Genomic DNA, 70,912 nt, shown 5'->3' with positions numbered 1-70,912 from the left:
ACCGTAACCGCTTCGCGTGGCCACGAGGGGCTGCAGCCACGGTGCCTGGTACGATACCTGCCCGGTGGAAAAACGTCCACCCGGGGTTCGTTCAACCGCCCGAGTGCGGCGACGCCGACCAGTATCTTGGTCAGGAGGGGCCCAGAGACATTGTGAGGAACAGAGACCAAAAGGGGGTCGTGAGTACCGAAGTGAACACACATATATAAGATGGCCATCTTAATCATATAGGGGATTGATTGTGGATTAGGAATTGTGGATGGTGGTTTGCTATTGATTGCTCGGGGAAAATCTCCGTGGTTGTATCATTGAAATTGTATGGTGTCATTACCATTGAAATATATCCTGGAACATCAGTTTTCTCTTGGGTGGAATTCATATGGATTGCGTGGCGAAAGCGCCAATATAATACAACTTTCTGGCGAAGTTCCTCTCACGGTCCGGGGGTCACCGAGACCAGGTATTCACCGAGGGGACCACGTAACAGAATTGGGGGCTCGTCCAAATTACGATTTGCGGATTCGCAATTGGGTCTACGTCCGGGATCTAAAATTGTATAAAATAATAAAATAATATTTTTATTAATTAAAATTTATTAATTAAGTATTAATTGGAAAATTTTTGGGGAAATTGGGGTAAAGTCTTGGGTGAAGGTTAACAGGTGTTAACGATAGTCACCATGGCGTTTGTGGCACAGAACTTTGCGGTAACACCGAGTGAGGCACAGTTCCGAGCGTTACTAAACTCGGACCTCTTGAAATTGGCCAAACATTTTAACTTGGAGGTCCGAACTAATTTGAGGAAGGCAGAGTTGCAGGCCACGGTGATACAATCTATGGTGGGATTAGGAACATGGGACGAGTTAGCCTGGGAGTGGCTACCCGAAGAACCAGAAGACGTTGAGCTCCGGAAACTGGAGTTGCAATTACGGAGCCAGGAACGGATCAAAGAAGAAGAAAGGAAAGCAGAAAAGGAAAGAGCAGAAGAAGAAAGGAAAGCAGAAAAGGAAAGAGCAGAAGAAGAAAGGAAAGCAGAAAAGGAAAGAGCAGAAGAAGAAAGGAAAGCAGAAAAGGAAAGAGCAGAAGAAGAAAGGAAAGCAGAAAAGGAAAGATCAGAAGAGGAAAGGAAAGCAGAAGAGAGGAGAGAAGAGAAACAAGCAGAGGAAAGGAGAGTGGAACGAGAACTCCAGGAAAGGTTAGAAGGGAGAAAAGCAGAGGAGAGGAGAGCTGCAAGGGAACTCGAAGCAGAGGAGAGAAAAGCGGAAAGGGAATTAAAGGAACGTGACATGGAGCTTCAGCAAGAAATCAAATTCAAGGAGCTGGAGTTAATGAGAGAACGGGGAGAGGCACCACCCTTGCTGACGGGGTCGACACCTAACCAGAAAACCTGGGATGTGGGCAGACATGTGAGGCTGGTTCCACCGTTCAGTGAAAAGGAAGTCGCGAAATTTTTTCCACACTTTGAGAAAGTGGCTCGACAATTAAACTGGCCGGAGGAGGCCTGGACCATACTCGTGCAAAGTGTGCTGGTGGGGAAAGCTCAGGAAATTTATTCGGCGCTACCAATGGACCAATGTGCAGATTATGAGGTACTGAAGAAGCACATCCTCAAAGCCTATGAGTTGGTTCCGGAAGCTTACAGGCAAAAATTCAGGAATGCCAGGAAGAGGGAGAGTGAGACCCATGTGGAGTTTGCCAGAGTGAAAGAAAACATGTTTGATCGGTGGTGTGAGTCAAAAGAAGTCGGGAAAGACTTCGAAACATTGCGGGACTTGATCCTGGTGGAGGAATTCCAGCAGTGTGTCCACGAGGACATCAAAGTGTACCTGCAGGAAAAGAAAGTACCAAAGTTGTGGGACGCAGCCACCATGGCAGATGATTATGCCTTAACCCACCGAATAGGGGTCCACAAACCTAACTCCTCGCCTAGACTTCAGCAGAGGAGTTATGGAACACCCGGTGCGGAGAACGAACTTACATGGCGGCGGCCTCGAGATGATTATGGGGACAACTATGATACCCCACCTGTTCAAAATCAGAGGGATGCGGGCCCAGGACAAACTTATAGTTCGGGGGGCCCGAGGCAGAGCACGAGTTTTTCCTCCGGGCCTACTTGCGCTTTTTGCAAGAAACCTGGACACTTGATGTCCAGTTGTTACCGCATGAAAAGGGAAGACCCAGAGCGGAGTCCGACTATTACGACTCCAAATGCAATGGCCATTGTGAGAAATCGCCATCAAAAGGGTTACCAACCATTTATTTCAGAGGGGTTTGTGTCACGGGATGGAGCCTCGACTAACCGGAAACCGGTTAGGATATTGAGGGACACAGGGGCACATCAATCTTTAATGCTTGAAGGCATTTTGCCATGGTCCGAGGAGACGGCAACGGGGGATAGTGTTCGTTTACAGGGGATAGGGGGCGGTGTTAGTGCTCCCCTTCATGTCATCCATTTGGAGTCCGATTTGGTGTCAGGACCGGTCACCGTCGGCTTACAAGCCACGCTTCCTGTAGAGGGTGTATCTGTGGTTATCGGGAATGATTTGGCCGGGGGTCAAGTTTATGGTAACCTGAGGGTTGGTAAAGAGCCCAGCAGGGAAAATAACACCACACCAGCTCGGGATGGCGACAAAAGTGCCAAGTTATTTGTAGGGGGACTGAACTTCAAAACAGAGGAAGAAGTTCTGACCTCTGTCTTCAACAGATATGGGCCGCTGGTGGAAGTGCGGTTGGTAAGAGACTGGGAAACGCAACAGTCAAGAGGGTTCGGCTTTGTCACGTTTGCCAGCACAAAAGACGCCAGAGAGGCAGAGAAGAATTGGAATGGCAAGGATTTGGAGGGTCGGACCATAACAGTAGGGAAGGCATTTCGTAGGCGTCGAGAGGTCTACAGGAGAGGACAACTGGGCGGTAGTTTTGGTGGTGGCCGCGATCAATATTATTATGGAGGCTCCCTGAGTTACGGCCGCTCCCGAAGGAAGGATTGGCACAGTAGTGGCCGAGAAGGAGACCGCTATTCATGGGACTACAGGGACAAGTGGTCCCACCCTAATTATTAGGGAAGTTCTGAGAAGTTGAAGCACTGAATGCGGCGGAGCCGCCGAGCCAAGATTCCTACACGGATTAACCGTGAACGCCGTTCCTAAAGGCGTCCATGTAGTGAACTTTCCTGCACGGACTAACCGTGAACTCCACGTTCCTAAAGGCACCCATGTAGTGAATACTCGGCTTGGCCTCCCGGGAAAAGTGCTATCGAGTGGCTTAACTTTGGATCTTTGATCAACCCCTTAACCTTCATTTGCAAGAAACTGACGGTCAAAGTCAGAGGGTCATGAGATGGAGTTTGACTTGGCAGGGACAATGTCGTTGCTGGTGCTTAGTCCAGAGGGAGTAATCTGGAGGGGTTGTGGTGAAATTTTGGTTGCTTGATTTTTAAGTGATAACTGTGCCCGGGGGGAACTGATAATGTGGGGGAGGGGGGGGGGGTTGAATTATCTGGTTTGTTTCTCCAAATTGGCCGGCAAAGAAAGTTTTCGCTGGGTTCAAACTTTCTTTCTTGAAGGGGGGGAGTGTTACATATTTATGTGAATGTATGTGAATTACCATTCAGGTCTTTGCTTATCCATGCGTATTAGATTAAGGGTTGTTGTGGTTGGAGGGTCAGGAGCCCTTCTGAAAAAGTGTCCGGAAACGGAAGTGACCGGAAACGGAAAAAAAAAAAGACACGAGGAAGAAAAGGAACGAGTATTATTCTTCCTCGCCCCGCTCCGACGAAAGGTGGGATCGACCTTGCGCTGCGTGGAAAAGCGGCGTTCCGAAGCCCGTCTGGCGCGAGGAATTACCGGGACGTGTACCTGCCCGGTGGAGACGTCAAGTTGACGTGGGGCCGTGCATCGACCCCGCGTCTGGCACTGTTCGCGGCACCGTCTAAACAGACGCGTGCGGGTCGCACGTTGGGGCCTAACGCGCCTTGCAAGCGGCGTGGGGTTTGGCTTGCTCTACCGTAACCGCTTCGCGTGGCCACGAGGGGCTGCAGCCACGGTGCCTGGTACGATACCTGCCCGGTGGAAAAACGTCCACCCGGGGTTCGTTCAACCGCCCGAGTGCGGCGACGCCGACCAGTATCTTGGTCAGGAGGGGCCCAGAGACATTGTGAGGAACAGAGACCAAAAGGGGGTCGTGAGTACCGAAGTGAACACACATATATAAGATGGCCATCTTAATCATATAGGGGATTGATTGTGGATTAGGAATTGTGGATGGTGGTTTGCTATTGATTGCTCGGGGAAAATCTCCGTGGTTGTATCATTGAAATTGTATGGTGTCATTACCATTGAAATATATCCTGGAACATCAGTTTTCTCTTGGGTGGAATTCATATGGATTGCGTGGCGAAAGCGCCTATATAATACAACTTTCTGGCGAAGTTCCTCTCACGGTCCGGGGGTCACCGAGACCAGGTATTCACCGAGGGGACCACGTAACAATACCCTATAAAATAGATATGGCGTATCTCTTCCAATGTCCGATTTATAAATAAGGTAATTTTGCAATTAAAAGTCGTTGAATCCTCTTCTTGGCAGTGATCCATGACGTCACACCATGAAGTCAACCGTCACATCGTGGTACGCTTGAACTCAAAACGCCGATTAATTTTCGAATTTCTACAAATATGCCGGCTTAGTGCGTCCTTGGTGGTTGGAGTAATACAAACCGAGACGGTTTCCTATAATAATACACCAATGGCCGAAAGATCTCAGGGTTGCCAGAAAAAGCAGAGTATGGATCGGGCCTACAAAATGTTCGCTTTTGTGCTCGGGAGATTTTACAGAAAACTGTTATGAAACAACAGAGATTGCTATAGATCTGGTGGTTATGTGCCACGATTGAGAGAGGATGCCATCCCCACAATTAAGCGGAATAACAACCGTCACTCGAAACTAAGACCATCCAGTACCACTCCCCCCTCCGAATCACCCATCACCCAAGCAAACAATACCCATACACAGTGTCGTCGTGATTGGTGCGGGGCGTTGTGGGGGGGGGGGGGGGGGAGTGGAGGGGACGACCGCACCAGGCGCAAAGTGGATGGGGCACCAAATGACACCCTCAAAATACGTTTTCATGCTCCATTTGATTGTATTGTGTGTAACTTATAATACAACAAACTCGTGAGATCAGGGGAAGCAACTTTCAGAACCATGTTTTACAGTTTAAACTCCGTGCTATGTGTCACGTGTCATGTCGATGTTTACAAACTCCTTACACCCGGATTCACTTTTTTTCCTAATTCCTATTTCTATCACCTCGCACAGATGTCCGTGAGGTTAGCACCATTTATCCTTTACCCGATTCAAAGTTAGGGTTGTACCATTACAAAAATGGGGGATGTTGTGGATTTCTGTGTACAAAAGGCGAATGCGTAAATAGGGTAAATTATGGACTATGGCAATCCGATAATGGTTCGAATCCTGTAAAGGCCTGAGAAACAATGTAAGAAGTGAAAATGGTTCGAATCAATGAATGGCAATGGGCAATGGTTCGAATCAATGAATGGCAATGGGCAATGGCTCGAATCAATGAATGGCAATGGGCAATGGTTCGAATCAATGAATGGCAATGGGCAATGGTTCGAATCAATGAATGGCAATGGGAAATGGCTCGAATCAATGAATGGCAATGGGAAATGGCTCGAATCAATGAATGGCAATGGGCAATGGTTCGAATCAATGAATGGCAATGGGCAATGGTTCGAATCAATGAATGGCAATGGGCAATGGCTCGAATCAATGAATGGCAATGGGCAATGGTTCGAATCAATGAATGGCAATGGGCAATGGTTCGAATCAATGAATGGCAATTGGCAATGGCTCGAATCAATGAATGGCAATGGGAAATGGCTCGAATCAATGAATGGCAATGGGCAATGGTTCGAATCAATGAATGGCAATGGGCAATGGTTCGAATCAATGAATGGCAATGGGCAATGGTTCGAATCAATGAATGGCAATGGGCAATGGTTCGAATCAATGAATGGCAATGGGCAATGGCTCGAATCAATGAATGGCAATGGGAAATGGCTCGAATCAATGAATGGCAATGGGCAATGGTTCGAATCAATGAATGGCAATGGGCAATGGTTCGAATCAATGAATGGCAATGGGCAATGGTTCGAATCAATGAATGGCAATGGGAAATGGCTCGAATCAATGAAGAGCAATGGGAAATGGCTCGAATCAATGAATGGCAATGGGCAATGGTTCGAATCAATGAATGGCAATGGGAAATGGCTCGAATCAATGAATGGCAATGGGAAATGGCTCGAATCAATGAATGGCAATGGGCAATGGTTCAAATCAATGAATGGCAATGGGCAATGGTTCGAATCAATGAATGGCAATGGGCAATGGTTCGAATCAATGAAGAGCAATGGGAAATGGCTCGAATCAATGAATGGCAATGGGCAATGGTTCGAATCAATGAATGGCAATGGGCAATGGTTCGAATCAATGAATGGCAATGGGAAATGGCTCGAATCAATGAATGGCAATGGGAAATGGCTTGAATCAAGGAATGGCAATGGGAAATGGCTCGAATCAATGAATGGCAATGGGAAATGGTTCGAATCAATGAATGGCAATGGGCAATGGTTCGAATCAATGAATGGCAATGGTTCGAATCAATGAATGACAATGGGCAATGGCTCGAATCAATGAATGGCAATGGGAAATGGCTCGAATCAAGGAATGGCAATGGGAAATGGCTCGAATCAATAAATGGCAATGGGCAATGGTTCGAATCAATGAATGGCAATGGGAAATGGCTCGAATCAAGGAATGGCAATGGGAAATGGCTCGAATCAAGGAATGGCAATGGGAAATGGCTCGAATCAATGAATGGCAATGGGCAATGGTTCGAATCAATGAATGGCAATGGGCAATGGCTCGAATCGATGAATGGCAATGGGAAATGGCTCGAATCAAGGAATGGCAATGGGAAATGGCTCGAATCAATAAATGGCAATGGGCAATGGTTCGAATCAATGAATGGCAATGGGAAATGGCTCGAATCAATGAATGGCAATGGGAAATGGCTCGAATCAATGAATGGCAATGGGAAATGGCTCGAATCAATGAATGGCAATGGGAAATGGCTCGAATCAATGAATGGCAATGGGAAATGGCTCGAATCAATGAATGGCAATGGGAAATGGCTCGAATCAATGAATGGCAATGGGAAATGGCTCGAATCCAGTAATGGACTGAATCGGTTAATCGTTCGAATGCAGCAAAGGTTAAAATCGTGTAAAATAAAATTGAATCCGGTAAACGTTTGAATCGGCTAAACGCTAAAGGTTTGAATCGGCTTAAGGTTCGAATCCGGTAAACGTTTGAATCGGCTAAACGCTAAAGGTTCGAATCGGCTCAAGGTTCGAATCGGCTAAAGTTTGAATCGGCTGAAGGTTCGAATCGGCTAAAGGTTCGAATCGGCTAAAGCTTCGAATCGGCTAAAGTTTGAATCGGCTAAACGCTAAAGGTTCGAATCGGCTCAAGGTTTGAATCGGCTAAAGGTTCGAATCGGCTAAAGCTTCGAATCGGCTAAAGGTTCTAATCGGCTAAAGTTTGAATCGGCTAAACGCTAACGGTTCGAATCGGATAAAGGTTCGAATCGGCTAAAGTTTGAATCGGCTAAACGCTAAATAAAAGGTTCGAATCCGGTAAACGCTTGAATCGGGTAATGGTTGGAATAAGGGGCGCTTTGGGGAGAGGGGAGGGGGAGGGGCGGTTTGGCGATGGGGGTGGGGAGGTGGTGAGAGTTGTTGTCGTGCTTGTTGTTGTTGTTGCTGCCGTTATGTTTCTCAGGCCATTACCGATTCAGTCCACTACCGCATTCGACCCATTAACCGAATCAAACGTTTACCGGATTCGAACCATTAACCGCTGGGGAAGCTTAAGCTCTTTCATATGGCCCCTCAATAGGAATTGCTGACTAAGCCAGTACCTGCAGGGGGCGGTATTTTTGAACTTCGCCCAGAGCGCCACAAACCATCACTACGCCACTACCCACACACACCCTGCACCCCTCCCGCCCCCCCCCCCCCCAACAGGGGGCCATCAACACGACACAGCACGGACATGGCACAGCACACACACAAATGACACGGCATGACCACCGACTCAAATGGCATTCCGGGTGAACTTCCTCCGCTACACAAAGTTTGAGTTTTATCTCTTAATGGGAAAAGCTCTGATTGTTGTGTCGATGTTCACAACACGTTAATGTATCCAGTACCACACATTCCACTCGTCATGAGATGGAAAGTCATGGAATGGAAATGGTACATGGTATAGAAATGAGTCATGGAATAGAAATGGGCCATGGGATAGAACTGGGTCATGGAATATAAATGGGTCAACGGATAGAAATGGGTCATGGGATAGAATGTAATGGGATGTAAAGTCATGGGATGGAAGGTCATGGGCTGGAAAGTCATGGGCTGGAAAGTCATGGGCTGGAAAGTCATGGGCTGGAAAGTCATGGGATGGAAAGTCAAGGGATGGAAAGTCAAGGGATGGAAAGTCATGGGATGGAAAGTCATGGGATGGAAAGTCAAGGGATGGAAAGTCAAGGGATGGAAAGTCATGGGATGGAAAGTCATGGGATGGAAAGTCATGGGATGGAAAGTCATGGGATGGAGAGTCATGGGATTGAGAGTCATGGGATTGAGAGTCATGGGATTGAGAGTCATGGGATTGAGAGTCATGGGATTGAGAGTCATGGGATTGAGAGTCATGGGATTGAGAGTCATGGGATTGAGAGTCATGGGATTGAGAGTCATGGGATTGAGAGTCATGGGATTGAGTGTCATGGGATTGAGAGTCATGGGATTGAAAGTCATGGGATTGAAAGTCATGGGATTGAAAGTCATGGGATTGAAAGTCATGGGATTGAAAGTCATGGGATTGAAAGTCGTGGGATTGAAAGTCGTGGGATTGAAGGTCGTGGGATTGAAGGCCGTGGGATTGAAGGCCGTGGGATTGAAGGTCGTGGGATTGAAGGTCATGGGATTGAAGGTCGTGGGATGGAAAGTCGTGGGATTGAAGGTCGTGGGATTGAAGGTCGTGGGATTGAAGGTCGTGGGATTGAAGGTCGTGGGATTGAAGGTCGTGGCATTGAAGGTCGTGGGATTGAAGGTCGTGGGATTGAAGGTCGTGGGATTGAAGGTCGTGGGATTGAAGGTCGTGGGATTGAAGGTCGTGGGATTGAAGGTCGTGGGATTGAAGGTCATGGGATGGAAAGTCATGGGATTGAAGGTCATAGAAAAGGTCTTTTTTGGGGGGGGGGATACAACATCAAGGCTTGTGTAAGAGCTAACATAAATGACAACAAGCGTTACGCCTCGGTCCCCCGTCGGGGAAGTGATGTGAGTTGACAAAGTCGAAGACGCAGAAAACATGCTACGATATGATATTTCGCTCACAAGGTTCAGACATACATGGAGGCGGCCATCTTGGATTTTGACGTGGCGACCCAATTTTAAACAGCGTTCTTCCTTGTGCCAAGATACACCCACACACCAGATTAGAAGTTGGTACTTCGCTTATTTTTCGAGATATTTCGCTCACAAGGTTCAGACATATATATGGTGGCGGCCATCTTGGATTTTGACGTGGCGACCCAATTTTCAATAGCGTTCTTCCTTATGCCTAGATACACCCACACACCAAATTAGAAGTTGGTACTTCACTTATTTTTCAAGATATTCAGCTCACAAGGTTCAGACATACATGGCATCAGATATACATGGCGGCGGCCATCTTGTATTTTGACGTGGGTTGCACCCACACACGAAATTCGAATGCGGTCCTTCGCTTACGCACGCAGGCACGCCCGCACGGACGGACGGACGGATGGACACACGGACGGAGGGGAAAACCATAGTCCCCCGTTCGCTCCACGGTGCGACGGGGGACAAAAAATGGACACAAAAGACATAATAAAGGGAGCGGAGACAAGATGGGGACAGAGGGGGAAGCACACAAGTACAACATTTGAGAGCAGGGACATCGGGAGATCTGTGGGAGGGAGAGGGCTTGGGGGGGGGAGGAGGCATGGGAAGGGGGGTAGGGGTGGGAGAGGTAAAAAAAACACGTGGACACAGCGAGGACTTCCACAAAAGTAGTCGGTATTTCAGAAAAGTAGATCTGGGGTGAATTAATGGGGGTAGAAAAGATCAAAGTTTTGGATGAGGGAAGATAAGAGATGGTGGTGGACAGCTGTTTGAAAGACCTGGAGGGAGGAGTGGGATTGGAGAGAGTGAGGGAGTTTGTTCCAGACGCGGGAGAAAAGAGGCATGAAAGAGTGAAGGTGAGCAGAGAGTCTTGATTTTGGCAGTTTCACCAGAAGAGGGTTGCTGGCAGATGTTGTGCAACCTGTAGCAGTATTTCGGGGACAGAGCACAGACATGGCTGGGGGTGGGGGGGGGGCTCGGCGAGAGATGAGTCGGTAGAAGACAAAGACCACCAACCTGCCTGTGGTGAGTGAGTGAAAGGCCCTCAGAGTTAGCTACATAGCGGGAGATTCCAATGATCCTGAAAGCTTTGTTTCAACAGCGTGAAGCCGAGCTAGGTGTGAGGCAGGAGCACCAGCCCAGAGGGGAGAACAGTATACCATTGAGCAGTGGATGAAAGCCTTGTATGTGGTGAGGAGCTCAGGTGTGCCAAGGAAGGACTTTGCATGACTGAGGATGCCCAGTTGGCGACAGGCTTTGGAGGCCAGCTTGGAAATGTTGTTTTCCCAGAAAAGATCATGGCAGATTGTGAGACCCAAGAGCTTGAGTGACAACTTCTTGGAGAGTATTGTTGAGAAAGTAGATGGGAGGGTTGTCCAGATGGTCTTTTCGGAGAGACATAGTGAGAGTGTGAGATTTGTCAGGATTGAAAGACATGTTCTGTTTGACCAGTTGTTTGACCAGACAAAAGACTGTTTGACCAGTCTGTGATTTTGTCCAGGTCTGCAGAGAGTGAGGAGGCTGCAGACTGCCGATCTGAGGGATGAGATCTGGAGAGGCAGAGAGTGGAGTCATCAGCAAAGAGATAGCGTGGATTTTCCAGAGTCAGACAGATCATTGATGAAGACCAGAAAAAGCACAGGGCCCAGAACACTGCCTTGGGGAACTCCAGCCTGAACAGGAAGGGGAGATGAGAGAACCCATTTAGGGCCGCACGTTGACTACGACCAGAGAGGAAGTCCCCTCCCATCCCCTGCTTCCACCTCACTCTCCCAAATCCCCAACACCAGTAGCCATAGGTAATAGGGCATAGACATAAGGAAACTAAAACCTTTATATTTAAATATCAACGAATTGACCATTGACCACACCAGTCGATGCAGTATGCCAAAACAAAGATGAAAGGAACTCTTAATGTCAGTTGAAATTCAGAGTTAAAGTGGATCCCTTGGTCAGGCTGTTCTATATGACGGCATCAGTGATGCGCCGATGTAGCGAATTTGCCGTCGAGAAACCGTGACTCGAGATGGTTATTAATCACGTGGTTTCCTTTTGCCTTGACCCGTGACTGGAGTGTTCGTGATCACGTGTCCCATGTGCGGTGGGTAGCACTGGTACCTCGCTATTGTTTTATTTTCATAAATGTAACTGAAAAACAAGACGCTTCCCGAGGCACGATATTTCTGCTGATATTATTTTATTTGATGCCACATAACATTATCACGCACAGCACCGACACCGAGGCAAATGTGTCTGGCGGCCCCACCCCCGTCGAGCTGATTGACCGTCAAACCCACGCCTACCCGGATCCTATTCTTTTACAAAGGAATGTAGTTTTTGTGTACTTTTTGTGGAATTCTTTTAAGCTATTAGAATTACAATACCAAAGGATGTTGCAGGAAGTAAACCTCTGTCGGATGGTAGCAGAATCATCATCATTGACAGAGGCAGCTCAGAAATATGCCGTCTGAAGAAGATTATTATTATTATTATGAACGACAAGATGAATTCCCAGGTTTGACCGCTCTCGTTTTTTCGCTTTATTTTGTTTTTGCCTTGGTCTGGACAACTGAAAAGGGATCCCTGCCTCAACATTCAGCTGAACAGACCAGGTAGGCTCTCATATGTAGCCTAAGCGACTTTTTAAAGAAGATACTCCAACTTTAGTTTTGTATGTAGCATTTGGGACCGACATTTTTTCCCTGCGCCATCCCTACATAGAGAGTACTAGCGTACTCTGATATTGTGAAGATAAAGTGATTTGATTTTGGGGTCAAAGGTCAACGGTCAAATCTGTAATAGGTCTATTGGGGAATGATGGGGACATTGGTCCACAGGAAAAAGATCTTCTTCGGCAGCGGTTCTTAACCTGGGGTACACAAACACTCTGGGGGTGCGAAACATGCCGGCGGGTTCATAAAGGAGTGCTATAAAGAAGTACTAAGAATCTAACTCCAAGTCTTTAAATCGAAGACCTGTCCAAACTCATTGATTTATGACAAGGGTTGTAAGAAAATGTTCCGAGAACCGAAGGGGTGCGGGCACCAAAAAAGGTGAAGAACCACTGAAATTTAAGGCTGTGAGAGGATTTCTAACCAAACCAGCATGAGGCAGTAAATAAGTTACCAGTTAAAGATGATCTGCTGAAACATGCAAGGTTTGTTGACCAAGTCGAGAACGTCCTGCACATTTGATGTCATAACTCCTCCACGAATCTCGACGTTGTCCACAAAAATTCAAAAAAATGTACCTTGTGCCATATTTGTCTGTGATTAAAACAGGAAAAAGAGCTCGGTCAAAATATTTATTTTGGAAAAAAATTTGTAAATACACTTACGAAGTCCAGAGCACCTAACAATCATGGTATCATCAATGAGGCAGAGGCAGCTCCTTATTACAAAACCTAATGCCTTACAACATCACAACTACAACCATGAAATTAAGAATCGGACAACTTGTATCAGTCATCTCCATGTATTCATTCCAAGGTCAAACACCCATCGAGTTGTTGCTCTCTTCTGTGGTACACCTTCAATGCAAATCACCATTCACTTCATTCTGTGCCTTGATGTCGATGCTCTAGTGCATTGCTTGAGGACTGCTCTCCATGCCTGAAATTTCGTCGCCATCCTTCTCCGAGGCTTTTTCATCATCTACAATTTACAGCGTTATGGAAATTGGGAAGCAAAGCTTTAACGGTCATTTGATGTGCAAGTAAAATGTAGAAAGTTTGAAGGAACTCACATTCCAGCATGTGCTGCAGTTCATGGATGAGGCTGAGTAGTGCGTGGAACTGCTTCCTGCGCATCTCCAACTGAGAACGGGAGAGATGCAGGAAACAGCACAAATCTCGAGTCCAGCAGGAAAATTAAACCAAAAACATAGAAATTAAATCAGCACACAATTGCGTCCAAAGGGCAACCTCAGTTTGCATCCAACGACAGATGCGTCAATAAAAATCATCTCCTTCATTTATATCCCAGGCTACAACAAATTAAAATATCAAAACTTGCACCTTGTTTTCAAAACTCTCTTTGACCTGAGACAAATGCTCCAACTCTTTCTGCAAGTCTTCCAATTGCCTGGAATTTGAAAAGGAAAAATATATATTAGAACAAACATTCTTGAAAAAAAAAATGAAACATAACTAGAGCGAAGTCAATGGCACGCCATCGCAAATCCTCATGCTTGAAAGACGGCAAAAGTTGCACCAGGATTGACCCGATATCGAATTTTAAGTTGAAATTTGTTTTCCGTTTTGATCCCTTTGACCTCCATGAACCGGAGGTCCATGAACCGGGGATCAAATCCCAAAATATCGTTACATGTTTCATGCGTCCCCAAATGTTAATTGCACATACAAAATGAAATATATATATATTTTATTTTTTTTAATGTGCCCATATTTTTGGGGGTATTTGACCTTTTGACCCCCTGTTATGGATCCGTCACTTCCACCTGTGTTATTATATACTTGTAGGATTTTTAGTTTCAGGTAATATTGTTAAGATTTTTGTGTGAAATGGAGATTACTTTCGTAAAAGGCAAAAATAAATGTTTGTGGAGGAAAAAGAAAAAACGCGGCAAAGAAACAGGAGGAGGAGACGGCCATGAGGGAGATGCAGCTGTAACGTTGCATCGAGGCTGCGAGCGGACTTTTTTGATATCGGTTGCGAATGAGTTGAGGCTTCCCAGGAAAAGGGATTGTCCGTGACATCGTCATATATTGCGAGTGCAATTAAACCTGCGTCTCAGGTTTTATCACCAAGTGTGAATAAAGAACCTCCATTACAGGCCTACATGCCATTTTGTCCTCGAAGAAGAAGAGGCTGTTCACTTGGAGCATCTTGTTTTGTCGTTGGGATTCCCATATCGACCTCATTGTGTTGATTGCCATTGGTTTCCATATCGGCTCAATTCCATATCGGCCAATATCGGTGGAAGAATTTAAACAGTGTGTCCACGCGGACATTCAAGTTCATTTGGATGAAAGAAAAGTACCTGAGTTGTATGAGGCAGCAACAGTGGCAGATGACTATGCCTTGACCCACAGGATAGGGTTTCACAAACCTAATTTCCCTCCAAGAGGTAGCCAGGGGAGTTACATTAGATCAGGTTTGGGGAGCAAATTCTCATGGCAGCCCAGAGAAGAGTATCAAGCAAAATCTGGTCCCTCAAATTTTAGTAACTAGCAATGGTACCCGCCCTATAGGCGGGGCTTCAATTGTGAGGCCCAATTGAAAAGGCAAAATATCAGAAATTGAAGGTTTTTTATTTTAAACGATTTATATAAAGATCCGTTAAATCATATCACACGCAAATCATGAAAATCTAAACGGTATTTGTAGAATTTCAATAAAAGCCGCATCACTATTCATATCGGTAAATATTATTCCATCGTGTTTCAAATTTGGGCAATGGGCTCTCCAATATTCGATGTGTTCACGGTTTGAATTACGTAATGTAACGTTTGTGACGATGTTTTCATTGCGACGATGTTGTGACGATGTTTGTGTTCAGTTAGTGTTTGATGTGACGATGTAAACGTAATTTCGTAATGTTTTTCGTTTTTATTTTTGTAATCGTTTAATGAACGTGTAATGTTTCATGAACGTTTAACGAGCGTAAGAATGAGCGTAATGATCATTAAATGAATGAATGAATAATTCGATGCAAAGCGAAAGACGCCTCAGAGCTGTCACATTCACAATCGCTATGTCGTATGTACTCCCGATACGTGTTTCCTTCGTTGTAAAAAAATACCAAATCAACAGTTAAAAGGATTTTGAGCCAATAGGTGTTACGGCCTTGGCAAGATCGATGGAGACAGCGATCTGTTAGCGTATACACCACCCAAATAGCTATTTTGAATTCTCTCATGTAGAGATTAAACGTCGTTTGAACTTTGGCCGAGGTCATTATTTACTTTTAATGATGTTCCTTGACCTGGATATATACGAATGATGTTTAATGATGTTTATATTGGTTTTGGGTCATCCTTTCCACATATCTCATGGGATTGTGAGTTGGAGAGACGGCCGTGATAGCGGGGAGGGGGTTGGAATTCTCTCAAGCAGGGATTCAACCCGTGTCATTATAAAAGGTCTTTGTCCGAGGTCACCGAGTCCGATCGGTGCAGCCGTGCAGCGATCGGTGCAGCTGTTTGAGCGGCACCCAGGAAAACAACACCGTCACAATGAAAACATCGTCACAATGAATGTTATGCGAACGCAAATGTTATGCGGGAGTCCAAACTTGAGAATGCTGGAGACTAAAGCTGAAATTGGAAAAACAATATTGCCTACTTTACTCCAGGGGATCCCAGGATTAACGACCCAAAATATCGTTGCGATCGGTTCAGTCGTTTTTGCGGTACCTTCAAATGGACAGACACACGGATGGACATTTGGTGAATTATATTAAGATCAAGACTGACTGTCTAAGGCAGACCTATCTTCCAGGGGGCCCGAGGCAGACCACGGGATTTTCCTCCGGGCCAATTTGCGCTTTTTGCAAGAAACCTGGGCATTTGATGTCCCAATGTTACGCCCTGAAAAGGAGGGATCAGGATCGGAGTCAGGCTCGTTCAACTCCGAATGCGTTGGCCAGTGCGAAAAATCGTCCTTGGAGGGCAGTGAATTGTGAAGGTCCCCGTGCCAAACTTACTGCATCAGAGAACAACCTTGTCAAAGAGGGTTACCAAACTTTCATTTCCATGGGGTTTGTGTCACTGGATGGGGACTTAACTAACCAGAGACCTGTTAGGGTATTGAGGGACACGGGAGCACATCAATCTTTGATGCTCGAGGGCATTTTGCCATTATCTGAAAAAACTGCAACTGGAGTTAGTGTTCTCTTACAGGGGGTTGGTGGTTTCGTTAAAGCTCCTCTTCATGTGATCCATTTTAAGTCTGAGTTGGTGTCAGGACCGATCACCGTAGGTTTACAAGCCACGCTTCCTGTGGAGGGAATTTCTTTTATTATCGGGAACGATTTGGCCGGTGGTCGAGTTTCAGGTAATCCGATGTTGGTTGAAAAGCCCAGTATGGAAAATAACAAAGCACAGTCAGAGCAGGAGATTCCGGGTATCTTTCCATCATGTGCAGTGACTCATGCTATGGATAGGAAGCGCTCTGAAGAGAATGAGAAGGAAGGTGATGTGGATTGGGGTTCCATGGAGGTATTGGAGGAAAGGTCTGGGAGAGACGGTAGTATAGTGGGGTGGCTAAAGTCCAAATTTAAGTGATATCGTGACACACTGGCCCAAAGGACCAAATTTGGCACAGTTCTACTTTAGGACCATACAAAACTTTTGAGAGGGGGCTGCCCGATTTTAGAGGCCCAGGTCAAGGTCAAAGGTCAAATTATGTGTCTGTCATGTTTTTGCAATATCCAGCTTATATACACAAAGAATTAAGTTAAGCACCCCTACACAACGAATTAAGGTAAGCACCCCCTAATATATATTCTTTGTGTATATGTATACATTGGCATATATTCTAAGGTATGTGAGATCAAATAATGATTGGTATGACATTAGCAATTATCCATTGATGAAATGCAGATGAGTGCACTCATCTGTGACGCCCATCGCTCGTGCAGCACGTGTTATCATCCACGTGGTCGTGATTTTCTGTAAAGGTCGCTAGAGGTCTTCTCAGAACAATGACTGTACGTTAGAAAACATAAACGTCATCCACACTGTCCGTGATGGACCTATAGCTCCATACTTAAATTGAGGTGAAAATATGCCTAAAATTCCCAAAAAATTTCACCTTAAATTATTCAGAATAAAATATTGAAAACGGCATGATTGTTATGTTTTTATGTGACCATAATATCACTTCTCCAGAAAATATAGCAATATCATGGGTATATTACACTGTTTTGACGACAACAAACTTGTAATGTGCGAGGTTGTAAAAAAACGGGGGGGGGTGCTTAACTTAATTCTTTGTGTATATATAACCTAAACAACTTGGTCTTAGTCACATAACCAACATATTTAGTCAATGAATCCATTACTATTATGGGAAGTTCCACCAGGTGACGGCCATATAGGCAGTGGCGGCGCCAGGCTGTCCCCGACCGGGGGGGGGGGGGGGGGCGGGGGGCTAACATCCCTGACGAGAGGGCTAAAATCGCTAAAATCAGTGGAATTAATCCATATTCATTCACAAAAATTTGATATAGGATTAGAAGATGGCCGACCTACAAAATCGGCATACAGGCCATTTTTGATCTTCAGGGCTACCTAAACTTACACATCTTCTCATCCCTAGCACACCATAATAAAAACGCACAAAAAAATGCTTTCATTTCATTTCTTTGCGAGGCAGGGCCAACCTCATGTGGTCCGACTGCGTGGCATTAACGCCACTCAAAACAAGTGGTCCGAAGTGCAAGATGGTTTTTTGCAGCAAAGTGCTGCACAGCAGAGGTGCAAAGCCACAAAGCTTGTGGTCCATAGTGTCCATTACGCCCCTGACTGCGTTTGTTCCACAGGTGATTACATCTCCAGCATTCAATGTGATCGAGCGGTTTACCTGTATCATGTACGACAACACAACCCCACATGTCAATGTGAATGACCTTCGACAGGAGCTATTCCCAAGGAGAGTGAAGATGATGGAGAAGCTTCCTCCAACTCAGAACGCACTGCTCCAGCATGTAAATCGATGCCTGTACCAAGCCAGCATTTGGAGAGAGAGTCTGAAGCCCATCCTAGCTGCACCAAATCCAGACGGCTTTGGGTGGACCAAAGCAGATACCGGGTGGCGTCCAACCTGGACAACCCTGTCAGCTGCTGCTCTTAGTTGTAGAGAACTACTCAAGTGCGGATGTAAGGTGACACCCACTTGTTCAAAGAATTGTACGTGCAGGAACGCAGGACTGCCATGCACAGGACTGTGTCTCTGTCACAGAAATTGTGAAGCATAAGTCATGCAGGCCACGACCTCCTCTGTACTGGCCAATCCAGTATCCTCCCTCAGCGTATCGATGTACGTCAAAAACACCGATGCAAAAATGACCAACACATAATTTGACCTTTGACCTTCACCTGACCTTGAAATACAATATGGCAGCACCTGAGGATATTTTCCATAATACAAATGGATTCCTCGCCCTTAAAAATGATTATTTAGACACTGAGATAATGTTTCTATGACAGCTATGAGCTGGATATGGCAAAAACGTGACAAACACATAATTTGACCTTGACCTGACCTTGACCTCTAAAATCGGGCAGCCCCCTCTCAAAAGTTTTGTATGGTCCTAAAGTATAACTGTGCCAAATTTAGTGCTTTGGGCCAGCGTGTCACGATCATTTCCATAAGCCACTCCACTAGTACAGGGAGTGACACCAAGGAACCTTATGATAAGGTTTCAACTGGACCAAATGATAAAATGGAGTGTCCGTCGGAGACGTCTGGGAATGAGGTTGAACAAACGGTGCTTGTCCGAAAGAGACTGGTTGAAGAGCAACACAGAGATTCTGAACTCCGGAGTCTGATTGGTAAAGCCATCACAGAGGAAGAAGCTATGAAGGTACCTGTTGGTTACTTCATGAAAGGGGAAATACTTAGGAGAAAATAGAGACCACCGGAGGAACCAGCGAATGACGAGTGGAAAGTCCATTACCAAATTGTGGTGCCACAACCGTACCGGAAGGAGGCATTGAGTTTGGCACGAGACACATTTGGCCGGGCACCTTCGAGTGAACAAGACGTGTGAAAGAAATCTGGCACATTTTTTTCTGGGCAGGATTGCGACGTGATGTGGCGGAGTTCTGTAAATCTTGTCATTCTTGGCAGCTGGTGGGCAAACCTAATCAGAAATCCCCTTCAGCACCTTTAAAACCGATTCCAGCTTTTGAAGAATCATTCAGCAGAGTCATTATTGACTGTGTAGGTCCTTTGCCTAAAACTAAGGCTGGACATCAACATATGCTGACCATCATGTGCGCTTCCACTAAGTTCCCAGAAGCGGTGCCTCTTAGGAAAATTACTGCGACAGTTATTGTGAAGGCCTTGATGAAAATTTTCACCCTGGTTTGCCTACCTAAGGTCATCCAGTCTGATCAGGGTTCCAGCTTCATGTCAAAGCTTTTTCAGCAAGTGGTACACCTGTTGGAAGTGAAGCAAGTGAGGTCAAGTACTTACCATCTCGAGAGCCAAGGGGCCTTAGAAAGGTTTCACCAGACATTAAATAATATGAACAGAACTTACTGCTTTGAATGTGACAAGGATGAGGAAGAGGGAATACCCTTATTGTTGTTTACTATAAGGGAGTCTGTTCAGGAGTCATTGGGATTCAGCCCTTTTGAATTAGCGTTTGGACATACAGTTCGAGGACCTGTGAAACTGGTGAAGGAACAGTGGCTACAAGAGGAGTCACAGTCAACTGTGTCAGAGTATGTGACAACTGTTCGGTACAGATTGGCTAATAGTGGGGCAACTTAGCATAACAATTGTGCATTTTGTGAGGAAAGCACCAATTTGGCACACGAGTAGACTATCATATTATGAAAAGATCTGGATATTGGGCCATCTCAGATTCAGAGATTTGATTTTTGCAAGATTTCGATTCGATTGGGATCGAAGAGAACACCTTCGTCGTCTTCTGTACAGTGAAGTTGCCAGCCCTGAATTCTCTGGCTACATCTGGGTGCTTCATTGGGAGTGCAACCATGTCCCTCAGGTGAACAGGGATCCACCTGGCATAGTGTGTGTGGTCTAAGGCATGGAACCATGGGACCAGTTCCGTCAGGGCATCAAGGTACATCGTGAATGAAGCCTGCCGCAGAGAACGCACGTAGACCAGTACCAACATCTCTAGTTCCAGCACAGTTGCCCAGTACTGAAAGTTGGGAATGTCTTCTCCTCTCTGGTGACACCAGTCTTCGAACTCAGGCAGGTCTTCTGCATCATCAGCATATGTCATACAGTGGCGTTCGTACGCACGGTGTTGCAGGATGTGCAGTGCCGCTGCAGTGATTTGATGAGCTCTTCTTGTGCGGGTGACGTGGGCAGCTCGCAGGAAGGTGTCGGCCGTCCCTGGCATTGCAATCTCAGCTTGCAAATCTGCAAAATCTGCAAATCTTGCAAAAATCAAATCTCTGAATCTGAGATGGCCCAATATCCAGATCTTTTCATAATACGATAGTCTACTAGTGTGCCAAATTTGGTGCTTTCCTCACAAAATGCACAATTGTTATGCTATATTTAGCTTAGCTGCTGGACTATAAGGCCTGTGAAGTAGCGAGAGGAAACTTGAAAGCAGCACAGGACAAAATGAAAGTGAGACATGACAAGACTTCTCAGATAAGAAATTTCAGTCCTGAGGATTGAGTGCTCGTGTTGTTTCCAGTCCCAGGCCATCTGCTACAGGCTTGGTATTTTGGTCTCGATGCCATCGAAAGGAGAGTCAATAAAACGGATTATGTGGTGACAACTCCAGACCGACGGAAAAAGCGGCAGCTGTGTCACATGAACAGACTTAAGAAATATTATGAGGAAGCCTGTGGAAAAAATAGCTCCCGTCTCACATGTCGTACTTGTAGTCGGTGTGCAAGAGAATCCAGAATTTGAGGCCAGTGTGAAGTTTGATAGCATTGATGACCAGGCTTGCCCCAGATTGACGAACATGAAGTGTTAAGGAACCTAGACCAGAAATCAGGTCATTTGACGAGGGAACAACAAGGACAATTATCCCATCTAATTTATGAGTTTGCACATTTGTTTACAGATGTACGTGGTCGTACCGATCTGGTATGTCATGATATTGATGTGGGGGAGGCCATTCACGTGAAACAACACCCATACCGGATGAACCCTGTCAAGATGATAAATCTCCAGCAGGAGGTTCATCCAGATTGAATTAACCTTGAGGATTCCTGTGCGTTGTTTAGAATTTTTGTTGCTTACAGGATTTGATCAGCCATGGTTTTGATTTATAGTTGTTGGCTGTGAGTATTACTTTTGGGTGTTAAAGATACTTTTTGTATGGAAAGAAAGTTTACACCGCGTTCAAACTTTCTTCCTTGAAGGCGGGTAGTGTTACGGACCCGTCACTTCTGCCTGTGTTATTATATACTTGTAGGATTTTTAGTTTCAGGTAATATTGTTGATAAGATTTTTGTGTGAAATGAAGATTACTTTAGTAAAAGGTAAAAAGAAATGTTTGTGGAGGAAAAATAAAAAAACACAGCAAAGAAACAGGAGGAGGAGACGGTCATGAGGGAGACACAGCTGTAACGTCGCATCGAGGCTGCGAGCGGACTTTTTTGATATTGGTTGCGAATGAGTTGAAGCTTCCCGGGAAACTGATTGTCCGCGACATCGTCATATATTGCGAGTGCAATTAAACCTGCGTCTCAGGTTTTATCACCAAGTGTGAGGTATTGTAGGAGAGAAATCAAGTGCCTCCATTACAGGCCTATATGCCATTTTGTCCTTGAAGAAGAAGAGGCTGTCCGCTTGGAGCATCTTGTTTTGTCGTTGGGATTCCCATATCGACCTCATCGTGTTGATTTCCTTGGTTTTCACATCGGCTCAAGTCCCATATCGACCTCTCACCTCGTAATTCCTCGTTCGCAGTCGTGCCGCTACCTGCATGTTCTTGTTGTTCTGCACGACCTCGATCTCCAACCAGCATGGGGATCCGTGCACGGACTTTGGGGTATGTTACATTCCAGTCACGTTGGCGTGCCATGAGTTTATTGCTTCATTGGGGAATGATGGTCCCATCATATGTATTGTTCATTTGATGCAAGTGACATTTTCATCGTACTTTCTTTAATAGTGTTATTATTATGTGTGCGAGAGTTATTCATACAATTACTTGTTTTGTTCTACAATTGCATTGGTGTGCTTTTACCATGGTTTATTAGAACACTCAAAAATACAAATCTTTCTGCCGTATTCCAGCTCCAGACTCTGAGGTGCACCGTAACTGGGGTTTGGGGAGGCAATACGTAACAACACCACCCCAGAGGGCAGGGCCTAAAGTGATGCTCCTCTTGCACCTTCATGCCATTTGATGATAATAACTACCAAGTTTGGTGAATTTCCACACAACCGTCGAGGAGATAGTGGTAAGGATGGATATAGACAGACACATAGACACAGACACACAGACAGAGCCGATTACAATATTCGCCCCTTCAACCCCTCCCCCTCCCCCCCCTTCCATTTTTAAAGTGTAGAGATAATAAAATAAACACAAACATTTTCCTATTCACAAACCCACGAGTTTTAATTTGGCCAAGAAAGGTTAAGTAGCCAAATAATGGTTTGATGCTCACCTTAAGGTTTTGCTTCGATCTGGGTGTGTTTCTATAACTTTAGCCAAAGCATCATATTCTGCAGAAACAAAAAAACATGATAGTTACAATGAGTTAACTTCCAATGACACACCCTTAAAGTTACCTTTGAGTAATTAATACAAATGGCAAAAGACATTTAAATGGAAACCCAAAATGTTTTTTTAAGAATCAATAGATAATGCTTCTTTTTTTTTAGAATAACCTCAGACGGGTTAAATTCTCCACTTTGATTTCTTTTTTGTCGTTCTTGTGGGGTTGGCTGGGGGATGTTTTTGGCCCAAACGAACCAGCTGGTCAGGCCCGACACCCAACTAAGTAGTTGGGACAGGAATTTGGCCTTGGGGCTGGCGATAGCTTGCCTACTCATTGAGAACTACACCGATGGATATTTAACCTCCACCGACCAATGCTGGCACACGGGATGTTCAGTTTATCGTCCATCGGAGGGACGGCACATGTTGATGAATCACCCTGCCTGTGAAACACAGGGATGATAACTGGGTCGGGATTCAAAACCAGGCTAGACGGCTTAGAGCCGAATGTGCGTACCTGCAGGCCATCCTGTAAACCCCACACTTTTATGATTTATGACTTGCTGTTCTTGATACCACAAGGAGGCACTTTTCAACATGTATCAACATGGAGAGTGTTGGCATGCTTCCTCCACCCTGCACCCCCAGGGACAAGGTTTTTCTTTTCCCCTAAAACATTCCCGGGCACACTCGGAGTACAACCCCAACCACTTCCTGCGTCGCTCCAACTCATCTACTTCACCCGGGCATGCTGCCAATAGACGCGTTAAATACATGCGTCAAATGACAACACTGGTCCCTGGGGAAACGCCGGAGCCGCAGTTGTACGAGAAGCGGTAGCGGAGCGTGGAGGGTTCCAGTTTCAGTCAGGATGTGGGAGCCAGTATCAACAATAATGAGATGTGCAGGGGTCAATTCTGTCCCCATCTATCTCTTTCTATCCTCATATCCTCATATCCATTTCTATCCTCATATAACACCTTTTTCTTCTTCTTCTTTAAAAGGCTGCTTTCGACTTGCTCACCAAATCAATTCATCCCAAAAAAAATATCCATCTCCTATAGTGCCTTTTTTCTACATTCCCTAAACTCTCCTGCACTCCATCCTCCATCCAGCGTCCTTAAACGTATTTTTAACTCGAAGGTCACAAGCAACTCATTTTGCAATAAATGTTCGTTTCCCATAAATCGTACACTTTCAAAAATCCAATCTCACCCCTCCCCTCCAAATCTTCCCCATAACCCCTCCCCTCCAAATCTTCCCCATCACCCCTCCCCTCCAAATCTTCCCCATCACCCATCCCTTTCAAATCTCCCCCCTTGCCCCCTCCCTCCTAAACGACCCCCTCACCCCTCCCCGCCAAGACGCCCCCTCGCCCCTCCCCTCCTAGACTCCTGCCTCAACCCTCCCCTCCAAATCTCCCCCATATCCCATCCCTTTCAAATCCCTCCCCTTGCCCCTTCCCTCCCAAACTTCCCCCTCACCCCTCCCCTTCAAATCTCCCCACCCTCATTGCTTCTCAATTTCCCCCCTCTCACTCCCCCTCCTCAAAGCGTCCTCCCCGCTTCTTCCCCCTTCAAACTCTCACCTCCATCTCCCCCAACCTTCTGCCTCGCTCTTCCCCCTCCTCAAATAACACCTCATTGTGGCTCACCCAATCACCATCAAACCTTTTGTCCGCCCCATCCTTCCCTTTCTCCGAGCTATTCTGAAATCTCTGACACACCTTCAACAGCTCTCCCTACCTCTTCCACCTCTTCCACATCTTACCCTACCCCTCCTCCCCCCTGTTCTGTATCTGATGCTCCCCCTTCCTCTTCATTAACGGTATGGACCTCAAACATCCGGGGCCTTCGTTCAAACTTAACTGATCTCTCCATACAGGTTGCTTCTGTCAAACCAGACGTGATCTGCTTAACAGAAACTTTCCTCCTTTATGATGTCTCTGATTCCATAGTATCTCTCCCGGGCTACTCCCTCCTCCGGTATGATAGACCTGAGCCTCGTCCTGGAGGCGGGGTTGCTATCTTTATCAAAAACTCTCTTCCTCACTCGCCCTGCACTGCACTCTCTCCACCTCACCCCCAGGAATACCTCTGGCTACGGCTTCCCCTTCGCTCCCACCTCTTGTTCATATGTGTGTTGTACCGTCCACCAAACAGTGATGACTCCATCTACATCTCGCTGTCTGATGATATGGACCAACTTCTATCTACTCATCCCAACTCTCTCTTCCTCATATGTGGTGATTTCAACTGTCATCATGCCAGTTGGCTGGGTGTGGGTACCTCTCTCACCAGCCATGGCTCCTCAGCAAAGGACTTCTGCGACTCACTGGGACTGACACAATCTGTCAATTTCCCGACCCGGATCTCAGTCAACGGAACATCTTCTCTTCTGGACTTGGTTATGACTAACTTCCCTGAAAATGTCTGCTGCTCTTCTTCTGCTCCGATCGGATCATCTGATCATGTCCTTGTTAAAGTGGACATCTCTCTGACCATCCTCAGGGAGCCTGCTCAGCGTCGACGAGTCTGGCATTTCACTCAGGCCAACTGGCACGGTCTTCAAGCAGCCATCAATCATCTGGACTGGTCTCCCATCTCTACCACCTCTGACATCAACTCATCCTGGGAATTCTTCCAAAGTAAATTGCTCTCTCTCATGCACAGATTTATCCCATCTCGTCTTCAGTTGTCATACCCTTCCTCCCGTCCATGGTACACGGAATCTTGTGGTGAGGCTGTTGCCCAGAAACAACTTGCCTTCGTCTCCTGGAAAGCAAATCCAACGGAAGGAAATCTCATTTCCTTTCACAAAGCCCGAAACAAGTGTGTGTCCACCCTCAGGAGAGCCAGGAAACAATATCTCTCCATTCTCAAGACCGAACTCTCTTATCTGTCTCCCTCTTCCAAATCCTGGTGGCGTCTGGTCAAATCCGTTTCTGGTGTTTGTTCCCCCTCCATCCCCTCCCTTACCTCAAATGGCTACACAGCTGACTCCGCACGTGAAAAAGCTGAATGCCTCAACTCTGTGTTTGCCTCTAAATCTTGTGTCCCAAACCCATCCCTCTCTGTACCCACCATACCCAGTCGTACCCTGCTGCTCCTGGACTCCGTGTCCTTTCCTCCTGACAAGGTGGAAAAGTTTCTGTCAACCCTCGACTCTGATTCTGCAACTGGACCCGACGGCATCAGCCCACGGGTCCTAAAATCCTGCTCTGCTGCTCTATCTCACCCTCTCTCTGTTCTCTTCACCCTCTCTTTTGCTCAAGGTCAACTGCCATCTGCTTGGAAATCAGCCAACATCACCGCTTTGCACAAAAAAGGTGCAAAAACAGATCCTAGCAACTACAGACCAATCAGCCTTCTCCCAATTATCAGCAAAGTCATGGAATCCATCATTGCTTCGGATATGAAATCTTTCCTCTTCTCCAATGGCTTGATCTCTGATCATCAATTTGGTTTCAGACCAGGTCACTCTACTCTGGACATGCTGCTTCTGCTGTCTCAACAATGGATGGAGGTCCTCAATGCCAAACAGGAAATTAGAGCTGTCTCCCTCGACATATCACGTGCCTTCGACACGGTCTGGCACCCCGCTCTGCTCACCAAACTCTCCTCCTTTGGTATCCATGGAAATCTCCACGCATGGCTGGCGGACTTCCTCTCTAGTCGTCGTCAACGTGTGGCCTTGAATGGGTTTCTCTCATCTCCTCTTCCTGTTCAGGCTGGAGTTCCCCAAGGCAGTGTTCTGGGCCCCGTGCTTTTTCTGGTCTTCATCAATGATCTCTCTGACTCTCTCGAAAATCCTCTCTATCTCTTTGCTGATGACTCCACTCTCTGCCGCTCCATTCCTCTTCCCTCAGATCGGCAGTCTGCTGCCTCCTCACTCTCTGAAGACCTGGACAAAATCACAGACTGGTCAAACAAGTGGAACATGTCTTTCAATCCTGACAAATCTCACACTCTTACTATGTCTCTCCGAAAAGATCGACTGGACAACCCTCCCATCTACTTTCTCAACAATCCTCTCCAAAAAGTTCTGTCGCTCAAGATTTTGGGTCTCACTATCTGCCATGATCTTTCTTGGGAAAACCACATTTCCAAGCTGGCCTCCAAAGCCAGTCGCCGACTGGGCATCCTCCGTCGTGCGAAGTCCTTCCTCGGCACACCTGAGCTCCTCACCACATACAAGGCTTTCATCCGCAGCTCAATGGAATACTGTTCTCCCCTATGGGCCGGTGCTCCTGCCTCACACCTAGCTCGGCTTCACGCTGTTGAAACCAAAGCTTTCAGAATTATTGGAATCTCCCGCGATGAAGCTATCTCTGAGGGCCTTTCACTCACTCACCGCAGGCAGGTAGGTGGTCTTTCTGTCTTCTACCGACTCCTCTCCGGCCTTGCACCCCCAGCTCTCTCTGTGCTCTGTCCCCCAAATATTCCTACAGGTCGCACAAGATCTGCCAGCAACCCTCTGATGGTTAAACTGCCGAAATCTCGGCTCTCTGCTCACCTTCACTCTTTCATTCCTCTTTTCTCCCGCCTCTGGAACAAACTCCCTCACTCCCTTCAATCCCACTCCTCCCTCCAGGTCTTTAAAACAGCTGTTCACCACCATCTCTTATCTTCCCCCATCCAAAACCTTGATCTTTTCTACCCCCGCTAATTCACCCCAGATCCACCTTGTTTGAAATTCCAACTTCTTTCCTGGAAGTCCTGGCAGTGTCCATATGTTTTATACCTCTCCCACCGCCCCCTTCCCACGCCCCCCCCCCAAAGCCCTCGCCCTCTCTCAGATCTCTCGATGTCTCCATGTCTCTCGGTCCCTGCTCTCAAATGTTGTGTTTGTGTCCTTCCCCCTCTCTCCCCATCTTGTCTACCGCTCCCTATGTTATATGTTTTATGTGTCGGTTTGTCTTTCTGTGTGATTAATGTTCGCTCTTTCACGAGCCTCGACCTTGTATACAACAAAAAAAAAAAAAAAAAAAAAAAAAAAAAAAATATCATCTTACCTGCCAATCACTCATCTCACCTTACCTGCCAATCACTCGTCTCACGCTTCCACATCGGATGCATGAGGCCGGCATACTATAGAGTGGGCATGTCACATCGGGGATAATTTGGGAATACATGCTGTGATTATTTGTTGCATATGGCACTTGATTGCTCTCTCTCTCCTTGCAAAATACTTGCATTTTGATTCCTGGCACTAAAAACATTTCCTCAATAAACTGTCCTGACTTTTATTCTGTCTATTCTGATGGCAGCATAAGGCTGCTGAGGTATTTGGCCAGTGCCTATTGGTTATCCAAGATCGATCTCATACGTGGTGATGCAACGTTAGTTCCGCTTGGCTGACTAACTAACTAACGTCTGTTGCGTGACCGCCGGCATGGTAACCGAAGGCCTTGCTTAGAAAACAGCAGAATGAACAAACACCAAGATGAACACGTCAATGAAGAATTAAACTCCAAATAAATTCAGCAAGGGGTATGCTGCCATTGGGTAACCCAACGCTGCAATGTCATGGTGTTTTACCACCAGAACAGCTCACCCTGACGGTTTTTGCGGATACGCTTTGCTTGCTGGATTTCTTGTTTGCTTCGTCCCATTTTCTCATGAGCAGAATTTATGCTTTCCTCTGGGAGAGAAGAAAGTCACATGAAATCAGGATCATCTAAAATTGCACTTTGTACATACAGTACGTTATCTGCTTAACAACCGAATAAAAACGCTCAAAAGATGAGTTATAACACCCGCGAGTAACACACCCACCTATCTTTTGTTGAGTTTCTTCATACATTTTCATCTCACATTGGTTCATGTTGAACCCCAGTACTGTTTTCCCCATGGCAAATTCGCATTGTGCCAGCGCGACAAGCATGCGCTGCAACTGCCCTGCGCTGGAGTGCACACACATACACGCACACACACACACACGATCTACCTGCTCATCATTGGTTTGAATTTGTCCGATACGATCACATTTTGGAAACTATGCAGAGTTGACCTTGGATGGGGGACTTTTGAAAATGTGTAATATGAGGCATTTTGTGAATGCGCTGTGTGGGTGTTCAAACCGACTCGGTTTGGCTCGTCGGGCACTTTTACCCTGCCATTCCTAGCGCAAAATCTGTGATTCAAATAGCGTTTTCAACATCATTTTCAGCATTTAGACGAAAGAGTTGCAATTTCAAAATGGTTAACCATATTTGTTCTGTTCTCAAATCTGACTCATTAAAATATAGGAATACGAGAAATATCCGTGGACGAGAGGAATCTGGTTCATACCATTACCATTTCCTGTTCATACATTCCAACATCAGCTGTGGATGCACATGCACGCGCACGCGCACACACACACACACACACACACACACACACACACACACACACACACACACACACACACACACACACACACACACACACACACACACACACACACACACACACACACACACACACACACACACACACACACACACACACACACACACACACACACACACACACACACACACACACACACACACACACACACACACACACACACCTTCCAAGGAGAAAGCCTTTCCCTTCTCCTGTTTTGCCTGGCCCTGGACCCACTAAGTAACCTCATTAATGAGCACAGACACGGATACACCCTAACATCCAATGAAAGAACGTCCAAATAAACAAGAAAGGTGACACATTTACCAAAAAGGATGATTTAAAACACTTTGCAACAAACGACGAAAAATTGGCAAAACAACTGCAATTAGTGATACGGTTCTCTCTCCGACGACATCCAAATGGAATTTGACCTAGATAAGTGTGCCAAGTGCACATTCGTGCAAAGTAGATCAACAAAAATGGATAACATAAAAATTGACTGAGACACTACAGGAGCTAGACAAGGAAGCATCTTACAAATACCTTGGAGTGGAAGAGGGCCAACAAATTTGTCATAAAAAATGCACAACACAATTACCAAAGAATACCTGCGTAGAACAAGGCTGATCCTGAAAATATATCTCACTCAAAGAAACAAAATCAAAGCCACAAACCAACTAGCAGTCCCAGTGTGTCCAGTACAGCTGTGGAATAGTAAACTGGCCACAAGCGGATATCAAAAAAGTAGAAATCAAAACAAGGAAACTCCTCACTATCCAAAAAATGTTCTACAAAAATCAGTGCATCCCAATAATGTAGCTATTGAGGAAAGAAAGAAGGAGGTGGCGGCTTGATGGAACTCAATCAAGTGCACAGAACAACTGTAGGGTTAGCACAGTACGTGAAACGCTCAACAGACAACTGAATACAATTTGTGTACAAGCATGAACACAACACACCAGAAAATGTATCTCACTCACCTTGCAAAAAACTTCCAAAAATAGGTGCGATTAGAAGATGTCACGTGCCAAACAAAGCAGCAACGAATACAGCCCAAATGATTGCAAAAAAGACCAAAGAAAAATCCAAGATGAAATACCAGCAGATACATAGTGACAACTGAGAGAAAGACAAAAGAGCAGAGAGGGGAAAAAAAGAAAAAAAGAAAGTTGGACAGATTGAGGATAGACAAAGAAGGATCACTGGAATGGCTACGAAGAGGTCAGCTCAACTGGGATGGAGAACGAATCATTTTTAATGCCCAAGGCCAAGAACACTACACCATTGGCTTTAAGAGGACTAGGGCATGCCCGTACATGGGTGCCCGTTCCTTGCCAAAAAAAAAAAAAAACGCTACCCGTACACTCTACCCCGCCCGTACGCCCGTACGCCCGTAAACAAAAAAAACAACGCTCTTCGCTTCCGCCCTTCGCTCTGACTGAATTGGGAGAAATAATGCGCATAAGAAATCGAGAAATTATTATTTTCTCCGGAAGAAATCGAATTACGAACCGTAATGGCGCACGCGCTCGGCTCGGCTCGCTCTCACATCGGCCACGCCTACGCAACAACGCGTTCTGTGATTGGCTGCCGGAAGTGCAGTCTTCACTGTCCGGAAGGTCGCATATCGCAGTTACGATGAATCGCAAATTAGTTTTAATTAGTTTTAAAACATAGTTGAACGCCAACATAGTTTGCCAACGTGAAATAAATGAATACGCTCTCAAATGTGCCGTCCGAGGCAGAGTCTGTTCGCCACGTTCGGCACACGTGATAGCTCGCTGCTCTCTGATTGGTTGAATCGTTTTTTGGACATAGCTCGGTAACTACTTCTCCGATTAATATGAAACCTTGAAAAGGCACATCCTCGGGTCCCCAGCAATATACCTGGCAAGTTTCAAGTATATCGGACCGGTAGTTGTCGAGAAACAGCGGTCACAGACAAACATACATACATACATACATACATACATACAAACATACACACAGAGATTACTGGAATTATAGATAGATGTTGGGACTGAGTCAATCGGACAACTGTAGGTTCTGCAAGGTAGAAACAGAAAGCACGAGGCATCTATCAGGATGTAAAAACTCATGTTAGAGGAGTTGTACACACAAAGGCACAACAAGGAATGTAGAGTGGATCCACTGGCACATCTGCAGAAATTTCAAGATCCCAGTTCCACAAAACTCATGGAATCATGAACCAAAAGCAATCATTGAAAACAAGAATCTAATGCTCACGTATGACCTGATGATCCCATCCAGTGAACACAGAAAATAAAACATTATGACCGGACATAGTACTCGGGAACAAAAAGGAAAAGACAGCATTGCTGATCGAGATATCAGTACCCAGCGATTTTGGCCTAAATAACGCAGAAATCAAGAAAATGACCAAATACCAAGACCTCAAGAATGAAGTGGAAGGATGCTGGAAGTTGAAGAGTTCCAAAATTGTACCAGTGATAAATTGGACAACAGGAATGAAAAAGAAGAACCTTACAGAGATCCTAAAAGCCATCCCTGGGAACATTACCAAAAATGAACTACAGTTGAAGGCTGTACGGGGCTCGATGACGATCCTGAAAAGAGCCCTTGGAACAAAATTCTGAGAACAACAAAACTTCACAACTTAGTCCATGAATCGCAATCCTTAACCGAAGCGGGGGTGGATGCTTCGAGTCCTATAAGGACTCCGTTCCACCTTCTAAAACCCAAATTTTGGAGATAACAACCAACGACACACACCTTGCACGCCTTATCCTGGACACACACATTTTATTTCACCCCAAACTCTTCAGCTTCCTGGAGTTTGAGTGCATGTGCATGAAACATTTTGGGGCGGATTACGTTATTTCAAAAGTTGCGTATTTTTCCTGCAGTCTCAACCAGCAACAACCGGTGTGTTGCTGGTTGAGACTGCAGGAAAGTTGTTGGTAGGCTGTTCTGACATGACCACTTCTGACCTCTCTGCTCCCGGATTTGTTCCTCGAAGAAGTAATAATCTGACTCGACCCACAGTCCCACATCCTTTGTTTGTCTGTCTCCATCTATTTTCTTTCTCAGCCCTCATGTTGGTGCATTTCCCCCTTCTCTTTCTCCTGTTCCTTTTGTTATGTTACGTTCTGATCCGTTCTGTGTTTGAGCTCTTCCACGAGCCTTGACTCAGTATCCAAAAAAACAGCTATTCTTGTGCAGTGTCAACAAATGTGATGGGAGAGGGGTTAAAAGGAGGAGGGAAGGGGGTTTAAAAGGGGGAGTAGTTAAATGGAGGAGGGGAGGGGGTAGCAGTTTAAAAGGGGGTGGAGGGGAAGGGAGGGTAGGGAAGGGAGGAGAGGGAAGGGAGGGGAGGGGAGGGAGGAGAGGGAAGGGAGGGGAGGGAGGAGAGGGGAGGGAAGGGGAGGGGAGGGGAGGAGGAGAGGGGAGGGAAGGGAGGGGAGGGGAGGAGGAGAGGGAAGGGAGGGGAGGGGAGGGAAGGGAGGGGAGGGGAGGGAGGAGAGGGAAGGGAGGGGAGGGGAGGGAGGCAGGAGAGGGAAGGGAGGGGAGGGGAGGGAGGAATGGGAAGGGAGGGGAGGGAGGAGAGGGAAGGGAAGGGAGGGGAGGGAGGGAGGGGAGGGGAGGGAAGGGAGGGGAGGGAAGGGAGGGGAGGGAAGGGAAGGGAGGGGAGGGAAGGGATGGAGGAGAGGGATGGAGGAGAGGGATGGAGGAAAGGGATGGAGGGGATGGAAGGGCGGGCGGGAGGGTTGGAAGGGAGGGCGGGAGGGATGGAAGGGAGGGCGGGAGGGATGGAAGGGAGGGCGGGAGGGATGGAAGGGGGGATGGAAGGGAGGATGGAAGGGAAGGATGGAGGGAAGGATGGAAGGGAGGATGGAAGGGAGGGATGGAAGGGAGGGGCGGGAGGGAGGGATGGAAGGGAGGGGCGGGAGGGAGGGATGGAAGGGAGGGGCGGGAGGGCGGGATGGAAGGGAGGGGCGGGAGGGCGGGATGGAAGGGAGGGGCGGGAGAGATGGAAGGGAGGGCGGGAGGGGCGGGAGGGATGGAGAGAGGGGCGGGAGGGAGGATGGAAGAGAGGGGAGGGAGGGAGGGAAGGGAGGGGCGGGAGGGAGGGATGGAAGGGAGGTGCGGGAGGAGGGATGGAAGGGAGGGGCGGGGAGGGAGGGATGGAAGGGAGGGGCGGGAGGGAGGGAGGGATGGAAGGGAGGGGCGGGAGGGAGGAGGGATGGAAGGGAGGGGCGGGGAGGGAGGGATGGAAGGGAGGGGCGGGAGGGAGGGAGGGATGGAAGGGAGGGGCGGGAGGGAGGGAGGGAAGCAGAAGGTAATCACCATCAAGGTGAAGACAAGACTAGAGATATAGCCTAAATATGCACCTCTCTCGGCAGATGCGTCATTGCGACACCATTTTATGAAGCTTTTGAACAGCGTGTTGATCCTGCGATCATCTCCTCCACCGTCACCATCGATAAGGAGTCTCTTTCGGATGATCTCGGTCTGCACACATCATCAGAGCTTCCTTTAAAACACAATGAAAACATCATTTGGGAGGCTTTTATTAAATATCCAGCACAGCGTTCCCTTCGCTTCAGTATGCTGTGCCGGCACAAAGATAGACATGACATTGACATGTCGAAGCAGCAGACGAGACAATCGAGTACATGTCTTTAACATTTATAAACAGAAAATTGTTGCAGAACTGGTGACGAACCGTCTATGCAAGAAGAGAGCGCCATGTCGACGGTGTAAATCGGGATTTACAGCACCTTGCGCCTGTGGAAAACGTTTTCACTTCCTTTTGAAATCAACGGAATGTGTAATGCTTATACATAACGTATTATTAATATTTACGGAATTCCTTTATATAGCAGCAAGAGATAGACTCACGTCATGCATTAGATTGGAAAAATTTCTCAGAGGTATTCATTGAGAACAAACATCACGTACTTCAACAACCGTGACGTACCACCGCCTTTTACACCGCAGCAAATACGAAAATACGATGTCTTAGGCATTATTATGAAAACGTGATGGCAAGACATTTTAAGTATGTTCAAGTGGTGTGTGTTATATTATTATCTGCCATTGCTTGTATGTCTCACCAACCCATCCGGTCTCACTGGTCTTTGCAATCTTTGCACAGTATTGCTCGGCCATGGTGCTGTAATTCCTTCGGGCATTCTTCAATGTCTGCAGTTTGTTTAATATTCATTACCTATTCCCCTAAAATTTCCTACTTGTGCAGCGTATTTTTGTTAATATTATTAGGATTACCGTTTGTTTTACTAAAGCGATTAATGATATGAAGTAAACAAAACGAAGATGTTTTGAAGAGGAATAAGAGTAGGGTTGTGGTCTATTAGTACTACTAATCAGCTTGCTATCGCTTTCCAAGCTAGTCGTTCATTATCAACCGTTTCGTTGGAGTGTAAGATACGTGGCGTATATAGAGCTCACGGCCCTAAAAACGAGAATTCAAATAAAACGAAGAAGAAGAAGTATTAAGGGAGGGAAGAAGAGAAAAGTGCCATGAGGATGATGCGGGTTGCTGTAGCTCTGCTCGGTGAGTTAAAACAAATCATCTGATCTGGATGGCTAAATGTATCTGGAAGATTGTCCTGTGTGTTTACAATTAGTATTACATCATACATGTCCTTGTCCTCTCTCGCAGGGAGATCTTTGGTCCGCTGCAGATCCTCATATACTCGTCTACCTGACGATTATAACTGGTGAGAGTGCCGTGTCCCGACTCCCGAGTGTTACGACCTCGGACCTGGCCCTTGGGTAGAGGACTCGGGTTACGGCCTATTGCTCCGGAGGTCCGAATTGACGTACTCGGGAGGTCAATACGGTCCCCGCGTGTGGGTTGCGCCGTTTAAGCAGTCAGCTGTGACCGAGCGGAGTTATCATCCGAATGCTGACACAACTTTACACCCCAACTCACCGATACACAGTATGCAAATGTATGCAAATCCAGTAATGCCATGCAAATTCAAAACGGAGGAATGAATGCAAATCCTTTACTCAAGATAAACCAAAACAGAGGATATACAACCAAGCAATACAAAAACCATAGGAAAATCCCATGGACATGTGGGGGTAAAGAATAAATAATTAAATAAAGACAGACAGGTGCCAAGACGATGCCGACAAGACAATCAAACGCCCCACCAGATATCCCTATCTAATCCCAAGGGGAAGAAAGCGAAATGACAAAATAATATTTGCCTGGTTATATAAAGAAAAATAAGTCAAAGAAAAAGGGGGAGGATTCAGGCCTACTTTGAGATGACTTGCAGCGGCCGCGCATCACCACCCACCCCCCACCCCTCCTCTCTCTCTCTCTCGGGACGTGTCCTCAAACTTCACGAACCAATAGATCAGAGCAATTCTTTCAACACCAGGAAACAGCACGTTGCCTCAGGTTGGCCAAGACGATACTCGATGAGCAGCACCCACTTCTGCTCCCTCCCTCTTTGCTTCACAACGCCACATGCACCATGTACCGATAGGCTCTCCTCCACACCCGTCCCTTCCACGCAGACGGTGCCTCTACAACTATTGCTATTCTTGGTTCCACAGCCGACTCGGCATACCACCCGAGATACAGCAACCAGTCCCACGAGCATACCTTCATTATTGAGCAATCATTATGCAATAAACCACACGAGCATTACACGATTAACACGGGTTCAGCGTCCCGACTCCCTAGTTCCACCTCCCGACTGCCTAGTTGAGTTCTGACTCCCTTGCTCTGTGTCCCGACTCCCTTGTTCATGTCCTGACTCACTGGTCCCGTGTCTCGCAGTCATGTGGACATGGCGCTCACGGCTGATGGTGAAACAATCGTTTGTCTCCACCCGAGCTTGCAGTTTCCCTACGAGGATACGCAGGTAAGACGACATTCGTGTTACTCTTCTACGAAACGTAATGGTGGTGACGCAATACAAAGGGCTACGTGAGTCAAAATGTAACACTCACTAATTAAATCATACATCTGAAGCGATACCATCAATCTATTACGTACACAACTACACATGGTGGGGTTTTTTTAACTCTGCATTTTACAAGAGCGAGGCTCATGTTTTATTTATTCGTATGCTGCCTGTGACTGTTTGGCTGCATCATTTTCTGGGGGCTGTTAGTGCCGCTCTGTGCCGCTGATGCAGTTCCCCCTTACCAGCTGGCTGGGACTCATTTTGCCGACCTCGGAAGGATGACAGGCCCGCCTGGTGTTAATTCAACAATACGGCAGGGGCTTGAGCTCACGACCCTAGGATCTTAAGCCAGCCACCTTAACCGTTATTCCAACACCAGGCTTGAGGCTCATGGAAGAGCAATGTTGAATTGACAGTGGGGGGTCACATGGCAACTATTAGACACAACCATCAAGGAGATAAGCGAATAGGAAGGAAACACTGAAATCAGCAAGTGAGTGTGTTGGGGATAATAGGGGTAATAATATAATTTAATGAAGATCATAGTTCAGGAGGGCAGAGTACCAGAGTGACAGACAGACGGACCAACGAGACAGTCCTTCTACAAAGTCCACTTATTATAATAACTAGCGTGACTCGGCGCGCTCCGCGCACCTCACCACACGTCGTTTCAGAGGGGTAGGCATCTTTGACCATTTTGGTGTATTTTGGGTCTTCATGGTGTTTTGGGTCTTCAGGGCCATTTGCGTCTTCAGGGTCTTTTGGATACTCTGGGCCTTTAAGGGTATTTTGCGTCTTTGAGGTGTTTTGGGTCTTAAGGGTCTTCGATGTCTTTTGGGTCTTCGGGTCTTCATGGGCTTTTTGGTCTTAAGGGTCTTTTGGTTCTTCTTGGTATTTGAGGGTCTTTGGGTCTCCGGGGTGTTTTGGGGGTCTTCGGGGTATTTTAGGTCTTCAGGGGTCTTGGTGGTCTGAAGGGTCTGGGGGAATTAAAGGGTCATCAAAGGTCTGAGGGGTCTAAGCAGTCTTAACGCAATTAAGATGGTTAATTAAGAGGGTGGTTAATTTTATTTGAAGAAGAAGAAGAAGAAGACGTGTTCGTCGCATATAAACATAGCGACATAACCATATACGTTTGCTCTATTATAATAAGAGATACGAGAGCTCATCCATCACGGGCATGTATGTGCGTGTTAATGACACAGTGGTAATGTGAAGGTAGGTGGTGCTAGGGGAGCGTTCGATACTGCGTGGATGTGCAAAGCGAGGCCTTTTGGGGACATGTTTTAATTATTTTCTCAAAAAAAAAAGGTTTATTCGGTCTCTCCACCCTTCTCCCCCCCCCCCCCCCTCTCCCCACACTCCTCGCCCCCTCCTCCACCAACCTCACCAATTTTGCTTTTTCCCCTTTGTTTGGATGCTTTATTTATTACCATGGCTACTAGTATCCCCAACGATTCCCACCTTATGGCGTTAGCCGATAAGTTTTTGACTGAAGACTTTCAGGAACCAGCTGGCCAAGCTGAATTCGCAGGAATTTGGAATTTGTTCAAGGTATCGGTGACAACCGCCCTTCCCTTCACGAAAAACACTGACGTATTCAGGGTCGACCAACAAGAACAACAGCAATGCAGACAGAGCTCTTATACACAGACCTGCGAAACGTCACAGGTAATACATATAAAAGTAAGAAATAAAGACGGTGCAGCTTTAAATGGATTTACCGAGTGTCATTCCAGTTAAAGCTGTGTCCATACCGATCATCTCCATTATCGACTCTGTACTAATTCCTAAGAATTTTGATCTGTCCCAGTTTGTGTTCCCATGAAAATCACGTGAATATGATTGTTGTGAGAATTCCTAAGGAGTTGCCTCCTCGTATAGCAAAGTGCACTGGACTAAATACTTGTGACGTGTTCACATAAACCTACTCCACACCTAATTCCTGGTGCTGGATGAATTGACTCCTCTGAAGTTTCTTGTACGATGACGTGTCATTGTCTTGTACATCGTCAGTTTTTGAAACTAAACTTTACTTTACCTTTACAATCGCTCAGCACAGAGTTGAGGTGTTATTTTTGACTATTCATTGTTCACTGTCCCATTAGCCGATGCCGTGGCCTGACCCAGCCAGGCCTGAACCAGAGACACATGACCAGAAGGTTCAGCTAGCAGTTCGCTCAACAGAATCTTCTGCTCTCACATACGGTGAACAAAAGCCCAGTTGTACGGAGGAGCAACTGGCCAGGCTCTTCCACACAACTAAGCACAGATGGTACCCCAAGGGCCGGTAAGTCCAAGTTTGCAGATACAAATGGGTAATGACTGTTGCACATATGGCGATGAAGGTAGCAACACCTCGTGATACAAATGGAAGCCCTGCGCTTTACAGCTCCCTTAGCCCCCCCTCCCAACATGATTAATCGTAAGCATCGTCCTTTTAAACTCACCTTGTGCATGCACAAGCCCCAGATATGTCCTTTCCGTCGGTGTTCAGAAGATCCTAATCCAGATACACAGTCCATTCACTGGTAGCGATCCTTCGGAGGTTTGTGGACCACATGCCCATCCACTTGGGCCTTGCTGGGAGTTTGCAGTTTGTTTTGCTCAAGTGGCTGGGAGTTTGCAGAACTAGCAGATGCTTGTTTGGCGATCTGAGAAAGTTATCCAAGTCTTTCATTGTGCAGAGGCATAGCCCTTCATGTCAGGTACTTTTCCATGTATTGTCAGCTTATTTCAGAAGCTTTGTGAGCTATTTTTGATAACAATCCTTATCCACCACAAACAATATACAGTGGAACCTTGACTTACGAGTTTAATTCGTTCTGTGACCGAGCTCGTAACTCAAATTGCTCGTTTCTCAAATCAAATTTCCCCATTAAAATGCATTGAAATGCTATTAATCCGTTCCAGCCCGCCAAAAACCACACCAATTTTTTTTTAAATATACAGTATATATAAAAATATCTCGCGCTTTATATTTCACCTGTATGCAGCATACAAGTTGGCAGGATGGCCTGGACTGGAGGTACGCACACTTGACTCTAAAGTCTAAACTGTCCAGCCTGGGTTTGAATCCCGACCCAGCTATAACCTGTCATGGGTGAATCACAGGCAGGGTGATTCATCAATGTGTGTACCGCTAAACTGGGCGCCCCGTTTGCGTCCCATTAGTTGTTGGATGTTAAGGATCTCACCGTGTTTTCCACAAAGAGAAGGCGAGCTATCGCCGGCACTCTGAACAAGTTGTGGCCTGGCATGGCATGAACATGAAAACATGAACATGAACATGAAATGTTCGACATGAACATGAAATTTTCCAAAATAACCAAAATGCGAAAACAAAAATGCAGCGCTATACGACAGAGATACTGTACGTGCACGGCAAGATAACCACGTGACCGGAACCCACCTGGCGGCGTAAACTCAAAATAACCAACATGCGAAAACAAAAATGCAGCGCTATACGACAGAGATACTGTACTTGCACGGCAAGATAACCACGTGACCGGGTGGCGAAAGCTCGTAACTCAGATCTCGGCTCGCATCTCAAAGCAATAAACCGCCCGAGCGACGGCTCGTATCTCGAAAAACTCGTAAGTTGGGGCACTCGTAAGTCAAGGTTCCACTGTACTCTTATGAGCTTGTGGGGAGCGCAAGGCTCACGAGGAGGGTGAGCGATTCTCTGATTAACTTCCGACCCTGAATCCGCGACCTGACGTGTTGCTAAGTAACCACGGATCCCATCTGGGGTGACTAAATCTGGAAGGGTCTCCACGCCACAGCCTGCGTTACCTTCCTGGTGATTTAGCCCCTCCCAAATGGTGAACCATGCTCTTGACTTCCCACCCTATCTACTTATTACGTATGACTTAGCAAAACCGTAGGTGGGACGTCTCGAACTAGCACAGTGAATCACTGGCGGTACAACTTCCCGTCTATTTATTATTACAGGCTATGTGTAACCATTGGCGGAAGCAGGCAATCGAGTAGGTTGGAAACAGTTTATAAAGGATTAAGGCACGTATTTACAAGCACAAGTATTTACAGAATGCAGTGTCACAAAGAATAGAACTTAACCCTTATGCACGTAAATAACTCCCTAAACAATCTTAACTTAGACACGCGCCTTAGTCACTCCGGGGAAATTAGAGAGAAAGAGAGACAGTTTGAGGTGTAGGGTAGACCTCTTTGCTCACCCGACGTGAACCTGCAGACTCACGTTGGGCCCAAAATGGAGGGGAGGGAGGGAAGGGAGAAAGAGAAGGTGATGTGGTGCGACATGTCGGGAGAGGTGTGGCTTATGCAGTGCAAGCTCTAGACCCTAGAGGAAAGGTATGATATGCTTGTCAGTCCATCATCCAGATGGGTCAAGAACGTAATCGTTGATAGCTCTCTCTATCGCTAGATATCAAGTAGACAAATTACAAGACATAAACATATAGGAAATATTGTGTAAGTCAGCATGTAGGCCGCTGTGTCCCAAGGAACTGGTGCTGCCATTTGCTCTTGGAGCCTCGCTCCAGTGCAAGTCAATCCCTTGGATCAGGCAGGCAGGCTCTTCTGGTCTCTCGTTCTGTTCCTTGGGTGCAAGTCAGCTCCGTTCTCTGCAAAGTTCTGTCTGTTATGGAGCTCGAGGCATAGCTTCTGGGAGCAAAGGTCGCGGTAACACACATTGACCCTCGCGTGTCGCATTTCCATTGGTGCGAGAGACCCATAGCCGCTCTGAGCTTTGGTCGGGTAACCAACGTTCGCCACCATGGGTCTCTTTCCTTTTCTGCTTGGAACTTCCCTTCACAACGCAGAAATGGCTTTGATTGTGTATTTTGTTATGTATGGTCATGCGTGGATGTTGTCATGTGTGCATGGTTTGTGCTGTAGGAAGTTGCATGGGAGGAGAGAGGTTCAAGAGGGATGGGAAAAATATTAAATTAACACCATATTTGGAATCGTATAAATTAACTTGATATTTCTTTACTGTCCGAATAATTGCGGTGCTGTGCGTAATCCTACTTTAATAATACTCTCAATGCAATCGCTTAGTTCACATTCGAGTGTGCCGCTCATATGGCTCCAGAGACTATTCGCTGTCCAGGCATGCATATGTGGTTAATTTAAATTGTTTTGCAGATACCACATGCAAAGGATGAAGAAGAATCCTCCTAAAGACAGATAAGATGGCATCTGGTTTTGGTGGACCAACGCTGCTGATGTCAGTGGGTTGAGATGTGAGTCAATATGAACAGGAAGAAGAATCACCACTCACTTGATTTGGTTCAGAAATGTTATTTTTGTTTATAAATAAAAAGATAATAATCTGATGGACTCTGTAAGCGTTATCAATGCATTGTATGTAAAGATAACAGGTAGTCTTGTAGAATAAACAAACTTTACTAAACCTCATAACATTTAGGTCTCGTCATTAAAAAGAAATAAGAAAATCCTTACATTGATACATTAACCTGGTGTTGGCTTAGCGGTTAGAGTGCCGGCTTGGGATCCTAGGATCCTGGGTTCGAATCCAGGTCGATTGCTGAATTAACGCCAGGGGGGTTGACTCAGCCCGTCATCCTTCCGAGGTCGGCAAATTGAGTACCAGCTCGGATGAATGATCACGGTGTGTACATCGATTTAGAATAGGTACACCGTATCCCTGCGCATCCTAAGAGCGTGACCAAGGGTTGGCGTCAGGAAGGGCATCCGGCCATAAAAACATTGCCTCAAACAGGGAACCATGATTGTCATGGGGCCCGCAAGGCTAACCCCTGCTCTAGCAGGGAAAAATGGCCTTAAAACGATCATTCATTCATTCATTCTTACATTGATACATTTAGGCCAATATTCCTGCCTAAAGCCGGCTAGCTTGGGTTTGAATCCCGACCCAACTATAAACTAAACTGTCATCCAGGTGTTTCGCAGGCAGGGTGATTGATCAATGTGGGTGGCGTCCCTCGGATAGACCTTAAACTGCCCTTCCGTCTGCCGGAATCAATTGGCGGACATTAAGGATCCCCACAGTGTCCTTCTTGAAGACTATGCGAGCTATTGCCGGCACGCTGAATAAATCAGTCTTGCCTTCACTACTACTGGGAAGGCAACAGCAAACCGGCCAGATCATGGCAGATGGTGAAAGCATAATCCTTGCCAAGAAACTGCTTCAGCAGTATCGGAAGGCCTTCGGGCAGAACACCAGAATACAAATATTTCCATCGAAAGGCATAATCACTGTGATTGAGTTTAGATATACCTTCAATGTCCTGGGGTTGCCTCGTAAATCAATTGTCAAGGTAAGCTAAAAGAACAAATGTGTGCATGTTGACCCGATGGTCTTTCATTTCAAATAAGACGGTCATTCAAAGTAACTTTATGGAGAGGTGTAATTGGGTAAGAGTTGAATAGGTAACCTTGTACACCATGCCTCACTGGGACACAATGGGAAAAAATTCCAAAGAACTCATCCGGTATTTCCCCCACTTTTATGTTGACAAGATGCATACGTAATTTATAGATGGTTGCACAAGTGTGTGGTTTTATCATATGGTCCTTGTAGCTTCCGGAAGTGAGTGCTCTTCAATATTTCCAGGAATTGATTACAAAATGGAAAGATACAGTCAGGCCGGCTCTGGCTAGGGATGACATTGGGCCTTGGTCATGCCCTAGGTCCCCAGTCCTACCACGCGGAGCTATGCGATGCACACAAATAAATGGGGGTACTCGACCTACTCTGAAACTCGCAGGCTATTTTATTGCCTCAACCCTCCCCTCCACCCCAAAAAAGACAGCATGTTGCACTACACAAACACATTGCATATATATATATATATATATATATATATACATATAATGTGTGTGTTCCTGCCACGTTTGTCACGCTTTATTAAAGGGTTCCTTTCGCTGCTTCTTGAAGGGCTCTTGCTTCTTCCTTCCTCCCCCCCCCCCCCCCCCCCCCCCCATGGAAAGAGACAGTCTTTTAAAACAAGTATTTTTATGATTGCCTGTTGCAAGTAAATCGATAATTAGCTTTCCAACGGTACAATTTTTCTTATTCTACGACAGCAGGAACCCTTTGGAATAAAACATGGCTGACACACAAATGGACACTTTTTAGTAAAGACTAACAGAAGTCCATGGTAAAATATCATGATAGAAAAAAAAAGGAGGCCTTTTATTCTTGCGCTCGTTGAAATAGCTCAAAAATGGGACGTTAATTTTGCATCAATGTGAGTGACGTCAGCGGTACCGGATGTACCAGCAGTACCATAAGGAATGCCTTGAGTTGTGTGCACCCGTTGTTTAAATAAAGGGAGAGTAAAATGAATTTAATAACCGATTTATTCAAAAAAAAGGGGCAATACCCCTGGGCGCTCACCTGGTAGAAACAAACGCAGTATACGACACCGACCAAAGGTATTTTAAACCAATTTCAATGGTTGCTCAGGACAATGGACAAGGCAGCAGCATATAGAATCATACTGACGTAATCATAAGACTTTAAACAAAGAAAGAAAAAAACCTTTTTTAATACAGTGAACAAACTTTGCTACAACACACGTGATGAAGGTTGTAGTCAAATTATCAAAATCATGTGTGTACTTTGAGAAGAAAGCAAATACCTATTTGGGGGCAATCCTGGACCCACTTTGACACCTGGTAAACTCCCTTAGACTCGGTTTTTTTTTTGTTTTGTTCTTTAATGTCACGAACAAACTTAAGCTTCAACATACCAAATATTATTTGTGTCAAGTTTGGTCACAATCCCTTCAGCGGTTTCGGAGAATTTCCAAGGGGAGTGGGGAGAGGTCAGCGCAGGTCCAGGTTTCAATCTACCCCCCCCCCCTCCCCCAAAAGGTATTTGCTTCCTTCTCTGAAACTACACACAATTTCAATGAAAATTGACCACAAACTTCCATCACCTGAGATGTATGAAAGTTTGTTCACGGCATTAGGGGAAAAAAATAAATAAATATCGGGCCCGAAGGTAGTCTACCTGGGGGGAAGAGGGGTGTCCCCTTCTCTTCTCCGAAACTGCACAATTTTGATGAAACTTGATCACAACCTTCATCACCCATGACGTACCAAACATCATTCACAGCATTAGAAAAATCGGGATCTCACGGGGTCCACGGTCGGTGGAGTTTTATGATTACCTTATTATGATTCTACATGCTGCCCCGTCTCCAAGCAACCATTGAAATTGGTTTAAAACACCGTGATACTGTTGATTCGGGGTAGTATACCGCTTTATTCTACTAGGTGAGCACCAGGGCCTCAATTTTGTTTGTTTTTAATCACCTCTGCCACGGAAGGTGCATGGAGGTTATTTTCACCTGTTTATCTGTCTGTTTGTGAACAGGATATCTCAAAAAGTTTTATGGATTCGGACGAAATTTGGTGGACAGGTTGGGTGAGTGACAAGAACAAATCCATTCGATTTTGGTAAAGATTCGAATGTGGATATGAGAATTTTTTTAAATTTTACAAAGTGATTTTTCACCATTGAGTGATAGGGCCAAAAACGGTATATATAGAATAATATTTCAAAAAGTTTTTTTTTTTTTTTTTTTGTATACAAGATCGAGGCTCGTGAAAGAGCGAACATTAATCACACAGAAAGACAAACAGACACATAAAACAAATAACATCGGGAGCGGTAGACAAGATGGGGAGAGAGGGGGAAGGACACAAACACAACATTTGAGAGCAGGGACCGAGAGACATCGAGAGATCTGTGGGAGGGAGAGGGCTTTGGGGGGGAGGCATGTGAAGGGGGGGAGGCATGTGAAGGGGGGGGGGGGTGGGAGAGGTATAAACATATGGACACTGCCAGGATTTCCAGGAAAGAAGTTGGAATTTCAAACAAGGTGGATCTGGGGTGAATTAGTGGGGGTAGAAAAGATCAAGGTTATGGATGGGGGAAGATAAGAGATGGTGGTGAACAGCTGTTTTAAAGACCTGGAGGGAGGAGAGGGATTGAAGGGAGTGTGGGAGTTTGTTCCACAGGCGGGAGAAAAGAGGAATGAAAGAGTGAAGGTGAGCAGAGAGCCGAGATTTCGGCAGTTTAACCATCAGAGGGTTGCTGGCAGATCTTGTGCGACCTGTCGGAATATTTGGGGGACAGAGCACAGAGAGAGCTGGGGGAGCAAGGCCGGAGAGGAGTCGGTAGAAGACAGAAAGGCCACCTACCTGCCTGCGGTGAGTGAGTGAAAGGCCCTCAGAGATAGCTTCAAGCTAGATAGATAGCTTCAAGTTGTGGACGGATTATGAGAAATCTTGGAGGATGAGTTGGTTCGGGGACAAGAACAAGCCGATTCGATTTTAGTTCAGGTCCGGATCCAGATCCGACCTGTCGGTGGAATACAAAACGTAAACTTTGCAGCCTGGCGGAGGTTTGTGCTCTACCGAGTGGCGTTCTAATTCACAATAAAACTATTGCAATAATACAACAATCGTTTGAAATGTAAAGTTAACAAAGATCGATTGGATATGCTTATTTGAATTATGCATGTGAGGAAGTGATTACCTTATCATTCAGAATTCATATCATTTTCGAGACATCTCACTCGCACAAACTCGATTTCTTTGCTGCTTATGGATAATCCATAAAAAGTAGGTATGGGCTTGCAGGATGTCCTACAGGTATGCACACTCACCTCCGAGCAGTCTAGGCTGGGTTTAAATCTCGGCCGAGCTACAATCTGTCATCGTGGTGTCTCTCGGGCAGGGTGAGGCATCAATGTGTGTGCCGTCCCTCAAACGGACGTTAAACTGGGAGGCACATATGGCAACATTAGTTGGTGGATGTTAGAGATCACATGGTGTACTTCTCAAAGAGTCTGCGACTGTCGACTCTCATCTGTATGTCCATTCAATGTCAGTTTGGCCCCACCATCCATTTGCTGGTTCGCTTGCCCTGTTCTATTATTTAGTTATTTCATGAGGCTTGATATGCATACATAACACAAACTACAAGTTCACAAAAGCAGGTAAACTGGTAATCTCTTAGAAACACATGAATGCAGTTGGGCCAACCAGTTTGAAATCGTATCTCAATTTAAGAAAAATTACCGCAAGTTGTCAATTATGAACCACAGGATCAAACTCCACCACAAAGCAGCAATCAGTGAACCACTTGAGGCTATTTTGCTCATTCGAAATAAAAATTTGGAGAGGCGAAAGTCACTATTAATCATGATATGATGAGCCTCTGCCCAAACTGCCATTATTATAACTTTGCCCAACATGTGAGCATCTCTGTACATTATACTCCAAATGTGTTCATCGTCCGAAGTGTATCCATGCATGAACCCACCAACCATAACCCCCCTCTCAATCCCTCACGCCTCCTGCCACAAAGCCTCAAACAATTCCTTCATACCTCTTGCATCAGATGGCAATCTGGACGAGGAAACAGTGGAAGGACGAAAATAAGATAATTGTGGGACTTGGTTTGTTTGAAACTGGAGCAGCACTCTCCCCAACAAATCGACGTGATCGTGTCGGGTGAGTTGCTTAACCTCCGGTGATATCCACCTGTTTTTACAAAGCACTTTCACACGTTTATGTGAAAGATTCAACTTATCTTCTGGAAAACAAAATTATTGCTCCGGCACAATATCGTCAATTACTTTGGTTCAAACAGGACAATAAGAACACGCATTATTCCTGAAAACGAACTCGTGTTCAAACAGTATTTTATACAACGAGAGACGTTTATACAGCAGAAAACTTTCCGCACATCGAAAGGGAAAAATAGAAATCTATAACTTGCCCAAGAGGTAATCGAAGATGCCGCACAAAAAGGCAAAATCCACCTGAACAGCAAATTGCACGAAAGAAACATGTCGGGTACAAAATCCTCGGTTTCGATTTTCATTGCCATCGCTTTTGCTAACTCTGATAACAAACAATAAATACACTGTTTGTTATCTTCATATATTCAAAAGTATAGGGATATTGAAGGAACTTTTAAAAACTGACAGATTGTCATTTGTCTCGAGAAGCACTGGGAAACTGGCTAGCTGTGCTTGCAAATTAGCGATCCTGGATTTGGCCAAATAAAATAAACGGCAGATTAGTTACAGGAGTAATGAGCAGGACAAGTCTGGTGGGGATTAGAGCGGAAATTGAGAGGATGGAAAGGCATCAGAGATAATGGGTTAATGAGAAGGAGGCGAAGGGAGAGTGAGTGATCTCCACCGGGCAGCCAACGCCGTTTTCTACCTTCATGGTTTTATCAATAGGCCAAAATTGTCCATATGAAACTTATGGAAAAGAAACCCTGAATTACTTCTTTGTAGGAGTTACATTGAGGATAAGTCACGGCCGATTCGGTACTTCTTGATTATGTTCGTGGTGTTTAGAAAATGGCTTGGATGTATTTATTTGCAACTCATCTCGGAAGATTGTGCACCTATTTTGGCAACGCGTCAGGTTTTAACCTATTTCACAGGATGCCAGGAGTAATTAGAGCAACGCTTCATGATTCAACTCAGCACCACATGTGTCGGAGAAAAAAAGTTAAGAGTAATCCAATCGGATCTGCATTTCATGGGGATTTAGCATCCGCAGTGGTGTCCTAAATCCGCAGTGCCAATGCAAGTGATGGAAAGATCAAGTATGTCAATTATCTGCAATACTTTGTTTAAGCCAGAAGATTCACATCGACCATAAAATGGCCGGCTCACAGAGAGCCGCAGCAAAGTGACCACACGTGTTGAACGAGGAATTGTGCATCTATTTTGGTACCAAGAGTCAAGTTTTAACCAATTTCATAGGATGCCAAGAGCAATTAGAGGAACACTTCATGATTCAACTCAGCACCACATGTGTCCGAGAAAAAAGTTAAAAGAGTAATCCAATAGGATCTACATTTCATGGCGATTTCACATCCTCAGTGGTGTCCTATAAAAAAAAAAATCCATCGGCAGTACCAATACAGGCGATGGAAAGATCAAGTATGTCGAGGGTCAACGATTTATCCTCGATACTTCATTTGAGCCGGAAGATTCGTGTAGACCATAAAATGGCCGGCTCACTGAGAGCCACAGCAAAGTGACCACACATGTTGAAGGAGGAACGTGGCATTCGGTCCTGAACGTTCTCGCTTCATGTAAACGAACATGCATTGCACTCCCTGTATCTTGATGTCTGTGTATTTTCCAAAACAGCTCGTCGACATTCCCGTTTCTTTGCTGGTTACAGATTCACAGACGCACGACTAGTTGAGCATGGCTGCCTGCCAAGAAGGGTTCAGGTTCTTACAAAAGAGGTTGCATCTGGATCCGGTCTCGTGTCATTTGCTCCTGTCTTGAAGAACACAAGATGGCGGCCTAAAAACAAAGGGGTGAAGGAGGACGAGATACTTAGACAAAAATTAGACAATAACTCTATAGCATTCCTTAGTCTTCAGACACCACTCTTGACATATTTAATCCATCACACCTGTCCAAGTGGTTTGCCCTGTGAAGACGAAAGCTCGGCACTTGGGTTGCCCATCGCAGACCTCCATGGCCTCACGTGTGTCCAAGATCGAAAGCAAGCAGGCCAGCGAGTGGTACGAAGGCATGCAGCGATAGTCGTGTCTCTGAGAGATACTCACACCTCTCAACCGCATGTATGCTGGGGATTTTGTGGATGAGTCAGAAAGTCAGACAGAGGATATTAAAATAAGGGTGTATTACAAAAATTGAAAATGAATGCCTTGATATCGGGAAAAGCGAAGTTAAAAGTCAAAGTGAAAGAGGCATATGAAAAGAGGAAAACTTGAAAAGGATCTATGTGATTGTGAATGAGGAGAAATGGGTTTTATATAATATGATAGCATGAACACGTGGAGGGAATGTATGGAGACGGAAGGTCTGAAGGTGAATATCGGAAAGACGAAGGTGATGGCAAGTGGTAAAGCATGTGGTGAGGTGGAAAGAACTGGGAAGTGGCCCTGTGCTGTGTGTAGGAGGGGTGTCGGAGTGAACTCCATTCAGTGTACAATGTGCGCTGAGTGGGTTCATCAACGGTGTAGTGGTCTGAGAGGGTCATTAACCAGTGTGGCAGCTACATTCAAGTGTGGGGTGTGCACGGAGGGAGCTGCAGATGGAGGAAATGTTGAGTTGGATCTTGGAGACGGCGTGGGGCTGGAAGGTGTGAAAGCATTTTGCTACCTCGGAGACATGCTGGATGGAGAGGGTGGATCAGACTCGGCAGCGGTTGCTCGAGTGAGATGTGCATGGAGGGGGTTTCGGGAATTGAGTGGCGTGCTGATGATGAGGGGAGTGTCGTTGAGGCTGAAGGGAAAGGTGTATGCTGCATGTGTGGGAAGTGTTGTGATTTATGGGAGCAAGACATGGGTGGTGAACGTGGAGCAGCGGCGAGGGTTGGAAAGGGTGGAAATGCGGGTGGTTCGACGGATGTGCGGGGTGTCGTTGAGAGAGAGGACGACGGGTGATGAATTGCGAGGGATGATGGGAATGGAGCCTGTGGTTGGTGCTGTGAAGAGGAGCAGGTTGAGGTGGTTTGGTCATGTGTTGAGGAAGGATGGGGGTGGCTGGTTGAGAGGAGTGATGGAAATGAATGTAGAAGGAGGTGGAAGACGGGGAAGACCGAGAAAGACTTGGCTGGGGATGGTGGGGGAAGAAGTGCGGGCAAGGGGGTTAACAAGGAGAGATGCAGAAAATAGGGCAAAATGGAGAAGATTGTCATGGGGACCGCAAGGCTAACCCCCGCTCTAGCAGGGAAAATGGCCTTTAAAATGCATGTTGTTGTTGTTGATAGCATGGAAAACTTAAGCACAGAAATAGGACAATCGGCCCACAATGTCCATGTCACATCCGCATGGTCCAAATTAATGGTTACATCCACTTTCTAGTTATGAAGCTTATGTAGCCCATCAAGTGTATCGGTGGGGTCATTCTGGTTATGGCACCAATCAAAAAGCCTATATTTGTAAAATATATAACATGGCATCATTGCATCCTCATGCATGTGTAGAGAAGCCAGGTGGCGTAATGTCTCCTCCAAAGTAAGAAATGCTCAACGATGCGGTGTAAGCATTGCAGCAAAGTGGTGTTCCGAGACCTGCACCAGAAACTAGACGACTCAGAAATAGGCGTACACGACCGAATAGTTATCTTGCTGGCTCTGCATGATGGGAGGAGTTTATAGAAGTCGATTGGGTAGTTATGAATCATTAATTTCTACCATTACATCATTTTATAATGATTGCTTCAGCACCCAAGTTAAATTCCAGCTGTTACTATTCACATTGGGAAACAGAGGCCAAAAGGCAGGAACAAATCAAACACCTTGACCAGAAGTGCCCATGTAGAATAGCTATCAGCCGGAGATAGAGAATGGAGGAAATGAAAAAAAAACAAGTACAGATACATTCAAAGTACACCGCCCCCATGCCAAATAAATGACATATCCTCCAGCCCGAAACATCACCGGAGTATCCTCGGCGCCTAGCAATGCCACCATGCAGCACATGAAGACGGAATTTGGAGGGAGCGGTGTACAATAATTGATTGATTAATTGTGTAATTAAAAGAAATAAAAAATTGTAAAATAATTAATTTCTTAATCAAATGGCTAATAACATACCTAAACCACTAGTTTTTCATCCGAATCTGTAACGTTTTGAAAAATAATTAAATAATGAATTAATCGGGAAAAAATAAATAATTAATCAATTAATTGATGAATCAATAAATCAAAAACACCCTTTATAGCCAAAACAAAAACACCCTGCCGAAATCTCGGCTCTCTGCTCACCTTCACTCTTTCATTCCTCTTTTCTCCCGCCTCTGGAACAAACTCCCTCACTCCCTTCAATCCCACTCCTCCCTCCAGGTCTTTAAAACAGCTGTTCACCACCATCTCTTATCTTCCCCCATCCAAAACCTTGATCTTTTCTACCCCCGCTAATTCACCACAGATCCACCTTGTTTGAAATTCCAACTTCTTTCCTGGAAGTCCTGGCCGTGTCCATATGTTTTATACCTCTCCCACCCACCCCCCTTCCCATGCCCCCCCCCCCCCAAAGCCCTCGCCCTCTCTCAGATCTCTCGATGTCTCCATGTCTCTCGGTCCCTGCTCTCAAATGTTGTGTTTGTGTCCTTCCCCCTCTCTCCCCATCTTGTCTACCGCTCCCGATGTTATATGTTTTTGTGTCGGTTTGTCTTTCTGTGTGATTAATGTTCGCTCTTTCACGAGCCTCGATCTTGTATACAAAAAAAAAAAAAAAATCACTTGGTCACTGTCATGTCCAAAGATCAGCTTCCTAACTCAAAAGGTGCCTGAGATATTTCCCAGTTGAGAAAGGAAATAAATAAGTACTTAATAAATCGATAATAATTAAGTAATTCATTAATTAATTAATTGATTAATCAAAAAATAAAAAATACCGTTTTTGCCAAAGCACATGCTCACTACTATTGTGCCCAAATTTCGTATCAGCCAGACAAACAACAGACATACAAACAAGAAACTGAGTGAAAATTGAGTACTCCCTTTCACCGCGCGTCATCGCCGGGGCCCCTTCGTGCTGCGCCTGGAGATGGAATAGGAAAGGAGCGGTGTACAAAAGTATGGACAATTCCATTTAATTCTCATATCTGCATCTTTCCTCTGACTTCTTCAACAAAATTATTGATGCGATATTACATTGGATTGGCCTGTTAATTGTCAATCCAATTTGTGCAAACAGCTCATGATGCTGGGATATGAGATTCAAATCCTGTGTGCTGTGTTCATTTGTCCATGTGCAAATGTTCTTGTTCTAAATGATTTGTGCACAAGCTATTTAACGAGCCAACCTTCATTGTAGAAAAATAAGCAAACAAAACTCTACCAAAAAGAATACCCTTCAAAACATGGAAAGACAATCTTCCATGGACCTTATCACTTCCTCCATTTCCAAATCCCTTTTTCTTTCATTTGCATGTCCATAATTCCCTAATGATCACACCGTTAGTTTTACTCCATCCCTCCATCTGGCAGCCCTGTCGCTTTGTTCGTTCACAGTCACACACTCTATTCTCCATCTAAGTAAGCAAAAGACATTCCCATCCTTTATCCCTAGTCCCACTGCCATTGATTGTGTGGTCCGGAGTGTGCCCGACGCCCTCCCCAGAAGTTTCTTTGCAAAGCCAGCGGTGTTGATTTAACTCTTTTTGTCATGCCAATTTGTCTCTTTTGTCCCACCATCTTGTTCGCCATGATGGACATCTCCGTTGGTAGCCATGGAGACAGGTGCAAGAAGCATGTAAAGAAGCAAGTACAAGCAAGTAATTTGTGCCATTCTTGAATCAGGTGCAGAAGAAAACAATAATATGAGACAGTGGTGAGCTTTGATTTGAATAAAGGTGGTGAATATTGATGTGGTGGTGAATACGTCAGAAATGTTTCACAACTGTGCTCAAAATGCCTCCTGATCATCACTTTTTAACCAGTTATAAACTGTGCTTCAGAATCAAGGGGATGACTTACGTATGCAAATGATGACACCAGCTACATAGCAAGATTTAAAATGCAATGTTGGATGAAGTTAAGGCCTCCTTAATTAAAATCCATTTGTTACACATTTCTATCGCAGGGAAATTTCCTAGAAGAATGTGACAAAGTGTTTGGGAGAACATAGCAAGGCCAGATTTCTGATGGAGGCATGGGAAGGAGTTGGGGGTGGGGAACAATCTAGATAACAATCATATGGATTAGAGAGAGGAAGATCAATCGGATTAAACAAACTGGATGCGGAATGAAAGCAATGCTGGTTTTGGGTAATTTGGGATAAAAGCTGGGCTGAAATGGAGAAACCAGAGGCAATTGAGTATGACGGAAAGCAGTGGATGTTGAGAGATAATATGGGGGATTCAATCAAGGAAGGATGGAATGCAACTCATTTAAAAAAAAAAAAGGGGGAGAAAGTAAAATTATATCAACAGAATAGAAAGTGTCGATACGAATGAGAATGCATAAGCTAAAAGCAGAAACATTCTAGTCCAAGGGCTTCAATAATACATTTTTAAAAAGGGGTTCAAGCAGTTGGTGCACATCATCCCCCGACCTGCGATATTTTCTACCCCCATTAAACTTACCGAAACCAACCCTCTGACTTATACATCACTGCATTTCCTCCCCTCCTATACCTTTTCCTATTTCCTCATTCAATCCATTGTTTTGGCCAACAGTGACCCCACTACCCCACTGGTCAGTACGTTGCTTTTTCATTCTGTCATCCTGCTCTTCAATGAGCCTAGATCTTGTTGAGAAAATGAAAATAAATAATTAAAATGGCAAGGAACTAGGAAATCATGGAGTAGCAGACACCCAAATACATTTGAAACTATTTTCAAAGTTGGTCTCCTCTAGCAGGGTCTCCTCTAGAACAAAGGCTAACCCCCGCTCTAGCAGGGAACATGGCCTTAAAATGCATGTTGTTGTTGTTGTTGTTGTTTCAAAGTTGGTCTCCAAAGCCAGCTCATGCTGACTGGGCATCATCCATCGTACAAAGTCCTTCCTTGGCAGACCTCAACTCCTATCCCCTCTGGGCTGGCACCCTTGCCTCACATCTTGCTCAGCATGACATTGGAAAACAAGGCCTTGAAGATCATTGAAATATCCCACGATGAAGCTGAGTGTATCGGCCTAACACTTCTCCATCGCAGACAAGTTGGTGGTTTCTCTGTCTTCTTCCACCTCATTTCTGGTCCTACACCCCCTGCTCTTTCTGTGCCTTGTCCGCATCCCACCCTCCCACCCCAGGTTTCTGCAGGGTGCACACGGTCCACCATCAACCCCCTTCTGGTGAAACTACCTAAATCCAGGATCAGTGCTCACCTCCATTTATTTGTTCCTCTTCTTCCCTGTGTGCGGAATCAACTTCCACATCCTCTTCAATTTCATTCTTCCCTCCAGGTCTTCAAGACAGATGTTCACCACCATCCGAGATCGTCTCAAATACAAAACCATGATCTTTTCTACCCTTGTTACTACCCAAATCCATCCTCCTTCCAAATTTCTAGTTTTCCCTCCCGAGAGTTTCCTTCTGTAGCCATCTTGTCCACCCCATGCATCCTGCCCTACCCTCCAATCCAATCCTCCCCAAGTCTGCCTCTATCTTGGCCTTCAACTTTTATGTTCGGTTCCCCCCCCCCCCCCTCCCTCTCTCTACTGTTCCTTTTGTCTTGTTGTGTCCTGATCTGTTTAGTATACTAACACTATGTCTTCCATGAGCCTCAACTATGTATACGAAAAAAACAAGTGGAGCGGCACTCAAAAGAGAGCATACATCCACCTGGCTGTACAGTTTACATTTTGTGTTACCACTACCAGCATCTATCATGATCCAATTCTAGAAGAGTGAGGGACCAAATTCACTTAAGTGCACCAGAAACAGACTTCATCCACCAGAAACAGACTTCTGCATCCACCAGAAACAGACTTCTGCATCCACCAGAAACAGACTTCTGCATCCACCAGAAACAGACTTCTGCATCCACCAGAAACAGACTTCTGCATCCACCAGAAACAGACTTCTGCATCCACCAGAAACAGACTTCTGCATCCACCAGAAACAGACTTCTGCATCCACCAGAAACAGACTTCTGCATCCACCAGAAACAGACTTCTGCATCCACCAGACACAGACTTCTGCATCCACCAGAAACAGACTTCATTCTTCATCCTTTGACATTAAATATATCCTGCAGTATATACTGTAATGTAATTGTTCCAGTTCCATGACGAAATTATCTGCTTGGAGTAAGCCGTATAATTAGCACTACCTGCTAATTATACTGATAACTCCATGCTAATTATACTGTGAACTAGGTAGGGGTGCTGGGATGTGGATATGTCAGAGGCAAATGACCACAACCTGTGTCCAATTTCCTTATCTTCTGCATCTATCTATAATTCCAGCAATCTCTGTGTGTCTGTGTGTCTGTGTGTCTGTGTGTCTGTGTGTCTGTGTGTCTGTGTGTCTGTGTGTTTGTCTGTGACCGCTGTTTCTCGACAACCACGGGTCCGATATACTTGAAACTTGCCAGGTATATTGCTGGGGACCCGAGGATGTGCCTTTTCAAGGTTTGTAATTAATCGGACAAGTACCTACCGAGCTATGTCCAAAAAACGCTTCAACCAATCAGAGAGCAGCGAGCTATCACGTGTGCCGAACCGTTAATGCAATGCAAGCGTTAATGCGTTAATGCAAGGCTTTTCTTTTTTTCCCTCTTCTCTTTCTACTTTTCCTTGCGATTAAATTGCAAACAGCCAAAATACGTTGGCGCTAATTGAATAATTGGCCATTAACACTAAAATAATCGTAACTGCGATATGCCAACTTCCGGACAGTGCAGCCTTCCATGTTGTTGTTGTTTGCAGCAGCTGTTTGCAGCAAGGCAAGGCTTTTCTTTTTTTCCCTCTTCTCTTTCTACTTTTCCTTGCGATTAAATTGCAAAAAGCCAAAATACGTTGGCGATAATTGAATAATTGGGCATTATGTTTTACAACTAATAAAAACGAATTTGCGATTCATTCGCTTTCCTGCGCGTTTGTGTACGCGATGGCGATTTCTTTACCAAACTCCGGAAGCCGTTCGCTTTGGACCGAACCATTGCATGTAAATAGAGGGGGGGGATTGTCACCACTCGCAAGCCGTTCGCTTTGGACCAAACCATTTCATGTAAATAGGGGGGGGGATATAATTTTAGATATATATATAGTACGGGCATGCCCTAGTAATATTAATGTTCACAAAATACAGGTCTAGATTGTCAGTAAGCAATTTCAGTTTTCCAAATGTAAATTTTTTTAAATTAGGTTTTGGTCTTGTATTCCCCACACCTCAACAAATATCCAAACCAAAAAAAGAAAAAGAAACTGTTATGATTAACCTTGATTTTTTTTGTGGCACTCACAATAGCTTCAGAATGTCATTCTATTTTGTATCTGCATTACATAAGCACGGTCATTTTTCCAAGGCAGCTTTGTTGCATTAATTGTTTTTCAGGAAATAAATTTCTACAGATATAATTTTGGAGGCATAATGCAATATTTCCTCCACCACCAGAGGTGGACAGAGGTTATGTTTGTTTGTTTGTCTGTCTGTGAACAGGATATCTCAAAAAATTATGGATGGATTCGGACAAATTTGGTGGACAGTTTGGGTGTGCGACAAGGACAAATAGATTCAATGTTGGTGAACATCCGGAGTGGATATGAGAATTAATATATATATATATATAGTAAGTGATTAAGAGATGGGGCTAAAAATTATATACAGCATGAAATTTCGAAAAAAATTGTGGACAAGTTATGACAAAACTAGGTGGATGAGTTGGGTTGGTGACAAGAACAAGGTGATTACATTTTGGTTCAAGTCCGAATCCAGATCCAGCCTGTCAGTAGGATACAAAACGTGAACTGCTCAGCTTGGTGGAGGTACACGCTCGACTGAGTGATGCGTTCATTGTGTGGTTATTAGAGAAAGCATGCAGCAATCCGAGGATGCAATAACTCACCATGACCCACAGGTTTTGTCGTATTCATTCGATACCAGCCATTCTGATAGCTGTGTAAAACGCATGCCATTCGTTGAAACGTTTTGTCACTGCTCCATCTCAGCTCACCTGGGTGTCATGTAAGAAGCAATTTCAGATTGAAAGTTAATTTACACCATTGTATCAATGTGCTAATCCATGTCACAGAAACCATTGCATATACTTCACTTAACTTATTAGATTATACATCAGCATCTAATGCACACATGAACGGTGGCAGTAAGTGGGGAGGAGGGATCACTCTCTCTCCACCCTTTTTACATGCATAATAAGTATATGACGCATATCACTACTCAAGCTTTATGGGGAAGGCTTAGTGATAAATTTTAAAATCTAGCTGCCAATCCCACACAGAGGGTGGGGAGTACCCTGTTTGGCCCACATGCCCAGAGGGTGGGAGTACCATTATTGGCCCACCTGAAGTGAGCAATGTGCTCCTGCACATTCTTGGAAATACACTTTATAATTGTTCTTTTTGAAAGAAATTTTATTAATCACAACATATCATGTTCCAGAATCATACTTTTGAGAAGGTTCTATTATATTATGAAGAAGATAAAGGAACAACAACAACAACAACATGCATTTTAAGGCCATTTTCCCTGCTAGAGCAGGGGTTAGCCTTGCAGTCCCCATGACAATCTTCTCCATTTTGCCCTATTTTCTGCATCTCTCCTTGTTAACCCCCTTGCCCGCATTTCTTCTTCCAACATCTTTAGCCATGTCTTTCTCGGTCTTCCCCGTCCTCTACTTCCTTCTACATTCATTTCCATCACTCTTCTCAACCAGTCACTTTCATCCTTCCTCAACACATGACCAAACCATCTCAACCTGTTTCTCTTCACAGCACCAATCACAGGCTCTATTCCCATCATCTTTCGCAATTCATCATTTGTCTTCCTCTCTCTCAACGATACTCCGCACATCCGTCGAACCATTCGCATTTCCACCCTTTCCAACTTTCGTTGCTGCTCTACGTTCATTACCCATGTCTCGCTCCCATAAATCATAACACTTCTCACACATGCAGCATACACCTTTCCCTTCAGCTTCAACGACACTCCCCTCCTCATCAGCACGCCACTCAGTCCCCGAAACTTCTTCCATGCACATCTCACTCCAGCAACCGTTGCCGAGTCTGATCCACCTTCTCCATTTAGCATGTCTCCGAGGTAGCAAAATGTTTTCACACCTTCCAGCTTCACGCCGTCTCCAAGATCCAACTCAACATTTCCTCCATCTGCCACTCCCTCTGTGCACACCTTACATTTTAATGTAGCTGCCACACTGGTTAATGACCCTCTCAGACCACTACATTTTTGATGAACCCACTCAGCGCACATTGTACATTGAATTGAGTTCACTCCGACACCCTTCCTGCACACAGCATGTGGCCACTTCCCAGTTCTTTCCACCTCACCACATGCTTTAGCACTTGCCATCACCTTCGTCTTTCCGATATTCACCTTCAGACCTTTTGTCTCCATACATTCCTTCCACTTGTTCATCTTTTCCTTCAGTCCATCCATACTTTGCGCAATCAACACCAGATCATCTGCATACAACAACTCCCATGGTAAACCCTCCTTTACGTTCTGAGCCAGCACCTCCATCACAGCTACAAATAGTAGTGGACTTAGTCCCGACCCCTGATGCACTCCCACCTTCACCTCAAACTCACCACTGTTCCCGTCCTTCGTCCTTACAGCTGTGCGCGCTCTATTGTACATTGCCGTCACTACTCTGATCAACCATTCCTCCACTCCTAACTTCCTCAATGCCCATGTCAATACTTTGCATGGAATCCAATCATATGCTTTCTCCAGATCAACAAACCCAAGAAACAACTTCTTCCTCTTCTCCATGTACTTCTCCTGCAACTGCCTCACAATAAAGAGCGCGTCTGTCGTTCCTCTTCCTGCCATGAATCCAAACTGCATTTCGTCGATCTTCACCTTCTTCCTTATCCTCCTCTCCAACACCCTTTCCAATACCTTCATTCCATGCTCCAATAACTTTATCGCTCGGTACGAGCCACACTCCAGAGGGTCACCTTTCCCCTTGTATAGAGGGACGAGGGTACTCAGTTCCCAATCCACTGGAATGCGGCCTTCTTTCACCACCAGATTACAGATCTCTGTCATTCTCTTCACACCCCAACTTCCTGCTGCCTTCAACATATCTCCCACAACTCCCATTGGCCCTCCCGCTTTTCTACTCTTCATTGCTTTTATCGCTTCCTCAACTTCCTTCTCAGTTATCTTCTCTGCCGGTCCTAAAACTGGGTTACTCTCTATGTTGCCATCCCATTCATTCTCTGTATTCAACAGCATTTCCATATATCTTTTCCATCTTCCTTTAATTCCATCTGGGTCCACAACGATTTGTCCCACTTCATCCTTCAAGCAACTCACCCCCATCACATTACACCTCTGTTTCGCTATCTGCTTTGCAATCCTGAATACCGCTCTCTGACCCTCTTCCGAATCCAAGCGTTCTCCGAACATTTTCCGACATGCCTCCTGCGCCTTTGCTACCTCTTTCTTTGCAGCCTTCTTGGCTGCCTTATAACTTTCATGCTCTGCTTTTTCTGCTCCCGTGCCCTTCGCCTTCTGCCACGCCTTGAACTTCTTCCTCTTCTCGTCAATCCTCTTTCCAACTTCATCATCCCACCACCATGTTTCCGAGTGCCTCGGTGGTCCTTTTGTCCATCCAAATACCTCACCAATGGCTCCCAACAGACTATCTTTCATTGACATCCAACCACTTTCAAGCTCAACCACATCATCCTCTACCCTACTCAGCCTCTCTTTTAATGCCTCCCTTACTGTCACCTCTTCCAACCTCCACACCTTCATTCTCGGTTGGTACTTCACCCGCCGAGCTCTCCTCGCACCTTTCACCCTGATGTCGCAGACAACCAAGTGCTGCTGTGAAACAGCCTCCTCCCCTGGGATCACCTTTGTGTCCCAGAGGTGCCCCCTATCTCGCCTACGCACCATCAGGTAGTCAACGGTTGTCGTCGACCCACCTGACGTGTATGTAACAAGCTTATTATCCTCTTTCTGGAACTGAGTATTACAAATCAACAAATCAGCTCCATCAGCAAACTCCAAAATCCTTTCACCTTCTCCATTTCTCACACCATATCCGTAACCCCCATGAACTCCCTTACCTCAAACCCGTCCATACTCCTTCCCACATGTCCATTTAGGTCTCCTCCTACCACAACAACTTCCTCATCTTTCACGTTTTCCATCAGCTTCTCTATCGCACACGAGAACTTGTCCTTCTCTTCATCGCTCCGACCAACCTGCGGAGCATATCCCGCGATGATGTTCAAAGAGCCTTCCAATCATCATATTCACCATCATCAACCTATCACTCACTCTAGTCACACTCACCACACTGTCTACAAACTCCTCAGAAAAGAGGACACCAACACCATTCACGCCCTCCGGGCACCCTTGCCGCACAAACTTGTATTTCTGTCCCTGCCTACCCTTCACCATTCTCACACCACTTCCCTTCCATCTCGTCTCTTGCACACAACATATGTCCACTCTTCTTCTGACCAATACTTCCACCACTTCTCCTGATCTCCCTGTCATTGTCCCTGCATTCCATGTCCCAAACCTCAGAAACAGATCTCCACTTCGGGCTGCACCCTGCCCATATGTAGTTGTAATTGTCATGGTTCTCTTTTTGAGGCAATGTTTTTATGGCCGGATGCCCTTCCTGACGCCAACCCTCTTCGTCGCCTCTTACGACACGCAGGGATACAGTGTACCTAAGAAGATAAAGGAAGATGATTTGTAATACTGGCTACCACTAAAGGTGGTGCTATTTCCGCTGCATGTATATAATGCACAGTACAAACAAAAGCACCCATCCCCAGTGACGGCAAAGCAAGCAAAAGCACCCGTCCCCAGTGACAGAAAAGCAAGCAAAAGCACCCGTCCCCAGTGACAGAAAAGCAAGCAAAAGCACCCGTCCCCAGTGACAGAAAAATCAAGCAAAAGTACCCGTCCCCAGTGACAGCCAAAGTTCCAGTTAATCTACAATTTCATGGATTTAAAAAGGTTAGTTATTTTTTACTCTTGGTTTCACTCAGAGCCAAAGCTCTGATATACTTATACTGCCCACCGGAAGTGGGGGGGGGGGGGTATTTTTTCGTTTGTTTATTTAAAGTCTTATGATTATGTTGGTATGATTCTACATGCTTCTAGCAAGCATTGAAATTGGTTTAAAATACCCTTAGTCGGGGCAGTATACTGTTTATTCTGCCAGGTGAGCACGGGGGTACTGCCCTATGTTGTAGCTTCTGAGAAGAAAACAAACACCAATTTTGGGGGGCATCCCCCTCCTCCCCCCTGGAAACGCCCAAAGGGGCAAAAAATTTTTTAGATCACAATGTTAAATGGAGGATTTTCCTTGAACAAATGTTGCAGTGCAAGGCGATCATTTAATTAAAGACTTTAAATGGAGGATAATGTTATTAACAACGCTGACATGGTTTGTTCAATTTTGTGATAAACCCAAGGTCGTATCTTAACGCACTGTTAAGAGAATGGACTCCATGTTGTATTTATATGTTTAAAATCTATCTCGTTTGGTATCATGCTCTCCTGATTGAATGACAAGCTTTTCCTGAGTGTGGAACTTGTCAAACGCAGGGCGGGAAGCAGCCGCCGGAAACCGGAGACAGCTGAATGTACAGACAGACACCATGGTTTTCATTATATAATAGATTTAACATATATACCATAGGTATCTGCTCCATTATAGATGAGTGTAAATACATATTAAGGCTACGGTATTAATTTCAATCAGGACGTTCAAGATGTAGTACATTCTCCTAGTTAAAGCACATGTTGACGTGGCTTACCTGTGGCATTCACTATTTCATCAAGAGCTGGGCGCAGTGTGGATGGGGCACTGTGCGGTAGCAGGTATGTTAAAAAGTATCTGGAAATACCAAGATTGGGGTGAAAGGCAAAAGCACAAAAAATATCACACAACATCTGCCCCCTGCCATTTATGGAAACATCATTAACCAATTGCAATATCTTCGGAAAGTTTTTCATTTAGAACTCAGCCGAAAATGTAACGTCCCTCTTTTCTTCATGTCACAGTCAATACCAATAATATTTTGGGAAAATGTCCAATTATAGTGCTGGACATAATAAAGCAGACCTAGCAGATCGATTACTTAGTATTGCTTCAGCGCCGAGCAAAGCACCTTACAGTATAGTGACTATTGACTTAATTTCCAATCAGAAATGTGGTAGAAACAGTGGTTCCTTACCTGTGTGCATTGTACAAATTCCGTCGTTCATTGAGGCCTAAACACCGGCCACGGGGTAGACTGCAAGGTAGAGAGAAGTTGTGTGAAGAGAAGTGGAGGGTGCAGTGATGGCTTTCTGTGCAGCGTGGTTCTCCTGCTGTTGCATCGTCCATATCAGAGATCTTGAGCTCTCCATCCCTGAGGACAAACTGCCGTGGGCGGAAGTCCAGCAGTGCCACAGAGCCAAGAGGGGAATGCGCCAAGTACTGCAGTAGGCGGGCGAGGCTCAGACAAATCTAAGGGTTGCAGTTCCATCGGGAAGATACAATGAGATGGTTGTGATCTTGTAAAATGTATCCAAATTTCCACAAGGCTGTGTCACATTTATTCCAGTCTTTCCCTACAAAATAAGCACACAACTGGCCTACCAAGGCCTAGCTTTAAGTACTTGGACACAAATGCCTCCACTCAAAACTACCATAGTAACTCAATGCTAAACATGCAGTGAAACAGTAAAGTTAGCTCAAAGGTAGCTCCTCTAAGCAGTCTACTTTGAGTTTGATTCCCAACAGAATAGGATTCAATTACAAACCATAATTGTAATGCTTCACAAACAGGGCGTTGCATTATATAGAGCACACCTCCTTTGTGAAGGAGAAAGTAAGTCAATCGCCTCATCTAACAGCACTGGCTTTTGGGTCTCAAAGATTCGAAGGAGCCTTTCGAAGAATGCACGTCAGGAATTTTTGTTAACTTCTGCAAGGAGTCCATGAGTAAACTACCCAGCGTATTTCCTGCCGCAAGGGACAGAGCGGGTGATTTGCCAACGAAAGATATCTTCACATCATCTCTTCTCTAATGGACAATATGTTGTGCAATGATGTCAAGATTACGCAGCGTAAATAAAACACTTTTCAACAATAATGGAAATCAAACATCAGGTATCCATCCACCTTCCTGCATGTCCTATTCAATCAGCTTTTGGAACATCATAAAGTTGGATGCACTTCCAGATGCACCTTCCCTACCTCCAGATGGTGTGGCTCAGCACACCCCAAGTTGCTTGGAATTTCGCCCAAACTTTTCGTCAATTGAGGTGTCATAAATATAGTGCCTCAAATGATGAGAATAAATTAAACTGAGTTTTGACTAAACACTTGATCAACAATGAACTATTGATAAACTTAACGGAAACTCAGTATTACATCTTTACTGATCAGGTCATTTTGTAACCTTGAAATTGGAGAAAGATGTTCTGGTATTAAATACAAAACTATAACTAGAACGGGCACTCGGTAGAGCGCATACCTTCGCCGCAACTACTGTTCTGTACTTGGCATGGGAGTGTAGGGAACAGAACAACAAAAATACGATTTTGACCTTTTCGTGACCTTGACCTTGACCTTTGACCCGATTGCTCCCAAAATCTAATCAAATGTGTCCCGTATAATAACCAATCATCCCACCAAATTTCATGCAATTCGGTTGAATACTTTTTGAGTTATGCGAATAACATACACACACACACACACACAGACATACAAATAAATACACAGCGATCAAAACATAACCTTCCGCTTTTGCAAAGGTAATTATACTGAAATTGTAATTAATGTATTATTTGGGCCACAATGAATTATTATTCAATGCCAATGAGATATTGATCCCGAATCAATGGATCAATAAATTTCTCCTCTATAGTGCTTTTCATTTCATTTGCTTTTCAGTTCCTGGTGTGTACCCCGGTTTAGAATAGGTACACCGTATCCCTGTGCACCGTAAGAGGCGACTAAGGGTTGGCGCCAGGAAGGGCATCCGGCCATAAAAACATTGCCTCAACCAGGGAACCATGATTGTCATGGGGCCCGCAAGGCTAACCCCTGCTCTGGCGGGGAAAATGGCCTTAAAAACGATCATTCATCCATTCATTCATTTTCATAGTGCTTTTCATTTGGAACCAAAAACTCAACACACATGAAAACTAGAACGGGCACTCGGTAGAGCGCATACCTTCGCCGCAGCTACTTTTGTTGCCAAAATAAAAGACTACAAGATCTGTGTAGCAAAGCATTTTGGCATTAGTTTCATACAAATTGGACACAAATTGACCGCGCTATGGTAAAAAGACGATTTTGACCTTTTCATGACCTTGACCTTGACCTTTGACCCGATCGATTCCAAAATCTAATCAAATGGTTCCCGGATAATAACCTATCATCCCACCAAATTTCATGCGAATCGGTTGAATACTTTTTGAGTTATGCGAATAACATACACACACACACACACACACAGACATACAAATAAATACACAGCGATCAAAACATAACCTTCCGCTTTTGCGAAGGTAATTAGAACAGCACTTGGTAGAGAGCAAACCTCCGCTAGGCTAAACAGTTTATGTTTTGTATCCACTGATAGGCCGGATCTGGATCCAGACCTGAACCAAAATCAGCTTGTTCCAACTAACTCATCCTAACTAACTCATCCTAACTAACACATCCACCAAGTTTTGTCATAATCCATTCACAACCTTTTGAAACATCAATATATCGTTTTTGTCCCCATCACTCAAAGGTGAAGAATCACTTATTAATTTAAAAAATGATCGTATTTCGATCTTCAGAAAAATCGAATCGATTCCAATTCTCCCTCGTCAGACACACAACCTGTCCACTAAGTTTCATCCGAATCTGCCCATAACCTTTTGAGATATCCTGTTCACAGAAAGACAGCCAGAAAAACAGACAGACAGGGGTGAAAACATAACCTATGCCCACCTTAGGTGGCAGAGGTAAAGAATGAAGAGGGAAGAAGAGTAAAATATTAAGTAAAAGTAGAAAGATGAAATTTTCGGAGATTTGAAAAATATAATTGATGAGGTTGTGCGGATTAAAAAAGGTGTGAAGCTCATTTAATTTCAAGGTTAAAATTGTCACTCCAGTAATCCAGGTTTTTGAGGGGGGTGGTTTCACGAGGAAAGCATTTTCTCCGACAATTTTTTTTATCGTAGGTACCGGTACTACTTGGGTCATGAAGCAAATTCGATTTCCTATTTTGGGATGTGGACAAAAATGTTTGTAAACCACTGTTCTAGGGGTCTAAATAGTATAAAAGGTCTAAAGGGATAAGGGATCTAAAAGGTGTCTGAAGTGTCAAAAGAGTACTTAAGGTAAAAGTGTTTTTCGTGATCTAATGGGTATTAAAGGTTCTTAAAGGTCTGAGGGGATCTTCGAGGTCTTGAGATTAATAAGGGTCTTGAGGTTATTAAGGGTCTTGAGGTTATTAAGGGGCTTGAGGTTATTAAGGGGCTTGAGGTTATTAAGGGTCTTGAGGTTATTAAGGGTCTTGAGGTTATTAAGGGGCTTGAGGTTATTAAGGGTCTTGAGGTTATTAAGGGTCTTGAGGTTATTAAGGGTCTTGAGGTTATTAAGGGGCTTGAGGTTATTAAGGGGCTTGAGGTTATTAAGGGTCTTGAGGTTATTAAGGGGCTTGAGGTTATTAAGGGTCTTGATGTTATTAAGGGTCTTGAGGTTATTAAGGGTCTTGAGGTTATTAAGGGTCTTGAGGTTATTAAGGGTCTTGAGGTTATTAAGGGTCTTGAGGTTATTAAGGGTCTTGAGGTTATTAAGGGTCTTGAGGTTATTAAGGGTTTTCAGGTTATTAAGGGTCTTGAGGTTATTAAGGGTCTTGAGGTTATTAAGGGTCTTGAGGTTATTAAGGGTCTTGAGGTTATTAAGGGTCTTGAGGTTATTAAGGGTCTTGAGGTTATTAAGGGTCTTGAAGTTATTAACGGTCTTGAGGTTATCAAGGGTCTTGAGGTTATCAAGGGTCTTGAGGTTATCAAGGGTCTTGAGGTTATCAAGGGTCTTGAGGTTATCAAGGGTCTTGAGGTTATCAAGGGTCTTGGGGATTTATGGGGTCTTTGGGGTGTCAAGAGGGGTCTGGAATTCGTATGCATGCACGGACGGCTCCTATTATATATAGGAAATACATGACAACATAAAAACTCGGTAAACATACTGGCAAATGGAGTACATAAAGGACCAAACAGTCAGAAATTGCAGTGGTATTAGGGTAGGATGAAATTTCAGGTGGAAGAAATGAGAAATTGAGAAAGTTGGCTACGGGTGGGAGGCGGATGGAAAGAAGTCAGGTATGCAGTTTTGAGGGAAACGTATGTATGAGAATAAAGATTGTATTCAACTTGTGGCTTGATGATGGAGACAGTTCAAAGTGATATAGAGGTTTTAAATACTGAACTGAAATTTTGGAGTTATACATTCTCCAAAACAAAAGTTGGCTCAGTAAACTACGGAAGGATATCATTCCAGATTGTAATGTTTGGAACATTTTCTCGATGTCTCATCTATAAACTGTTTCTCAAACCTGCCAAACACCACCCTGAACACCACCTTTCCACCAGTTGGCACTCCATATATACTCCAATCATGGTTGAAAGGAACATCACATGAGCCAAGAAGGGATTTTGCAATTTTAAGCCACAACACAGCCTTTAACTACATTGGATGACGGGGGTGGGGGGGGGGGGGGCCCTTGAAAATCTCAAGGCTTGATGTTATGAGAAGTGCTTAAAGTGGACAAGGGAACAAAGCACAGTGTGCATTTGATGTTTGTAAGTAGTAAAGGGGGGGGAGGGGAGGGGGGGTTGAAATGCAACTTCAGAGAAGAAAAGGAAAGAGGGTGGATGGAGTTGATAAGGGAAAAAGAGCTTGGAGGAAAATAGTAAGTCGGTGAAAGGGTGATATTGGGAAGTGAAAGGAGGAGTGGGAGCGGGGGTTTGGATGGGGAGAGTTGGGGATTTTCCATCGTTTTAGATACGTAATATATGGATTGAAGGTTTGTCAAAGGATGTAGGTATTTGGGGAAGAGGACAAAGACATGGATTATAGAGAACAAGCTGAAGTACCTGGCATAACGTGGACGTGTGGGGGGCAGAGTGGCAGGGGATGGAGGATGGGAAGGGTGGAGGGGAGGGGAATGGGGGATGTGATGGGGGGAGGGGAGGGGGAGAGGAATGGGAGAGAGGGAGGGTAGAGATATATACGAGTAATATATCTTTTTGGGGGTGGGGGGCTTTTACAGGCCCCTCCGGTGTTTTTTTTGGGGGGGGAGGGGACAAATTTAGGTGTGCATAGAGTGCTTTAACCTCAGAATTGACCAGTTAAAAAAGGAAAATATAATACCCACTGCCACCACCACTAGGTGGTGCTACACGGTACACATTCACATAGATAATTTATACTTGGTCAGGTGAAGAGGAACGGAGAGACGGAATTTAGGTTTTTTTGGGAAATTTAGTCTTTGCTGTGCAGAGGAGTTTTGTCTAATTAGTAACGCATGTCTTCTTCATCACCTATTAAAATTGTGCAAAATGAGTGTTAAACTGCACTGGGTTCGTCGTTGGGACAGGAATTGAACCCAGATTAGACATAGAATTGCTATCTCTCTGACAGCCGATTACACAATCGTTACTATGGTAATCTAAATTCAATCAGTGTGTCAAAAATGAAATATGCTACATGATGATAATTCAAATTGCCTCTATGGTTAACAACGTTCCACATGGTAACAGCTACAAGAATATCACAATCACTGTTTGTTACGAGTTCAGTAAGTTCCAGATCCATGCGTTAATGCGCACCACTGCCTCAACATTCTACATCCGCACCCCTGCCTCCACACTATATCCGCACCACTGCCTCCACACACTACATCTGCACCACTGCCTCCATACACTACATCTGCACCACTGCCTCCACACACTACATCCGCACCACTGCCTCCACACACTACATCCGCACCACTGCCTCCACACACTACATCCGCACCACTGCCTCCACACACTACATCCGCACCACTGCCTCCACACACTACATCCGCCCCACTCCCTCCACACACTACATCCGCACCACTGCCTCCACACACTACATCCGCACCACTGCCTCCACACACTACATCCGCACCACTGCCTCCACACACTATATCCGCACCACTGCCTCCACACACGATATTCGCACCACTGCCTCCACATTCTACATCCGCACCACTCCCTCCACATTCTACATCCGCACCACTCCCTCTACACACTATATCTGCACCACTGCCTCCACATTCTACATCCGCACCACTCCCTCCACATGCTACATCTGCACCACTCCCTCCACACACTACATCCGCACCACTGCCACCATTTGATAAACACTCACCAATGGCACCACTCGCTCTATCCTCATCATTGCCACCTCATCACTGGTCGTGATCCTGTAAAATGCTGTAATATTTTGTTCAAGTACTGCTAAATGGAAGGGTTTTGAAAGTGCCAAAAAGGCGATTTGTGTTCTCCAGTATTCAAGTACGGTAACTATATCATTATTGTGTATTGATATAAAATAAAATATTTTAAAGGTTTTAGAAAACTTTTTTTGGAAGTCATCTTCTACACCACCTTATTTAACCCGTAAAATGTAACCTGGGATTTTGAAGACCCAAAACCACATATTTTCGAAAAAAAAAATTGAACCATTTTTTCTAAAAAATAATAAAAAGTTATCAATTGCAGATTAATCTCGTGTTCGTCTTAAAATACTGCAAAGGTTTTCAATTTTATTTGTACATACTATTATTGCAATAAATGATTCGAACATTTTTTTCTAAAGAAAATTTCCTTCGGGGAGGGGTGGGGTGAGATCCGAAAGACCCGGGGTTGTCCAGATGTTGCTGCGGGATGAAGGTTATCTATTAATGGTTAACACGTTGTATTAGTTATTTGTGCCTGTTGTTTGTGTCCTTTATGACATCTTCAAAAGCAGTACGTTTCCTGTTTGGAATGATTTTCAAATTTGTTTCACCGCCAGATAGGTAGACAGAGTAAGGATATTGTTTCACTCCTCTCTGCGCATGCGCGATCGAGACGAACTCAGAGCCAACGTTTTGATAAGCTCCAGGTTCGTTTTCCAATTCATGTTCAGATTCGTGTTCAAAATATATTATATTGAACTGAAATTAAATTGTTCCTCAATCATTGATGTTTGACCTGACATCATGACTCCACCATTGGATAGGCCTTGACTGCCTGTAGTGAAACGGTCCAACCTATAGACTTAGCGCTCGCCAAGCCAGCTGTTCCTCATCAACCGTTTCCAATGGAGTGCTTGCTCGAGTAACTAAGCCACTTGGCGAGCGATCTACGAGAAACTTGGTAACTGAACACAGCCCTGCAAAACTGGAGGTTCTTGGAAGTATTACGAGGCAATTTGTGTTATATAGTGTTCAAATATATAATTCAATTTAGTTATAGGTTAAAAGATGTTTAAATGCATATAAATAAAAACTAGAACGGCACTCTTTGACGTCACGAACGGCAAGCCTGGTGTTGGCTTAGCGGTTAGGGTGCTGGCTTGAGGATCCGAGGATCCTGGGTTCAAATCCTGGTCAATCGCTGAATTAACACCAGGGGGGTTGACTCGGCCTGTCATCCTTCCGTGGTCATCAAATTGAGTACCAGTTCACTGGTAATTCCCTGTGTGTCGCAAGAGGTTGGTAACAGGGTTGGTGGCAGGTAGAGCATCCGGCCATAAAACATCACTTCAAAAAGGGGGCCGGTGCCAGAAAAAGGCCAACCCCTGCTTTGCAGGGAAAAATGGTGCCGAAAGGTGGTTCTTCTACTCTTTGACGTCACGGCGTCGACAAATATGCCTCCACCCAGATAATTACATCATTACGATACTTGTACCAAGTTTTATTTAAATCCAATCAGCTGTTTATAACTCATCACATTTTTACCTGACATGACCTCCGACCCCAAAATTTAATCAGTTCATGTTTACATCATTATACATACCTGTACCAAGTTTTAATTTAAATCCCTTCAGCTGTTGCCAAGTTATCACATTTTTACCTGACATGACCTCTGATGTTTGGCCTTTGACCTCGGGACCCAGAAATCTAATCTGTTAATCTTTACATCATTATACATAACTTTTTTTTTTCTTCTTTTTTTTTTTTGTATACTGAATCGAGGCTCGTGAAAGAGCTAACATTTATTTCACAAACAAATCAACCAGACAAACAAAATATACAAAAAGAGGGAGCGGAAGACAAGATGGGGAGAGAAGGGGAAGCACACAACCACAACATTTGAGAGCAGGGAGAAGTGTGGGAGGGAGAGGGCTTGGGGGGAGGAGGCGTGGGAAGGGGGGGGGGGGGTAGAGGTATAAAACACAAGGCGACCGAAATTCAAATACCTGTACCAATTTTGAATTATATCACCCCAGCCATTCTCAAGTTATAGACCTACAGTCATGTGAAAAAGTAAATACACCCCATGTAAAGTTTTGACTTTTTCAACATACAGACTTGCATTTAATATGGAATTTTTTTTTTTCTTGACTTGGGTTTACTTTCTTAACTCAGTATATCAATCTGGTGAGTTTCTTTTACACTTTGGTGATTTATTTGTTAAAAGAACCATGTCACTGATTGTCTGTCGCAGCAAGAAGTCAACAACTGGATTATATCACAGGTGGCGTGGCAAAATGTACGGACAGGTGCATTTGACGATTGGCTTCACAATCGGGTATATAAGGGTTGTTGCGTTCTGTATTAGTGGAAAACAACTGCTGCACGTCTCCAAAAGTTATTGCCGCTTCCTCTGGAGATGGTCCGTCAACTCGACAATGCTGTTTGTCATGGAGTGGTGGCTTTACGAAATTACGGCATGAAACAGCGTGCTATTGCTCGGCAGTATGGCATCACTCAAGGTCAGGTGTCAAAGATCCTGAAACGAAATGCTCAGAGGGGTGTCCCTACTCCAATACCGAGGCCAGGACGTCCCCGCAGAACCACCAGGAGGGATGATCGCCAGCTGCA

The 70,912-nt window shown here is 45.1% G+C and overlaps 3 protein-coding genes across 7 annotated transcripts in view; 1 reads left to right on the top strand and 2 right to left on the bottom strand.

The window, feature by feature from the left end:
• Window positions 1-12,800: 12,800 nt before the first annotated feature.
• Window positions 12,801-34,227, bottom strand: THOC7 (THO complex subunit 7). 4 transcript variants are annotated; one of them, XM_068131151.2, is made up of 9 exons: window positions 34,191-34,227; window positions 33,955-34,016; window positions 33,620-33,740; window positions 28,647-28,774; window positions 28,426-28,512; window positions 22,817-22,874; window positions 13,526-13,592; window positions 13,255-13,324; window positions 12,801-13,163 (listed from the first exon to the last, which is right to left on the bottom strand). In XM_068131151.2, exons 4-9 carry the CDS (start codon window positions 28,753-28,755, stop codon window positions 13,090-13,092), a joined length of 465 nt encoding a protein of 154 aa, XP_067987252.2. In that variant the 5' UTR covers window positions 28,756-28,774; window positions 33,620-33,740; window positions 33,955-34,016; window positions 34,191-34,227; the 3' UTR covers window positions 12,801-13,089. The 4 variants fall into 4 exon arrangements, with proteins under 4 accessions (XP_067987252.2, XP_078643205.1, XP_067987251.2 ...); XM_078787079.1 differs by having other exon boundaries at window positions 33,955-34,034; window positions 34,131-34,210; XM_068131150.2 differs by having other exon boundaries at window positions 34,131-34,210.
• Window positions 34,228-34,577: 350 nt separating this feature from the next.
• On the top strand, window positions 34,578-41,499 carry MRPL42 (mitochondrial ribosomal protein L42). Its single transcript, XM_078787077.1, has 5 exons — window positions 34,578-34,806; window positions 34,915-34,972; window positions 36,052-36,136; window positions 38,287-38,468; window positions 41,309-41,499. The coding sequence occupies exons 1-5, from the start codon at window positions 34,773-34,775 to the stop codon at window positions 41,352-41,354; spliced, it is 405 nt and encodes a 134-aa protein (XP_078643203.1). The 5' UTR covers window positions 34,578-34,772; the 3' UTR covers window positions 41,355-41,499.
• Window positions 41,500-46,852: 5,353 nt separating this feature from the next.
• Window positions 46,853-70,912, bottom strand: part of PKDCC (protein kinase domain containing, cytoplasmic) — a 49,683-nt gene continuing 25,623 nt past the window's right edge. For both annotated transcript variants that reach the window (XM_068131155.2, XM_068131156.2), the window contains 5 exons: window positions 62,042-62,316; window positions 61,622-61,701; window positions 56,695-56,802; window positions 48,620-48,796; window positions 46,853-48,507 (listed from right to left, as the gene is read on the bottom strand). In XM_068131155.2, the coding sequence (XP_067987256.1) occupies window positions 48,428-48,507; window positions 48,620-48,796; window positions 56,695-56,802; window positions 61,622-61,701; window positions 62,042-62,316 (720 nt within the window). In that variant the 3' untranslated portion in view covers window positions 46,853-48,427. The remainder of the gene's footprint in view (window positions 48,508-48,619; window positions 48,797-56,694; window positions 56,803-61,621; window positions 61,702-62,041; window positions 62,317-70,912) is intronic.

Source organism: Myxine glutinosa, chromosome 11, assembly GCF_964187855.1.
Source record: "Myxine glutinosa chromosome 11, kmMyxGlut1.1, whole genome shotgun sequence".
Classification (NCBI taxonomy): Eukaryota; Metazoa; Chordata; class Myxini; order Myxiniformes; family Myxinidae; genus Myxine; species Myxine glutinosa.
The sequence above is the reverse complement of the archived record's forward strand: the minus strand, read 5'-3'. Positions and strand labels throughout refer to the sequence as shown.

What these genes read in the sequence shown, in the direction of transcription:
- THOC7 (XM_078787078.1), bottom strand. Translation starts at nt 28,791, where the DNA reads ATGTGTGTGCACTCCAGCGCAGGGCAGTTGCAGCGCATGCTTGTCGCG. An exon ending in TATCCGCAAAAACCGTCAGG is followed by an intron (nt 22,875 to 28,425) that starts GTGAGCTGTTCT and finishes TTGTTTCTGCAG; the next exon opens with AATATGATGCTTTGGCTAAA. An exon ending in AAGAGAGTTTTGAAAACAAG is followed by an intron (nt 13,325 to 13,525) that starts GTGCAAGTTTTG and finishes TCCCGTTCTCAG; the next exon opens with TTGGAGATGCGCAGGAAGCA.
- MRPL42 (XM_078787077.1), top strand. Translation starts at nt 34,773, where the DNA reads ATGAGGATGATGCGGGTTGCTGTAGCTCTGCTCG. An exon ending in CTACCTGACGATTATAACTG is followed by an intron (nt 34,973 to 36,051) that starts GTGAGAGTGCCG and finishes CGTGTCTCGCAG; the next exon opens with TCATGTGGACATGGCGCTCA. An exon ending in AGATGGTACCCCAAGGGCCG is followed by an intron (nt 38,469 to 41,308) that starts GTAAGTCCAAGT and finishes ATTGTTTTGCAG; the next exon opens with ATACCACATGCAAAGGATGA.